General features: G+C 46.1%; 2 long non-coding RNA genes across 2 annotated transcripts; one reads left to right on the top strand and one right to left on the bottom strand.

The window, feature by feature from the left end:
• Positions 1–29966: 29966 nt before the first annotated feature.
• Positions 29967–47823, top strand: LOC122646511. The gene is made up of 3 exons (XR_006330634.1): positions 29967–29978; positions 34870–34872; positions 47682–47823. It is a non-coding gene; the product is annotated as an uncharacterized LOC122646511 (long non-coding RNA).
• Positions 47700–63474, bottom strand: LOC122646509. Its single transcript, XR_006330633.1, has 3 exons — positions 63465–63474; positions 50009–50015; positions 47700–47774 (listed from the first exon to the last, which is right to left on the bottom strand). It is a non-coding gene; the product is annotated as an uncharacterized LOC122646509 (long non-coding RNA).
• Between the last annotated feature and the right edge of the window lie 8615 nt (positions 63475–72089).

The following is a 72089-nucleotide window of genomic DNA, read 5'->3' as shown; positions in this document are numbered from 1 at the left end:
CTTGAATGGCCTTGATCTTTGCTGGGTTGGCTCTGATCCCTCTTTGGGACACCATATAACCTAGGAATTTGCTAGAGCTGACCCCGAAGGCGCACTTGGCCAGATTCAGTTTCATCTGGTGAGCCAGCAACACCTGGATTGCCTCGTCCAGGTTGGCCAAGTGATCTTGAGCCTTGATACTTTTCACCAGCATATCGTCCACGTATACTTCCATGTTTCTGCCTATTTGGGGCTTGAATATTTTATTCACCATTCTCTGGTAGGTCGCTTCAGCGTTCTTCAGTCCGAATGGCATCACCAGGTAGCAAAAGTTTTCCTGGTCGAATCGAAATGTTGTGTACACCTCATCTCCCTCTTTCATCAAAATCTGGTTGTACCCAGAGTAAGCATCCATAAAGCTTAGCCTCTCATGCCCTGCCATCCCGTCTATCAGGAGGTCGATTCTTGGCAATGGCTACTCATCCTTAGGGCATGCCTTATTGAGGTCGGTGTAGTCCACACACATCCTCCACTTCCCATTTGGTTTGGGGACCATCACCACGTTTGCCAGCCAGGTGGGGAATTGCTCCTCTCTAATAAAGCCGAATGTTTTTAACTTCTCAATTTCTTCTTTTATAGTGGTCTGTCGCTCTGGTGTGAACGTCCTCCTTTTCTACTGCACTGGCTTTTTGCTGGGATCCACGTGTAGAGTGTGCTCGGCAATATGACGGGGTGTGCCTGGTATGTCAGCTGTTGACCAGGCAAATACGTCCTTGTTCTTCTGGAGGAACGAGGTGAGCTCCCTCGCCTCCTCACCGTTCAATGAAGACCCAATCTTTATAGTCCTTGTAGGGTTCTGCTCATCTGGTGGGACCTCCACGAGCTCCTCTACTGGCTCGCCTCTTTGATACCGCTTATCTTCCTCGTGGTTATCCGCAACCTCCACCTGATAGGCTGTTCCTCTGCAGTTGCTCTTGATGCCTTTTAAGAATGCAGCGTGGCATTCCTGGGCTTTCTTTTGCTCGGTTTGGCATTCCCCTATACTGTTAGGAGTGGAAAACTTGACCTTCAAATGTTTAGTGGATACTACTGCTCCTAGCTCGTTTAAGCTTGGTCTGCCTAATATAACATTGTAGGCCGTGGCTACTCGAACGACCATGAAGTTGACTTTTATGGTTTTCTGGCATGGGGCTGTTACTGCTGTCATTAGGAGCTCTATTGACCCCTCAATCGGGGCTGGCGCGCCTGAGAATCCATACAGTGGTGCGGACTCAGGCTTCAACGGACCTGGTTTGAACCCAAACTATAGATAGGCATCGTATGATAGCATATCAACAGATGCCCCCATGTCCACTAAGATTCTGTGGACTGGTCGATTGGCTATCACTACCTAAACCACGACAGCATCGTCGTGTGGCCAGCTTAGCCCCTCCATATCCTCCTCTTCTGAGAATATAATTACGGGTTCCACACGTGCTTTCTTTTCAGGTACCTCGGCCACCGCTACGAACCATGCTTTGGCCTTGGCTTTGCGTGCTAACTCTTGTCCTGGTCCTCCCAGGATGGTGAGAATGGCAGGTGTAGCGGACGTGTTGGCTTCATCCTGGTTCCTCCTAACCTCTCGTCGATCGTCCCGTCGATCATCTTGACGATCTGGTTCATCCACTCTCCAGGCTCTATCATCTCTTCGACGATCATTTTTTATAGCTTCACGACCTCGAAAGTCATCCTTTGCTTCTCCCTTAACATATCGTTTTAAGTGACCCTTTTGGATCACGTCTTCAATTTCTCTCTTCAGTTGTCTACAGTCCTTAGTGTCATGGCCCACGTCTTTGTGGAACTTACAGAACTTGTTCTTGTTTCTGTCTTTCGGTCTAGAGAACATTGGCCGGGGCCATTGCAGCATTCCCCGATCGTAGACCTCCATCAGGATTTTGGTCCTGGTGGTGTTGAGCAGGGTATAGTCAGGGCTCTGGTCCTTGTCTGACCTCACCCTCTTGGTGTCTTTCTTCTTCTCCTCTCTCTCGTTTGTCCTCTTCTTCTCTGGAGCCTTGCCATCTTCTACTTTCCTCGCCTTCATAATGTCAAACATATTAGCGTACTAGTAGCAGCAGTCCAGCAGTTGTGGCATAGTGGCTACCGATTCCAGAGCGAGCGACTTCACCAGGTCATGGTTGGTGACCTTGTTATGCAAGGCGTTAAAGGCCATGGCATCGTCTAGGTCTTTGATCTTCAGGCTCTCCGTGTTGAAGCGGGTGATGTAGTGCCTTATGGACTCGTCAGAACGTTGTTTGATAGCCAACAGATTGGCAGCGGTCTTCTTTTGCTTCACGCTACTCTGGAAGTGACTTAAAAAGGCCTTGGCCAACTAGGTGAAGCTTCGGATCGAGTTGGGCTTCAGTTTTATGAACCACAACGCTGCGGGCCCCTTGAGAGAGGTTGGGAAAGAGTGACACGATACCACATCAGACCGGTCGTAGACCATCGTCATGGTGTTGAAGTAACTGATATGGTCATTGGGATCGCCTTTCCCATCATAAGCCTCGAACGTAGGGAGCTTAAGACCCTTAGGAAGCTCTGTCCTCATGAGCTCAACCGTAAAAGGATGCTGGCCTAGTCTGAAACTCTCCTCTGGGGTGGTTCCCTTCTTCAGGGCCACGATCTTCATGTTCATCTCTCTGAGCTTATGGTCAAGCTCATTTTCCACGACCTGGTTGTTGACGGTGTTGGTACAAGCACGGCGGGCATTCAAATCATCCCTGAGATCTCACCAAGGTGACCTCCGTTGGGTTACCCGATTGGTTTGTGCTTCTGAGGCTCTGGAACGGGTTCGTTCAGTTCTACCATGACTTCTTCAGCTAGTGGCTACTGATAGCTCCTTCATGCATGAGGACCAGTTCCTAGTAGGCAGGTTCCCCATGCGCATAGCTCCTGGAGGAGGTAGCTCTCACCTGGATGGGTACGATGACCCTGCTCTACTCCCTGTCACTCGTACTTCATCTCTAGCGAGCCTCAGATTTTCTTGGGTAGTCCTGAGGAGTACCGGGTGCCTGAGGTGGCACCGACACTGGAGGCAGGCCTATGGCTACCGCTGCCACCACAGTAGCCGCCCTTAATGCCTGCATTTCATGAACTACGTCCCTTAGGACCCCATTCTGATTGAGGACTTGTTGCTGCAGGTCCTGGATTTGGCCGACATTGGCAGGCGCGCTAGGATCTATCTCTGGGATAAATCCCTGAGGTAGTGGCAGCGGGGGTGGTAACTCCTAAGTACCATGGCTGGACTGGCCTTAATCTTGTATTGTATTTTGGCCAGCCTCCGTCGCCGCTGACGGTTGAGTTTCTACCACCTCCACCGCCGCTGGTAACTGGGGATGAACGAGTGCAACACTCATTCGCCGTTGAGTTTGTTTTTTGACATTCCCACCACCGCGAGTGCTCTTCGTTGTCCGTCGGGTCACCGGGTTTTCCACGACTAGGGGAGCCTATGTGTTGGATGGAATGCCATTTAGTTCTCCGGCCATGATCTCAGGTTCAGTCTGATAGGGAGTCTAAGGCTCTGAGAATTGTATCGTTCCCACGAACGGTGCGAAACTGTGTGTCAGAAATCCTGCTGGAGCGAATTCTTCTTGCAAAACAAGGATTAGCAGAGAGTACCGGGCGATGCCGGTGATCTCACTCCGATGCTTAAGTTAGACTTCTAAGCAATAGTCGATTCAATAAGAGTTCAGATGGATTGGATGTGTGATACCTCCCTTATTTAAGATGGTTGAGAGTTTGAATTGTGCTTGAATTGGTAAGCTAGAATCTCAGAGTGGAGTGAGACCGTTGGAGAGTGTAATACGGGGATAATGTTTATCCATTACTTCCCACGCACCGGATTGGGTGTGATGTGGGCAAAAGTCTCGGACCTTGTTGGTCCACGATGGACTTGGAGTTGTTTACGCAAGCGGTGAAGGTTGTTCCTTTCATTCTCGCTATCATCTCATAAGATGGCAAGCTATGCGCTGTTGGCATGAGATTGGGTATACACGCTTATATCCGTTGAGCCCATGACTCGGTCCTGGATCCATGACCTCTACAGCCCATTCTCGTCGTGCCCGATCCTATATCCCAACAGGTTGCATCATAGCTCACTCTACTATTGCGATCCTAGTTGCAAGTTACTACTAAGGAGATCAGCCCGGATTCAAGTTCAAAAGGTTTAAGGCAAGGCCCAGGCCCAAAACATGGTTTAAGGACAAACAAAGTCATGCAATAAGACGCAAGGACCAGGTCCAACTTCAAAACATTGTCTTCTTGGTGATTGTTTCAACTCTCATAGTGGAGGATGGTTTGGCAGCTTTTCTCCCAAAGGCTCCTCCCAGGAGTGAGTTTCTGTTTCTCCTTTTCCTATTGTTGTGGTCATTTCTTCCTAAAATTCTATTGTGCTCCAGTTGCTAGCTATAGAAAAAAAATAGTTTGAAGAGTTTTCTTCGTCGTGGTTTTTGTAGGAACATGATATATTTGGTGGTTCATTCATAGTACTAATGCTCTTAGCCTTTGAAAATATGTACAATTTTTCTGTTTTTGTGTGAGACCAAAATGTTAAAAAGTAATACTGATACAGCATAAAATCACCTCACCAGTCAGAAACTGCCACGTGGCTGAGTCGAGGTCAGTCCAAGAACCGAGCCGAGCTCAGCGGAAGATTGGGCCAACCTGATCCTTGATAAATCTTGCTGCTTTACCGGGCTCACTAAGCACCACCCAAGTCAGTCGCAGACACCGTGCCAAACTCACATGGGTAAGACAAGGTCGAGCTCTGAGGCCGAGCCCTCCGCCAAAGCCATCATAGCGGCTACCCGAGAACTCAACCGAGCATTGAGTGCACGACACGATGATAGATCAATGCTGACCCAAAGATCTCCCCATCACGGTTGAGTTGCACGCCCGCTGACCCCATGGTCCGAGCCAACACATGTCGACCGCGATTGGAGCACCATAGCGCGGCCGAGCTCACACAACTAATGATGACCCTCAGGTCATACAGGCCGAGGCCGAGCTCCTAAGCCGAGCTCTGAGGCCAAGCTCTGGCTAAGCTTTCCACGAAGGCTACCATAACGCCCCATCAGAGATCATGATGCCACATCAGCACCACCCGAGAATCACGGGATAAGAATCGAGTCATGATCTCATCACGATACCGAATCACACTCCCATTAGGACTCTTACCTTAACAAGAGTCTCGACCCCGAAGAAACTCTCCACTCCACTCATTCCGCGAGGAAGAGTCTTACCAAACAAGGACTCTTACCATACTAGGACTCCTCCAACCGCCTCATCTCCCTCTATAAATACTAAGGTATGGAGCTCTATTGCTCATCTTACTTTGACTAGTCACATACTGTCGCATTGGAGACCTGACTTGAGCGTCAAAGATTCCTAGGCTGGAACCACACCGGCTCTCTTACGCTTACTAGGTTTTTTGTAGGCTCATCCGTGGGAGAACCGGGCACTGTGAGGTTTCCACACGCAATGTGATTTGGCACCGTGTGTGGGAAATGATGTCGCCAAGCCATCGTTTGTTTCTGCCAACTTCAAGAGCAGCAACAATGGTGCACACAAGATCAGGGCAACATGGCTCGACTCCCTGTGGGGATGAGATATAGCCCAGTGTGCTGGCGAGGCGATCACTGCCCCCTGAAGCCTCGCGGCAGGGCACGACCGAAAGACCCCCTAAGGCAGGGGGTGTGCATCCCAGCATGGGCGCCGTGGCTAATCCCATTCCCCGCCGTAGGGTGGGAATGGTGGAAGTGTGCTCGACATAGCAGGCCGATCGGGCACAGTCGAAAACTTGAATGGGCTGGGCCTACCACCGCCGCCGCCCATCGGAGAATTTGGACCCCTAAGCCCCGGTAAAATCGATAAGTTATGGACTTGCACTGTAGATGCTCCACACCAACGAGATGCTACGAGCTTTCATGACCCAGATGGCCCGGGGTGGGCTGATGGGCCAACCACTGGTCGCACCCCCTCCAGCCCTGGTGCACGTAGAGGGAAACTTGCAGCAAAATGGTGGCCGACGTCCGGCCCAGCTGAGCCAGGCCGTGTCATCACACCCGTCTCGTCAGAAGACTCCTCCTCCATGCCCTAGTAGAGGCGCTCAATCGGATGAGCAAGAGCATCACCGAAGCCCAGGGGCAGGGCAAGAAATTGAACCAGCGGGCTCGATAGTGAGAAGGTCGGTATTTTTTGGTCGGCTCTAAGAAGACGAGCAACCGAAGGGAAACCGAGAATAAGGGAACAAGCTAAATGGGAGATGTGTTGTGAGGCAAGGAGAAGGATCTTGCCATAGCCCCCGGTGTCGAAGCCCGCCTCCCCGAGAAGAGCAACAGAGGAGCCCCCGTGGGTCCAATTTCCAAGTAGAAAGAAGATTAAGGAGGGATGGTACTGACCGAGCCGAGCAAAATGGCCGACCACAGCGGGACGATCGAGCATACCGACCTCGAGCTGAAGAACAAAATGGCCGACCTAGGCCGAGTAAACAAGACAATTTGTACCAGGTGGATGAGCCGAACGACCGAGCACCGAAATTGAGTCGGAAAGGTGGCTACGAGACTTGGCCGAGCAGGTAGAGGGATTGAAAAAATAGGCGACCCCGACGCCTATTCACTAGTCGGGCGACACCCTTATCCTCCTCGAGATCATGACCGCTCCACTACCGGGTTCAAACCTCCTCCCTTCGACCGGTATGGACGGGACGACCGGCACCGACGGATCATATTAACTACTTCAATGCGATGATGACCATGTACGGGAACCGAGATTGTTTCTTATCGGGCTTTCCCCGCATCCCTCAAGGGCGCGGCGACCTCATGGTTCTCCTGGTTACCTGAACTCCATAACAAGCTTCACTCGCTCGCGAGCCTTCGTCACGCCTGCAGTAGTATGAAACACAAGAAGATGACGGTCAACCTCCTCGGCGTGAAGCAAAGGTCTCGACGAGTCGATCCGAGCATTCGCCTCCCGCTTCAATAAGGAATCCTTAGACATCAAGGATTTGGATGAGGCCACGGCCCATATCACGCGTGAGCAACAAAGCTCGCCGACATGGACCTCATCAAGGACTTAGCCCGTGCATGCGACTAGAAACCAAGCCGAGCTCTTAGGGAGGTGTAATGAATTTGCAAATATGGCAGAGGTGCTCTAAGCCCTAAGGGAAACGAAGGCCAAGCTAATAAGAAAAGGTCGACGACCAATGACCGCAAGGAGGACAAGCGCCCAGATGGATCGCCGAGCCGAGAGATCGGGATCGAGGCTCAGAGCCCCGATTACACCCCACCGAATACCTCACGAAGGAGATTTTGCTACAAATACGAGATAGCGGGTACATCCACCGACCCCGATCGATGTAAGCCGGGTCATCTCGATCCCAACAAGTATTATCAATTCCACAAGGATACGGTCCACGACACCGGGATTGCTATCACCAAAAAGAAAAATCGAAGAGCGTATAAAAGCGGGGCACCTGAAGTGATATGTCAAGGAAGGCCGAGAAGAGCATGGGGGTCGGCGACCTGAAGATCGCGATCAAAGGATAGCCGACCCAAGGCCCAAAACAGGTGAGCCTGGGCAATGAGACGAAGATAAAGCCCGAGCCGAGAAGAAAGAGGATGGATCCGGGCCGAGCGATGATAAGGGAGCTCCTATATACACTATCCTCGTGAGGGCCCTGACAAGAGTCTACTCGAAGGCCAAGGCAAACGCGCCGTGCTTCATCGAGTCGCCAAGATGCCCACCAAGAAGCTCAAGCCACGACGACGATCTCCTTCATCGAGGTTGACCTCGAAGGTATAAGTTTGCCTCATGACGATGCTTTAGTAGTGCTGGTAGAAATTGTAAAGAGACCCGTCCATCGAGTATTGGTCGATACCGGCGCATCCGTGGACCTTATGTCGCTAGATGGGTACCGATAATTTGGCTTCGGCGATGAAGCGCTCAAGCTGGAGGGCACCTCACTTCACGGGTTCTCGGGAGCTGCCGCGGCCATCAAGGGCTCAATTGACCTGCTGGTCACGATCGGACAAGCTCCAAATCAAGCGAAGATCCAGGTCAAATTCATGGTAGTACGATCAGTGGTGGCTTTCAACGCCATACTCGGCTGCCCATCATTGACCGCTCTCCAAGCCATCATCTCACCGACGCACTTGAAGATGAAGTTCCCGACCGAGCACGGTATAGACGAAGTCCGAGGTAACCAGACTAAGGCACGGGAGTGTTATGCTACTTTTGTTAAGAAAAACAAACACAATGTCTGAGGAATGGCAATGGGTGTCAAGCACCTCCCTGAGGATCAGCGGGATGAGCTCATCGAAAGGAGAGGATGACTCGTAGAAGACCTGAACCCTTTCCCCCTCAGCGAGGAAGACCCAACAAAGGTGGTCCAGCTCGGATCATTACTGAGTGAGGATCAAAGGAATCAGCTCAAAAATTTCTTAAAGGCAAACGCCGATGTCTTCGCCTGGTCGGCTGTCGACATGCCGGGTATACCGAGGCATATAGCCGAGCACCGACTCCATATGGATCCAAGCCCAAAGCCGATCCAATAAAAGAGAAGGAACTACGCCCTTGATCGGCAAGCCGTGATCAAAGAAGAGGTGGAGAAGCTCCGCCGATCAGGGTTCATCCGAGAAGAAAAATTCCTGACCTGGTTGGCTAACGTCATCATGGTCCCCAAGCCGAACGGGAAGTGGAGAATGTGTGTCAACTACACCGACCTCAACAAGGCTTATCCAAAAGATGAGTACCCGCTACCTCGGATCGACCTCTTGATCGACGCCACAACAAGCCACGAGATGCTGAGCTTCATAGACGCATATTCTAGCTACAACCAAATCATGATGCATGAGGAGGATGAGCCATACACGGCATTCCGAACTGACCAAGAAAATTTTTGCTACAAGGTCATGCCGTTCGGATTGAAAAACGCCGGGGTGACATACCAGCGGCTTGTGAACTATATATTCCGTGAGAAGTTCAGAAGAAACATGAAAGTCTACGTGGACGACATGTTAGTGAAGAGCTTGAAGTCCGAGCACCACTTGGGTGACCTGGAAGATGTCTTTGGCGTATTGAGGAAGAACCAAATGAAGTTGAACCCGGCCAAGTGTGCATTCAGCGTGACCTCAGGAAAGTTCCTCAGCTTCATGGTCTCTATCAGAGGCATCAAAGCCAATCCGGCAAAAATCAAAGTCATCCAAGAGATGAGCCCTCCAAGGACGATCCGAGAAGTACAAAGGCTAAACGGGCGAGTGGCGGCATTGGCACAATTCATGTCGAGGTCGGGCGACAAGTGCCTACCGTTCTTTAAGGCCCTCAAGAACATCTGGAACCCAAAGGACTTTGTCTGGTCGGATGAATGTCAACAAGCTTTTGAAGAGCTGAAGAAATACTTGGAGAACCGGCCTCTTCTCAGCCGACCCAAGCCAAAAGAGGCGCTTCAAGTTTACTCAGCCACTACCTCGGTGGCGGTCAGCGCGGTGTTGGTTAGGGAAGAAAGCCAAGCTCAAAAACCTATATACTACATCAGCCATGTTCTTGTCGACGTCGAGACAAGATACTCCGGGTTCGGGAAAGTAGCATTCGCTCTTGTCATGGCCGTGAGAAAGCTAAGGCCGTACTTCCAAGCTCATCCGATCGTGGTGCTGATCGACCAGCCACTTAAGAAGATATTGCACAAGCCCGACATGTCAGGTCGGCTGGTCACCTAGACGGTCAAGCTGAGTGAGTACGATATAAGCTATCATCCAAGGACAACGATAAAAGGACAATCCCTTGTTGACTTCATCACCGAGTACACAATGCCCGACCTCAAAGTCGAGGAAGAGAAGACAGTAGAAGAGGCTGGGGCTAAGGCTGACCCGACCTAGACCATGAATGTCAATGGCTCAAGCAACTCCGAAGGAAGTGGAGCTAGCCTGATCCTGGTGAGCCCCGAGGGGTTTCGGATTCAATATGCCCTAAGGTTCAAGTTCCTCACCTCGAACAATGAGGCCGAGTATGTAGCCCTCCTAGCCAGACTTTGAGTCAGCAAGGCAATTGGCATAAAGCGGTTAAAGGTGCGAGGAGACTCCCAACTCGTGGTTAACCAGGTCAACGGAGACTATGAGGTGAAAGACGAAAGGATGATAGCCTACCTGAGCCAAGCACGGGATCTGATCTCCAAGCTTGAGCACTTTGAGATGACCCAAATATCGAGAAAAGAGAATGCCGTGATTGACTCCCTGTCAAAGTTGGCCGAGGCCGACCTCCAATATCTGAGCCGATCAGTGTACATTGAGATCTTGGAGAAGCCATCCTTGCAAGAAGAAAGCGTAAAGCACATTAAAGAGGATGGGCCGACCTGGTTGGACCCCATTGTCAACTACTTGGAGAATGACCAGCTCCCGGAGAACTGAGACGAAGCAAGAAAGGTCAAGATCAGAGCTACCAAGTACATCATGATCGACGGAGTGCTCTACAAAAGAGTAATCTTGGCACCTCTTCTCCGATGCCTTGGACCAAAGGGAACCGACCCTTGGCCGAGGTACATGAGGGAATATACTGGAGTCACATGGGTGGCTGAGCTCTGGCATACAAGATACTTCGGCAAGGATTCTATTGGCCAAGAATGCAAGAAGAGGCCATGAAGTATGTGAAGACATGCAAGAAGTGCCAGCTGTCTGCACCAATTCTGAGCTGACTAGCAACAAAGTTAACCTCAATGCTGAGCCTAATCTCTTTCGCTATGTGGGGGATGGATATTCTAGGAGATTTCACCTCGGCATCAGGAAATAGGAAGTAAGTGGTGGTGGCGATCGATTACTTCACTGAGTGGGTCGAGGCCGAGCCCCTGGCAACCATCACCGAGGAGAACAAGGAAAAGTTCTTCTGAGATAAGTCATCTACTGGTTCGGACTACCAAAAGTGCTCATCACAGATAATGGCATGCAATTCAATAACCTAACCTTCCGAGAGTTCTGCGAGCACTTCTACATTGACTTTCGACCCGTCTCAGTAGCTCATCCATAAGCAAATGGACAAGTAGAAGTGTCTAACTGAACATTACTCGCCGGCATTAAGAGAAGGTTAGATGAGGCCAAAGGAAGATGGGTGGAAAAGCTCCCAAGTGTCCTATGGGCATATAGGACGACGGTAAGAACACCAACTGGGGAGAGCCCTTTTCACCTCACTTATGGGACAGAGGCCCTCGCCCCGGTCAAAGTTATGGCATCATCATACCAAGTGCTTAACTTTGATGAGAAGACCTATAAAGATGGGCTGAGAGCCCACCTTGACTTCCTCGATGAAATTCATGAAAATGCCCTACTCCGGAACACGGCATACCAACAGAGGACGGCAAAGTACTATGACTCAAGAGTAAAAGAGCGGCACTTTCGTCAAGGGGACCTCGTCCTCAGAAAGCTCAGCGCATCCCAGCCAAGGCAGCAAGGAAGTTAGCACCAAATTGGGAAGGCCCGTACATAGTCTCCAAGCAAATTCACCCAGGAACGTATCACTTGCAAACTCCGGGGGGCAAGAAGGTACCGAGACCTTGGAACTCGAAAAATTTGAAGAAATTTTTTCAATAATTTCCTTAAGTATCCTGGTCAGCAAGGTTTATGACGAGCATATTTGTATTCGGCTTCGGCCCTGACATTTGATTCAATAAAACAAAGTCTTTCTCCACCACTTGACGTATTTGCAAGCTCCAAAATTAAAGTCATAAGACCGGTCCTCATAGACCTGGCCGACCTCAAAGACCGACCCTCATAGGTCGGCAACCAAGTCGTAAGACCGATCCTCATAGACCTGGCTGACCTCTAAGACCGACCCTCATAGGTCGGCAACCAAGTCGTAAGACCGGTCCTCATAGACCTGGCCAACCTCAAAGACCGACCCTCCTAGGTCGGTAATCAAGTCATAAGACCAGCCTACAAAGACTGGCCGACATCTGAACCAATAAGAGCAAACTCTCCCCATGGCCGAGCTGAACAAAGTCTAAAACTAAGCTAAGGCATTACGCTCAGCCATGGAGGCTGCTCGGCCACGTAGCCGCTTATGTGGTAGCCGATCTGATCTGACCGCTGGGAACAACGAATTAATTAACCAAGGTAAAAGTCATCCTGACCTCGAACATGGCATGGCCGAACCGATGACCCAGTAAATCATAGCTAAAAAACAGCCAAGTCCTTAAGCTCGGCTAACGAAATGGGTTGTCAGCTCGGCCACAATATCAAATGGAACAACATACACAAGGAAAAGAAGGCTAAAATTACTGAGCTAAAACACTTAGACAAATTTTGAGAAAAAGAGATTTTCATTTAGTATAAGCCGACTGCTCGGCATGGTTACAAAGTGGGCAGTTCGGCCCAGCAAAAAAAAAAAAATAATAATAATTACATTTCAATCTCCTCGACAACAGCCTTAGAAGTAACCTCGGCGACCTCCATGGTAGTATGCTTGGCGAGGAGGTTTTGGGAGTCAGCATCGAGGGCAAGGGGGTCGGCCTATATAGGGTCCTCAGTTGGAAGAGCCTGCGTGACCTCGGCGCACTCCTCATCTCCCAACTCCTTAGCAAAAGTGATCGCATCATCATCAAAGTGCGAGAGATTGAGATGGGGATAGGCGGCATTGATTTAGGCCAACAGTTCAGCCCGGCCTGCCTCAAAACCATCAGCATAAGGAGGCTTCCTGATCTCATGGCATACGTCAGCGTACTCCTTCGATTGGAGGTAGTCGTTGATCGCCTCATCTCGAGCTAGAGCCAGGTCTTCCTTGGCCTTCTCCCTCACCTCGTCGAGCTGAGCTTGCAGAGCCTTGACCTTCTCCTTCCGCCTGGTCACCTTGGCCCTAGAGCTCTTCACCTCTGCCTCAGCGGCAGCGAGCTTCTCTTAAGTCTCTCGACGCCTCTAAATGGCCTCCTGAGCATCCTGATAAGCATTTTTACACTGGATGCCCAAGGAGTGGTTCTCGGTCAAGAGCCGCTCAAAATGAAGCATGGTCTCCACTGCCTTGGTAAAACCCTGCAAGAAAGCATTAGAATAAAGGTCAGGTCGGACTACACAGGTCGGATCCAGTCATAAGAGCCAAACAGGAAACTTACCATATTAAAGTCCTGAAATAAGGTGGAGAGGAGCTCGGGGTCGGACACCGCCTCGAGCTTCTCCCTGTCGATCGGCAGCTGACCTGCGTCCAGCCATTCCTTGGCATACGCGATCGACGTCAATGCTAAGTCCCCTAGGAAGAGGTGCCAGGTCGAATCACCAAAACGTTGCTGGCCGAGGCCCTCCCTAAGACATATAGAGAGATGTCGGGGGGAGAGGCCACGGGTGGAAGGCCACCACTCGTCAGATTGAGCGAGAGCTTCTGACGTTTGATGTCCCTTGGCAGGCTCCTCTCGCCTTTCTGACCTTTTCCCTTCCTTGGAGACCCCACTGGGTCCATGCTCTTCTCGGCCTCAAGGCCGACCACGACGTCTAACAAGCTCGGCAACACAGCCTTGCCCTTGGAAGCCTTGGAGGACTCGCCCCGGGACTTCTTCTCTGAGTTTTTTCTCCTCCTGTCCGCAACGGTCTCGGCCCTGAGCCGAGCTGAATCCATCGGGGGAATGTGGCCAACCACTGCAAGAAAAATAGAATGTTAGAAGCATATAAAAAAGGAAAGAAAACTAAGTAAAGGGGTCAGCTCGGACAACAGAAACTGGCTCAGCTCGGGCTCCTACCAGGGGTCATATGCCACCTTTGGAGGAACCCCTCGTCCTGAAGCTGGAGGACTTTGAACGGCTGACGCTGGAGGATCAGGTCAAGCGAGGTCAGCTCGTTCTCAGTCAGGGGCAATACCCTGTTGACGTAGTTTAAGTGGATCTCCTTCCACTCGGCTCGGAAAGGGCTGTTTGGAATGGAAGCGAAGAAAAAATGAGGCTTCCATGATTTGTTGAAGCTCGACGTACCAACCAAAAATTTGTGGCCGCCCAGGGTCGCACTCTTCCCAGTTCGGCGGGTGAAATAGTACCACCCCTTCTCTGGCGACTTCTTTAAGAAAAAGAGCCGAGAGAAAAGTGCTACGCTTGTACCTCGGCCCATCTCGCAGAACAGGGCGTAGACGCCATACACGGCCAGCTAGGAGTTTGGCACCAGCTGACCTAGGGATAGGTGGAAGTGGCCCAAGATCTGGCCCACCAGGTCAAGCACGGGGAGCCTGAACGTGTACTTGAAGGGCCGCTCATACAAAGCCACCTCGTCGGGCCTGATATAGCAGGCCATCTCCCTTGGGTTGGGAGCTCGGAGCTGAATGCTCTCGAGGATGGCGTAGATTGTCCTGAGGCGGTCGAGGTCGGCATCCGTAATCGTGCTCGAGATGGTGCCAACACTCCCTTCTTCGGGTTCAGGGGAGTCAGCAGATGACCTGACCTAGCCGACCCCTGCTTTTAAAGAACTGTCCTCACTTGACTCCTCATCATCGGACGAGGATGACCCGGAGCTCTCGCCTTGGTCTTCAGGAATTGGTTGGGCCTTGAGGCCGGACTCTAGAGGCAATGAAAGCTCAGCAGTATCATCCTGACGAGGCTCCCCTACACTGGGCTCGTTCGAAGTCGAGCCTAACAGCTCTATTGTGGGAGAACGAGCTGGGAGCTCTTAGCTCGGACTCACGCCCTCTGCCGCCCCGGCGAGCAGCTCACCGATGTGACTACTACCAACTGACATACTGGGCGGAGAGGACTTACTGGTTGAAGAAGAGCTAGAGATGAACTGAACACGAATGAAGTAAAAACCGAACCAATCACTAACTGGAAAGCACCGAGCACTACAGAGCTGAGAAATCTGAGCTAGCCGAGCAGTCAACAACTTGAAGCAGTGAAGAATGAACAGGGAGGAGTCGCCTATTCATAACTTTTGGGCTACACTGATCCACCGGCCGAGAAGAACTCAGCAAGATTCAACGACCCAGATTAAAAGACGATTCGAATTCCTGAGCCTGCCATAATGACTCTGCTGACGTGGCACTGACGCATCATACAATGTCCAATCCTTGACAGAATGAGCTTGGCTCAGCCGTAAAAATCTTTCAGATGAGCAGACCAGGAAACTTCACTCATCAGTGCCGAGCCGATCACTGATGAGTGGGGGGGCCTGTGATACAGCATAAAATCACCTCACCAGTCAGAAACTGCCATGTGGCTGAGCCGAGGTCAGTCCAAGAACTGAGCTAAGCTCAGCGGAAGACTGGGCTGACCCGATCCTCGATAAATCTTACTGCTTTGTCGAGCTCGCCAAGCACCACCCAAGTCAGCCGCAGACACCGAGCCGAACTCACATGGGTAAGACGAGGTCGAGCTCTGAGGCCGAGCCCTCTGCCAAAGCCATCGTAGCGGCTACCCGAGAACTCAACCGAGCATTGAGTGCGCGGCACGATGATAGATCAATGCTAACCCAAAAATATCCCCATCACGGCTGAGTTGCACGCTCGTCGACCCCATGGTCCGAGCAAACACAGGTCGGCCGCGATTGGAGCACCATAGCGCGATCGAGCTCACACAACTAATGATGACCCTCAGGTCATACAAGCAGAGGCCGAGCTCCTAATCCGAGCTCTGAGGCCAAGCTTTGGCCGAGCTCTCCACGAAGGCTACCATACCGCCCCACCGGAGATCAGGTGCCACATCAGCACCACCCGAGAATCGCGGGATAAGAATCGAGTCACGATCTCATCACGATACCGAATCACATTCCCATTAGGACTCTTACCTTAACAAGAGTCCGACCCCAAAAGAAACTCTCCACTCCACTCCGCTCCGCGGGGAAGAGCCTTACCAAACAAGGACTCTTACCATACTAGGACTCCTCCAACCGCCTCATCTCCCTCTATAAATACTAAGGTATGGAGCTCTATTGCTCATCTTACTTTGACTAGCTGTTACGCTATTGCATTGGAGACCTGACTTGAGTGTCGGAGATTCCTAGGCCGGAGCCACACCGGCTCTCTTGCGCTCACTCGATTTTTTACAGGCTCATCCGTGGGCGAACCGGGCACCAGAGGTTTCCACACGCAACAAATACTAACTCGTAATTATTAAATCCATATGTTCTACATAGGTGCCAATCATGAAATTTTTTTTACAATGAAACAAACATGGCCAAAAGGAAACATTTGAATTTCTAAATGACAAACAGTAGCACTAAAAGTTATAATAACAACCTAAATAACTTGATTGTAAAATCAAAGCAAAGCAATAAGAATTTTAGAATATGTGCCCAAATTTCCAAACGCATGAAACATTTCCACTTCCCAGTTTGATGACCTCTTCATACGAATTGGATTATAATACCACAACATGCTATTCCCTATAATTAATGTCAATATAAGAAGCTTTCCCCTCCACAAGGCAACTGTAGAAAAATAATGAATATGAGGGTAAAAGGAACTTCATAAGACAATAAGAAGCTTTCCCCTCCGAATGGATTTAATGTAGTCATTGAATTGAGCACCCATATATCCAGAGGTGTCAATTGGCCTGGCTCGATTGGTCTTAGTCGGGCCTAACCGGACATAACTACGCTTGAAGCCTGCACTGCTATCGCCCGATTAGATAATCAGTCTGGGCCTGAACGGGCTTAGTCGGGCTTACACCCATATCTTTGGGTTGTTCTTACGGATTACGTAAATAGATTTTCTCTTATTGTCTCTAGCTAGGGATGATCTACCCAAAGTACTTAATTGGATAATGTTGGGATCTTCAATTGGGTTGCCCAAACTTGTTGTGAACTAACAAAATAAGGATCAAATCGATAACATGTTCCATAGTTTACTGATGCACTTAGAATCTTGAAAGTACCTTCACTGGTATCCTAGAAAGTTTGTTGACCATTAAATATTCATTACTAGAAACAATTCTTTTGTTGCTTGTTCTATAAGTACTTCCTCGTTTACACTGCTTCTCCATTGTAAATAATCTTTGCGAATGCCATACATGTCTTAAAGAAGAAGAAGAAGACAACTCTAATCTTTGTTGTCATTCATAAAATACCTAATCATATGACTTGAATTATCGGTAATTCTGAAATAACATACTTCATATTTGGCTAAGAATTATATTTTTAATTGAAATTGTGAAAGAAAAAAATATGGGGAAAGTTTTCATAAACGACCGTGTATGCATGTGTTACAATCATAGGTTGTGGGGTACTCTATTAGTGGTTAAGGGTAGATGGGTAATTAGTGGTTAAGGGTAATTGGGTAATTTGATTGAAAAATGGCTTTATATAGTGTATGGATCGATTGTAAAGGACATGAATAGTAAAAGCTCACTTTCCACTTATTTCTTATTCTCTCCTTCTCTTTTGCTTTCTCTTCCTTCTTTGTCTTCTTCTTCTTCTATCTCTGCTTCTCTTGCGTCATCGTACCACTTCATCTGATTCATAACATTGGTCCGACCTGCCGGATCTTCTGCCTCGGTCATTACATTGGTGCTTTCATTGAGAGAAATTGGCAACCAACCATGATCGACGAACTTTGCCTCATCCCATCGTTCGCCTTTGTTCAGGAATTGAAGGACATTCGAGCCTTGTTGCTTGATTGCAAGAAGAACTGCATCAAGATGCTAAACAACATATCAGATCTGCAGCTTAGTTCTGTGGCAATCAATGAACAATCAAAGGAACTGCAGCATATGGTACGTGAATTAATCGACGAAGAAAATTCCAACGCCATGGCAGATCTTGAATCTCTAGCGTACGACGATGCACATGCCGACTCCATGGCTTTGGTTTTGGCACTCGTGGCATCAGATCCGGCTACCAGTGTCGTGAATGATGACCACCTTCATACCATTAGCGTCGCCCACAATCAGCATGGAGACCAGACCTTCAACGATGCAGCCATGGAGCAGAATCGGGTTGCTTCAACCATCGTGGCAGCAGTGCTCGTTCCTTCCTTCATTGGTCAGAATCCAACCGGAACAGAGTTCATTCCTGCCATTGTATCTTCCCGAATGCACAAAGTTGATCTGGAAAACACCAGCGCAGTGCTAACTCTTCGTTTCACAGTGATAGAAGAGCACATCCAATCCATTCATGTCACTCCCTCCCCTTTTCTGCTTTGGAGGGAAATGAAGAAACAAGAAATAGAGGAGGATGGGAACCAACGGCCGCCACCGGAGCCTCCACCACTTCTGCAAGTATCCAGCTGCCGGCATCTCAGCTGTTGGACCAGCGAAGGTCCAGACTATATGGACACCATAGATTCCATTTTTTATTTCTTCTCATTTCTTCTTTCTCAATTTCTATTCTCCATAAACCCACCTTATAGAACCGAAACCCACTTTCACTCTATCTTCTTCCTACATCAGATCATCGACCCTCTTAATTTTACTTCTCTAATCCGTTTTCTCCATTTTTCTTAACCAAATCCATTTCTTTCATTTTTTCCATTTTTTCCATCTTTTTGTCATTTTCCATGTTTATTCTTCTTCAATTTCTACCCACCGATCCTCACACCATCTCAAATCCCACCAATAAACTGTTCCAAATCCATTTTCTGTTTCTTCCATTTTCTTCAAATGCATTATGTGCCCCTGTTAATCGTTATCGCAATCCAACCATGGCATCGGGGATTTGTAGCTCTTAAGATTCAAAAAGGTGCCACGGAATTTTCTCAAGTTGCCCTCGATGAGGTCGAAGTCCTCTATGCGATTGCTGATGGTGAACCCTTTAATTCAAAAGGGGTTGTTCGATTAATTGACCACTTCAAGCATGCAGGCCTAAATGGGCAGCACCCTGGTATGGTTTTTGAGTTTCTTGGTGATAGTTTACTACGGTTGAACAAATATAACTCTTATAGTGGCCTTGAATTGAACAAGCCATATGAGAGTGTCAATGGGTCGTGTGCTGGGTTGGGGAGGCTGAATCGACAGCAACTGTTGCAAGTGCTACTGAACTCCTCGATGGAGAGTGGAAGCCCAGTGTATACTGTGGATGAATCACTAGTACCCTTGGGGTTTGGGAATCTCCAATATTTTTTGCTTGCTTTTGCTGGGATAAGTTAGGTTACGGAAGCTATGGAAATGATGCTTCTCTCTTTTGTGGGACCAACAGTTCAGGTGAAGAATGTTTTTGTTACATCTGCATTGGTATTCTTGGGTGTGAGTTTGGGAAGGATTTTTTATGCAAGAAAGTTGTTCGACGAACTTCCTCGGAAAGATGTCGTGCTTTGGACAACAATGTTGGATGGGTATGCGCAACGTGAGGAACCAATGTTGGGTTTGATGGTGTTTACGGAGATGGTTGGTGAAGGTATTCAGCTTGATGTTGTGGTTATGGTTAGATTGCTTTTGATTTGTAGCCAAAGGGGTTGGCTGAGACATGGTAAGAATGTGCACGGGTGGAATATTGGGAGGTGTCTGCGGCTGGGATTGTATTTAGGAAGAGATGTGGTTTCATGGGCTGCATTGATATTGGGGTGTGGGATGAATGGAAGTGTCAATGTTGCTTTGGATCTCTTTTATCTGATGTGCAGGGAGGGATTGGTTCCCACTGAGATTACTTTTGTTGGGATCTTGTATGCTTGCAGTTATTGTGGAAGGGTGGATCAGGGATTTGAGTACTTCAAGAGGATGGGGGAAGTATATGGGATCATGCCTAAGATAGAACATTATGGTGGCATTGTTGATTTGCTTACTAGGCCAGGGTGGGTACAAGAAGCACATGATTTTATTCAAAATGTGCCACTGGATCCCAATTGCATGTTTATTAGATATGTTCTGGCACCTCACGGGATCAAGGATGTGGAAAGGTCTCAAGATCCTAAGGAACAGGCTGCAAATGAAATGGCTTCATTAATTAGAGATCCCAATATATCAACTTCATTCCATTTAAAATTTCAGCAACTTTCCCGACCGCCACTTGTTTGTGATAATGTTGGACTGAACGAGCTCCTTTAGCCTTTTGATCCAGGTGGATACCACAACCCCATGAATGCCACCACCCAGCTGTCGATTATGATACATTTTGTGTTTGATCCAGGGATCGATGTACAAGGTTTACCATAGAACCTTGAGGAGTTTCAGCTCTAGTTGTCCATGGATTCTCAGTAGAACCTTGAGGACAAGGTTCTGTCCGAAGGGGGTGGTAATGTTACAATCATAGGCTGTGGGGTACTCTGTTAGTGGTTAAGGGTAGATGGGTAATTAGTGGTTAAGGGTAATTGGGTAATTTGATTGAGAAATGGCTTTATATAGTGTATGGATCGATTGTGAAGGACATGAATAGTAAAATCTCACTTTCCACTTATTTCTTATTCTCTCCATCTCTTTTGCTTTCTCTTCCTTCTTTGTCTTCTTCTTCTTCTATCTCTGTTTCTCTTGTGTCATCGCACCACTTCATCTGATTTATAACATTGTGAAGAGGCATAAAACACCCCACCAATCAGAAGCTGCCACATGGCTGAGCCGAGGTCATTCCAAGAACTGAACCGAGCAAAGCGGAAGGCCGGGCTGACCAGATCTTCGATAAACCTTACTGCTTGGCCGAGCTCTTCAGACACATCTAAGTCAACCAGACACTGAGCCAACGAGGCCGGTCTAGTAGGCCGAGCTCTGACCGCACGGCACGGCAGATCGGTACTCACCCAGAGATCCCCATCACGATTAAGCTGCACGTCCGCCGACCCTATGGTCTGAGCCTATGCAGATCAGCCTCGATTGGAGCACCATAGCGCGGCCAAGCCCACACAACTAGAGTGATGACCCTCAGGTCATACAGACCGAGGTCGAGCTCTGAGGCCGAGCTCTCCACGAAGGCTACCATAGCTCTCCACCGAAGATCACCGCGCTACGTCAGGCCCACCCGAGAATCATAGGATAAGAATCGAGTCACGATCTCATCACGATACCGAATCACACTTCCATTAGGACTCTTACCTTAACAAGAGTCCGACCCCCAAGGAAACTCTCCACTCTACTCCGCTCCGTGGGGAAGAGCCTTACCAGACAAGGACTCTTACCATACTAGGACTCCTGCAACCGCCTCATCTCCCTCTATAAATACTAAGGTATGGGGCTCTATTGCTCATCTCCCTTTTACTAGCAATTACGCTGCTGCACTGGGGATCTAACTTTAGCATCAGAGAGTCCTAGGCCGGAGCCACACCGACTCTCTTGTGCTCATCCCTTGGTCTTTGCAGGCTCATCCATGGGTGAACCAAGCATCGGAGATTTCCACATGCAATAGATTTGGCGCCGTTTGTGGGAACGACGTCAGCAAGCCATCGTCGTTTCTACCAACTTCAAGAGTAACAATAATGGTGCACACGAGATCAGGGCAGCATGGCTCGACTTCCTGTGGGGATGAGCTACAGCCCGTTGTGCAGGCGAGGCGATCATCGCCCCCTGAAGCCTCGCGGCAGGGTGAGACCAGAAGACCCCCTCAGGCAGGGGGTGTGCAGCCCAGCACGGGCGCCGCGGTCAATCTCATTCCCCCACCAGAGGGTGGGAATGGCGCAAGTGTGCCAGACACAGTAGCGGCTGACTGGGTATAGGTCGAGCCAAACTTGAACGGACTGGGCCTACCAGCGCCGCCACCCTTATCGGAGAATTTGGACCCCGAAGCCCCGGTAAATAATCGGCAAGTTATGGACTTGCAACTGTAGATGCTCCACACCAACGAGATGCTGCGTACTTTCATGAACCAGATGGCCCAGGGCTGGTTGATGGGCCAACCACTGGTCATGTCCCCTCCAGCCCCGGTGCGCGTAGAGAGAAACTTACAGCAGAATGGTGGCCGCCGTCAGGCCAAGCCTAATCGGGCCGCGTCGACACACCCGTCTCATCAGAAGACTCCTCCTCCGCGCCTTAGCAGAGGCGCTCGACGGGATGAACAAGAGCATTACCGAAGCCCGGGGACAGGGCAAGAAACCAAACAAGTAGGCTCTGTAGTGAGGAGGTCGGTATTTTTTGGATGGCTCGGAGAAGACGGGCAGCTGAGGGGAGTCCGAGAACAGGGGAACGAGCCAAATGGGAGACGTGTCGCGAGATAAGGAGAAGGATCACACCATAGCCCTCGGCGTCAAAGCCCACCTCCCTAAGAAGAGCAACAGAGGAGCCCCCGTGGGTCCAATTTCTAGGTGGAAAGAAGAATAAGGAGGGATGGTGCTGACCGACCCGACCAGAATGGCCGACTACAGCGAGACGACTGAGCACACCGACCTTAAGCGAAAGAACAAAATGGCCGACCTAGGCCGAGCGAACAAGATAATTTGTACCAGGTGGATGAGCCAAACGGTCGAGCACCTAAAACCGAGCTGGAAAGGCGGCTACGAGACTTGGCCGAGCAGGTGGAGGGATTGAAAAAATAGGCGACCCCGGATGCCTATTCACTAGTCGGGCGACACCCTTATCCTCCTGAGATCATGACCGCACCACTACCGGCTAGGTTCAAACCTCCTCCCTTCGACCGGTATGATGGGACGACCGACCCAATGGATCATATCAACTACTTTAATGCGATGATGACTATGTATAGGGGAACCGAGATTGTTTCTTGTCGGGCTTTCCCTGCATCCCTTAAGGGTGCGGCGACCTCGTGGTTCTCTTGGTTACCGACGAACTCCATAACAAGCTTCGCTCAGCTCTGTCGAGCCTTCGTCATGCGCTTTCAGAGTAGTATGAAACACAAAAAGACAACGGTCAACCTCCTCAGCGTGAAGCAAAGGTCTGACGAGTCAATCTGAGCATTCGTCTCCCGCTTCAACAAGGAATCCTTAGACGTCAAGGATTTGGATGAGGCCACGGCCCATACTGCGATGAGCAACGGGCTCGTCGATATGGACCTCATTAAGGACTTGGCCCGGAAGCCGACCAGAAACCTGGCCGAGCTCTTGGAGAGGTGTAATGAATTTGTAAATATGGCCGAGGTTCTCCAGGCCCGGAAGGGAAACGAAGGCCGAGCCGATAAGAAAAGGCTGACGATCGATGACTGCAAGGAGGACAAGCGGCCCCCGACAGATCTTCGAGTTAAGAGATCGGACCGAGCTCAAAGCCTCGATTACACCCCACTGAATACCTTGCGTAAGGAGATTTTGATGCAAATACAGGACGGCGAATACATCCGTCGGCCCCGACCGATGTAAGCTGGGTCATCTTAAAATCCCAATAAGTATTATCAATTCCATAAGGACACCAGTCACGATACCTAGGATTGTTATCAGCTGAAAAGAGAAATCGAAGAGCTGATAAAAGCAGGCCACTTGAAGCGATATGTCAAGGGAGGCCATGAAGAGCGTGGGGGTCAGTGACCTGAAGATCGCGATCAAAGAAGAGCCGAGCCGAGGCCTAAAAATAGGTGAACCGAGCAAGACGAAGATAAAGCCTGAGCTGGGAAGAAAGAGGATGGGTCCAGGCCGAGCATTGACAAGGGAGGTCCCATATACACTATCCTCGGAGGGTCCGGATAAGAGACTACTCGAAAGGCCAAGGCAAACGCGCGGTTCGTCATAGTCGCTGAGATTCCCACCAAGAAGCTCAAGCCAGCGGCGACGATCTCCTTCACCGAGGTCGACCTCGAAGGTATAAGTTTACCTCATGACGATGCTTTAGTGGTACAGGTGGAAACTGCGAAGAGACTCGTCCATCGAGTATTGGTCGATATCGGTGCATCCGTGGACCTTATGTCGCTAGACCCGTACTGATAATTTGGCTTCGGCGATGAAGTGCTCAAACCGGAGGAAACCTCACTTCATGGGTTCTCAGGAGCTGCCGTGACCATCAAGGGCTCAATCGACCTACTGGTCACGATCGGACAAGCTCCATGCCAGGTGACGATCCAGGTTAAATTCATGGTAGTACGGTCGGTAGTGGCTTTCAATGCCATACTCGACTGCCCATCATTGACCACTCTCCAAGCCATCATCTCACCGACATACTTGAAGATGAAGTTCCTTACCGAGAACGGTATCAACGAAGTCCGAGGTGACCGGAAGAAGGCACGGGAGTGCTATGCTACTTTTGTCAAGCAAAACAAAGGCAATGTTCGAGGAATGGCAATGTGTGTCGACCACCTCCCCGAGGATCAGCGGGATGAGCTTATTGAAAGGAGAGGATGACCCATAGAAGACCTGGCCCCATTCCCCCTCAGCGAGGAAGACCTAGCAAAGGTGGTCCAGCTCGGATCATTACTGAACGAAGATCAAAGGAATTGGCTAAAATTTTTCTTAAAGGTGAACGCCGATGTCTTCCCCTGGTCGGCTATCGACATGTCGGGCATACCAAGGCATATAGCTGAGCACCGACTCCACGTAGATCCGAGCTTAAAGCCAATCCAGCAGAAGAGAAGGAACTACGCCCTTGATCGGCAAACCGCGATCAAGGAAGAGGTAGAGAAGCTCCGCCAATCAAGGTTCATCCGAGAAGAAAAATTCCCGACCTGGTTGGCTAACGTCGTCATGGTCCCCAAGCCGAACAGGAAGTGGAGAATGTGTGTCGACTACACCAACCTCAACAAGGCTTGTCCAAAAGATGAGTACCCGCTACCTCGGATAGACCACTTGATTGACACCACGGCAGGCCACGAGATGCTGAGCTTCATGGATGCATATTCCGGCTACAACCAAATCATAATGCATGAGGAGGACGAGCCACACACGGCATTCCAAGCTGACCAAGAAAATTTTTGCTACAAGGTCATGCCGTTCAGACTAAAAAATGCCAGAGCGACATACCAGCGGCTCGTGAACTACATATTCCACGAGCAGATCGGAAGAAACATGGAAGTCTACATGGATGACATGTTAGTGAAGAGCTTGAAGGCAGAACACCACTTGGCCGACCTGAAAGAAGCCTTTGGAGTATTGAGGAAGAACCAAATGAAGCTGAACCCCGCCAAGTGTGCATTCGGCGTGACCTCAGGAAAGTTCCTCGGCTTCATGGTCTCTGTCAGAGGCATCGAAGCCAATCCGGTAAAAATCAGGGCCATCCAAGAGATGAGCCCTCCAAGGACGATCCGAGAAGTACAAAGGCTAAACGGGCGAGTGGCGGCGTTGGCACGATTCATGTCGAGGTTGGGCGCCAAGTGTCTGTCGTTCTTTAAGGCCCTCAAGAACATCCGGAACCCGAAGGACTTTGTCTGGTCGGACGAATGCCAACAAGCTTTTGAAGAGCTGAAGAAATACTTGGAGAACCCGCCTCTTCTTAGCTGACCCCAGCCAAAAGAGGAGCTTCAAGTTTACTTAGCTGCTACCTCGGTGGCGGTCAGCGCGGTGTTGGTTAGGGAAGAAAGCCGAGCTCAAATACCCATATACTACATCAGCCACGTTCTTGTTGACGCCGAGATGAGATACTCTGGGTTTGAGAAAGTAGCATTCGTTCTGGTCACGGCCGCAAGAAAGCTAAGGTCGTACTTCCAAGCTCATCCGATCGCGGTACTGATCGACCAGCAACTCAAGAAGATATTGCACAAGCCCGACGTTTCGGGACGATTGGTCACCTGGGCGGTTGAGCTGAGTGAGTATGATATAAGCTATCGTCTAAGGACGGCGATAAAAGGATAAGCCCTTGCCGACTTCATCGCCGAGTGCACAGGGCCCGACCTTGAAGTCGGGGAAGAGAACACAACAGAACAGGTTGGGGCTACGGTCGACCCGACCTGGACCATAAATGTCAACGGCCTAAGCAACTCCAGAGGAAGCGGAGCTGGCCTGATCCTGGTGAGCCCCGAGGGGTTTTGGATTCAATATGCCCTAAGGTTCAAGTTCCCCGCCTCGAACAATGAGGCTGAGTATGAAGCCCTCCTAGCCGAACTTCGAGTCAGCAAGGCAATGGGCATAAAGTGGTTGAAGGTGCAAGGAGACTCCCAACTCGTGGTCAACTAAGTCAACGGAGATTATGAGGTGAAAGACGAAAGGATGATAGCTTACCTGAGCTGAGCACGAGATTTGATCTCCGAACTCGAGCACTTTGAGATGACCCGAATACCGAGAAAAGAGAATGCCGCGGCTGACTCCCTATCAAAGTTGGCCGAGGCCGACCTCTAATATCTGAGCCGATCAGTGTACATAGAGATCTTGGAGAAGCCATCCTTACAAGAAGAAAGCATAAAGCACATTGAAGAGGATGGGCCGACCTAGTTGGACCCCATTGTCAACTACTTGGAGAATGACCAGCTCCCGGAGAACCGAGACGAAGCAAGAGAGGTCAAGATCCGAGCTGCCAAGTACACCATAATCCACGGAGTGCTCTACAAAAGAGCAATCTTGGCACCTCTTCTCCGACGCCTTGGACCGAAGGGAGCCGAGTACGCCTTGGCCTAGGTATATGAGGGAATATGCGGGAGTCACATTGGTAGCCGAGCTCTTACATACAAGATACTTTGACAAGGATTCTATTGGCCAAGAATGTAGGAAGAGGCCATGAGGTATGTGAAGACGTGCGAGAAGTGCCAGCTGTTTGCACCAATTCTGAGCCGACCAGCAACAAAGCTGACCTCAATGCTGAGCCCAATCCCTTTCGCTATGTGGGGAATGGATATTCTCGGAGATTTCACCCTGGCATCGGAAAACAGGAAGTACGTGGTGGTGGCGATCGATTACTTCACTAAGTGGGTCGAGGCTGAGTCCCTGGCAACCATCACCAAGAAGAACATGGAGAAGTTCTTCCGAGATAAGGTCATCTACCGGTTTAGACTACCAAAAGTGCTCATCACAGATAATGGCATGCAATTTAACAACCCGGCCTTTTGAGAGTTTCTACGAGCACTTCTACATTGACTTCTGACCCGTCTCAGTAGCTCATCCACAAGCCAATGGACAAGTAGAAGTGTCCAACTGAACATTACTCGCCGACATTAAGAGAAGGTTAGATGAGGCCAAAGGAAGATGGGTGGAAGAGTTCCCAAGTGTCCTATGGGCATATAGGACGACGGTAAGAACACCAATCGGGGAGAGCCCTTTTCGCCTCGCTTATGGGACTGAAGCCCTCGCCCTGGTCGAAGTTATGGCATCATCATACCAAGTGCTCAACTTCGATGAGAAGACCTATGAAGATGGGCTGAGAGCCAACCTTGACTTCCTCGACGAAGTTCGAGAAAATGCCCTACTCTGAAACACGGCATACCAACAGAGGACGGCAAAGTACTATGACTCAAGAGTAAAAGAGCGGCACTTCCGTCAAGGGGACCACCTCGTAAAAGAGCAGCAAGGAAAGTTAGCACCAAATTGGGAAGGCCCGTACATAGTCTCGAAGTAAATTCACCCAGGGACGTATCGCTTGCAGACTCCGGGAGGCAAGAAGGTACCGAGACCTTGGAACTCAAAAAATTTGAAGAAATTTTTTCTATAACTTCCTTAAGTATCCTGCTCGGCAAGGTTTATGACGAGCATATTTGTATTCAGCTTCAGCCCCGACGTTTGATTCAATAAAACAAAGTCTTTCTCCACCACTTAACGTATTTACAAGCTCCAAAATCAAAGTCATAAGACCGGTCGTCATAGACCTGTAAGACCGACCCTCATAGGTCGACAGCCAAGTCATAAGACCGGTCCTCATAGACCTGGCCGACCTCAAAGACCGACCCTTATAGGTCGGCAACCAAGTCATAAGATCGGTCCTCATAGACCTGGCCGACCTCAAAGACCGACCCTCATAGGTCGGCAATCAAGTCATAAGACCAGCCCACAAAGATTGGCCGACGTCTGAACCAACAAGAGCAAACTCTCCCCTTGACCGAGCTGAACAAAGTCTAAAACTAAGCTAAGGCATTACGCTCAGCCAGGGAGGCTGCTCGGCCGCTCAGCCGCTTATATGGTAGCAGATCTTATCTGACCGCTAGGAATAGTGAATTAATTAACCAAGGCGAAAGTCTTCCTGACCTCGGATATGGCATGGCCGAACCGACGACTGAGTAAAGCTTGGCTAAAAAATAGCTAAGTCCTTAAGCTCGGCTAACGGAATGGGTCGTCAGCTTGGCCACAACATCAAATGGAACAACATACACAAGGAAAAGAAGGCTAAGATTGCCGAGCTAAAACACTTAGGCAAATTTTGAGGAAAAGAGACTTTCATTCAGTATAAGCCGACTGCTCGGCATGGTTACAAAGTGGGCAGTTCGGCCCAGCAAAAAAAAAAAAAAAAAAGAGAAAAAACAATAATAATTACATCTCAATCTCCTCGACAGCAGACTTAGAAGCGACCTCGGCGACCACCACGGTAGTATGCTCGGCAAGTTGGTATTGGGGCTTAGCGTCGAGGGCGAGGGGGTCGGCCTACGTAGGGTCCTCAGTTAGCAGAGCCTGCGTGACCTCGGTGCCCTCCTAATCTCCCAACTCCTCGACAAAAGTAGTCGCATCATCGTCAAAGCACGAGAGATTGAGATCGAGATAGGCAGCCTTGATCTCGGCCAAGAGATCAACCCGGCCTGCCTCAAAACCATCGGCATAAGGAGGCTTCTTGATCTCATGGCACACGTCAGCATACTCCTTCGATTGGAGGTAGTCGTTAATCGCCTCATCCCGAGCCAGAGCTAGGTCCTCCTTGGCCTTCTCCCTCACCTCGTCGAGCTGGGCCTGCAGAGCCTTGACCTTCTCCTTCTGCCTGGTCACCTCGGCCCTAGAGCTCTTTACCTTAGCCTCGACGGTAGTAAGCTTCTCTTGAGTCTCCCAACGCCTCTGAACGGCATCCTGGTAAGCTTTTTTACACTAGACGCCCAAGGAGTGGTTCTCGGTCAAGAGCCGCTCAAAACGAAACATGGTTTCCATTGCCTTAGTGAAGCCCTACAAGAAAGCATTAGAACAAAAGTCAGGTCGGGTTACACAGGTCGGATCTAATCACAAGGGCCGAACAGGAAACTTACCATATTAAAGTCTTGAAACAAGGTGGAGAGGAGCTCGGGGTCAGACAGCACCTCGAGCTTTTCCCTGTCGATCGGTAGCCGACCTGCATCTAGCCATTCCTTGGTGTGCGCGAAGGACATCAATACCGAGTCCCCTGGGAAGAAGCTCTAGGTCGGCCTCACCGAAACATTGCTGGCCGAGGCCCTCCCCAAGACATATAGGGAGATGTTGGGGGGTGAGGCCACGGGCGGAAGACCACCACTAGTCAGACTGACCGAGAGCTTCTGACGTTTGGTGTCCCTCGGCGGGCTCCTCTCGCATTTCTGACCTTTTCCCTTCCTTGGAGACCCCATTGGGTCCGTGCTGTTCTCGGCCTCAAGGCCGACCACGGCATCTGACGGGCTCGGCAACACAGCCTTGCCCTTGAGAGCCTTGGAAGACTCGCCCCAAGACTTCTTCTCGGTGTTCTTCTTCCTCCAGTCCGCAATGGTCTCGGCCCTAAGCCGAGCTGAATCCATTGGGGGAATATGGCCAACCACTGCAAGAAAGAAAAAACGTCAGAAACAAACCAAAAAAGAAAAGAAGACTAAGTAAAGGGGTCAGCTCGGGCTCCTACCAGGGGTCATATGCCATCTTTGAAGGAACCCCTCATCCTGAAGCTGGAGGACATCGAGGGACTGACACTGGGGGATCAAGTCGAGCGAGGTCAGCTCATTCTCGGTCAGGGGCAGTACCCTATTGACGTAGTTCAAGTTGATCTCCTTCCACTCGGCTCGGGGAGGGCTGTTTGGAATGGAAGCAAAGAAAAAATGAGGCTTCCAATACTTATTGAAGCTCGACGTACCGACCAAAAATTTATGGCCGCCCAGGGCCGCACTCTTCCCAGATCGGCGGCTGAAATAGTACCACCGCTTCTCTGGGGACTTCTTTAAGAAAAAGAGCTGAGAGAAAAGCGCCACGCTTGCACCTCGGCCCATCTCGCAAAACAGGGCGTAGAAGCCATACACGGCCAGCCAAGAGTTTGGCACCAGCTGACCTTGGGATAGGTAGAAGTGGTCCAAGATCTGGTCCACCAGGTCAAGGACGGGGAGCCTGAACGTGTACTTGAATGGTAGCTCGTACAAAGCCACCTCGCCGGGCTTGATGAAGCACGCCATCTCCCCTGGGTTGGGAGCTCAGAACTGGATGTTCTCGGGGATGGCATAGGTCATCCTGAGATAGTTGAGGTCGGTATTTGTGATCGTGCTAGAGACAGTGCTGACACTCCCTTCTTCGGGCTCAGGGGCGTTAGCGGACAAGCTGACCAAACCAACCCCCACTTCTGAAGAATCGCCCTCACTTGACTCCTCATCATCAGACGAGGATGATCCAGAGTTCTCGGCTCGATCCCCGGAAATTGGTTGGGCCACAAGGCCAGACTCTAGGGGCAACGGAGGCTCGGCAACCTCGGCCTGACGAGGCTCCACTACATCAGGCTCATCCAAAGTCGAGCCCAACAAGTCTACTGTGGGAGAACGAGCGAGGAGCTCTCAGCTTAGACTCGCACCCTCTGTCACCCCGGCAAGCGGCTCGCCCATGTGACTACTACCAACTAACATACTGGGCGGAGAGGACTTACTGATTGAAGAAGAGCCAAAGATGAGCTGAACACGAACGAAGCAAAAGCCGAGCTAATCACGAACAGAAAAGCACCGAGCACTGCAGAGCTGAGAAATCCGAGCTTGTCGAGAAGTCAATAACTTGGAGCAGTGAAGAATGAACAGTTAGGAGTCGCCTATTTATAACTCTTGGGCTGAACTGATCCAACGGCCAAGGAGAGCTCAGCATAACTCAATGGTCCAGATTAAAAGACGATTCAAATTCTTGAGCCTGCCACAATGACTCTGCTGATGTGGCACTGACGCCCAACTGTTAGACCGTACAATGTCAAATCCTCAACAAAATGAGCTCGGCTCAGCCGTAAAAATCTTTCAGACAAGCAGACCAGGAAACTTCACTCATCAGTGCCGAGCCGATCCCTGATGAGTGGGGGGCCTGTGATGAGGCATAAAACATCCCACCAACAAGAAGCTGCCACATGGCCGAGCCAAGGTCATTCCAAGAACCGACCTGAGCTAAGCGGAAGACCGGGCCGACCCGATCTTTGATAAACCTTACTGCTTGGCCGAGCTCTTAGACACATCCAAGTCAACCAGACGCTGAGCCGAACCTGTACAGGTCCGACGAGGTAGGCCTAGTAGGCTGAGCTCTTTGGCCGATCTCTGGCCGAACGGCATGATAGATTGGTACTCACCCAGAGATCCCCATCACAGCTGAGCTGCATACCCGCCAACCCCATGGTCCGAGCCTACGCAGGTCAGCCTCGATTGGAGCACCATGGCGTGGCCAAGCCCACACAACTAGTGATGACCCTCAGGTCATACAGACCGAGGTTGAGCTCTCCACAAAGGCTACCATAGCGCCCCACCGGAGATCACGGCGCCACATCAACCCCACCCGAGAATCACGGGATAAGAATCGAGTCACGATCTCATCACGATACCGAATCACACTCCCATTAGGACTCTTACCTTAACAAGAGTCCGACCCCGAAGGAAACTCTCCACTCCACTCCGCTCCGCGGGGAAGAGCCTTACCAAACAAGGACTCTTACCATACTAGGACTCCTCCAACCGCCTCATCTCCCTCTATAAATACTAAGGTATGGGACTCTATTGCTCATCTCACTTTTACTAGCAATTACGCTGTTGCACTGGGGATCTAACTTTAGTATCGGAGAATCCTAGGCCAGAGCCACACTGGCTCTCTTGTGCTCATCACTTGGTCTTTGTAGGCTCATCCGTGGGCGAACCAAGCATCGGAGATTTGCACACGCAACACATTGGTCCGACCTGCCGGATCTTCTGCCTTGGTCATTACAGTATGCACGGTCATGTCCCCTCACAAAGAATTGGAAAATTCATAAACCCCCACCTATCAATTAATGCCTTGAAACTCCCACCCTCTCACATACACGGCTTATACAGCCATGTATGAATACTTTCCCCAAACAATGGAAGATAAACAAATAAAAAGCTAGAAAGTATCAAGAGGAAAAACAATAGCAAATGCTTTTAATAATTTATTCCTTTGGAGCACTCCTTTTTACTATATTTTCCTTATTACATCATTTGCGAAGAGGGCGTTCCAATTTCATTTTTTTCAAAAGAGTTCTATTTTGTTAGCATTTTTAACATATATACAATATAAATTCATAACTACAAAAGAATTCTTTCCATTGGATATTCATGAAAGGAAACCTACGAGGTTCTTCTGACTGCCGCTTTGAGACTGTTTCATTCTGGTGACCCTCGAGTTTAGACCGCTTTTGGCTCATGTGATTCCTAGGGTTGAGGCCCAAATTGGTGGATCCCGAATTGCTATGCTTGCTGTTCTGAATATTCTGGACTACTTGGGGGTGGTGCCTCATGTGAATGTGCTAGATTAATTGCCCTTAAATTTTGCTAATCAAAAGCCTACGTTAGGTTGTAAAGTTGTTGCTGTAGAGCATTGAATTATGCCTAAGTCACTGGGGCTTGTTGATTAGGTTGATCAGGACCAGGTTTGGCCTGGTTATGTCAGCGATAGGTTTGTTGAGTTCAACAACTTCAGCTTTTACCACCGCAATTGGCGTTGTGAGGCGCTATTGGAAGAATCTCAACTTGATTTTCTGGAGCCTGTTCAGATTGTTGACTCCCATGGTTGCACATAGGTACTGTCTGATTCTCCGGGGAACTTCCTGCAACGCATGCAGCCTGTTCATGATGAATGTCAGAGTCCGCTTGATAACCTTCCCATAAACTATTTTTGGTGTTTTTCTGTTTTGAGAAACGAAAAGACACCCTAAATACCACTTGATAAACCTGTTTTGTTTTTAGTATTTTTAGAAAAATAAATTAAAATTTATGGGTCATGGAACAGGTTTGACGGAACATGTCCAACATGTTTTCACGTTTTTTGGCACAAGTTGGACAAAATTGTGCCCGATAATTTTTGGTGTAAAAAAGCAAGAGTTCCTTCATTTCACTTGCTTGAGTGAAAAACCATCAAGCTCTCAAGAGCAAAATCATCGTCTTCTATAGGAAAAGAGTGAAGAGCCAAGAACCATCGGCTATAAAGAATGTCATTGAACAGCCTTATTTGCCGAGAGGCTATAGGCAGTAAATCTAAACTTCAAAACTGAGAAATAAAAGTCATGCAAAATGATGGTTTTTATAGAAGGGGGAGGGGAACCTTTCTATAATTCACGGTAATTAGCTTTGTATTTTGGAGAGAGTATTATGATATTTGGTACAATTTTTATCTATGGCTATTGAATTGGAATCTTGTCCTGTGTTTTTTATTTAGCATTTTTCTCTTCTTTACAAAAGCCTAAGTAGATGGCCTAAGTGCTCTTGTCTTCTCTTTGGGGCTCTATTTTTAATTAATAACAACCTTAACTTATTCAAATTGTCAACTTGTTAGGCTTGAGTGGCTGGTTGTGACAAAATTTAATGATAGACTGTGGAGAACTCCGATTTCTAGCTCACCTATTTTGTTATACAAAGCACAATTTTTATCTATGGATTTTGATTTAGGAAAGTAGTAGGGCAATTATTGGTAACAATATAAGAACATGTTTCCGGAAACAGATTTTATCAAACACCAATATTACTGTTCCAATGGTGTTCTGAAAACGTTTCCAGAACAAGTTTACCAAATGCTACAAAAGCTGTTTCTCACAGAGACGAAAAAAACTGTTTTTGCTGTTTCTCAGCACATAAACAACAGATAGGTTATCAAGCAGGCCCTCAATGTTGACTGCTATTTAACTCTTTCTGTTTTGACAGACGGCGCCAATTTGTTGTGTTCAGAATCTGAGTGGGTGATATGGACGACCTACAAAAGGCGAAGGGCACAGAAGAGACCTAGAGCAAACTCCGAGGGAGGGACTCTTCGGTGCCTAATTCAGATTCCGTGGAACGGTAAATTGTTGAAAGATGGTACTAGTTCCTAAACGGTTCTAATCCTGACAGAAAAGGGAGAACTTTAATTGTTTCTAACGAGATGGTTTCATTAGTAGTGTTGTGGATCATTTCACTATTATGAAATCTAAGGTATTCCTTACTTTTGAAAGCAACTTATAATACAAAACCATGATGAATTGAATTTCATGGTTTTATTTCTTCAATTTGCTTAAGATCACATGTAAGCTTCTCAAAACGATGACTAAGAATTAATAAGGATGAAATAAACAAGTCCACGTCCATATACAGTTATAGTGCTATCCCTAAACAAATTTATAGAAATAGAACTGAACGTCTATCGGTTGAAACCTCCCTAAGAGAAAATGCCACCCATTGAAGGTTAATCCTGTCCTTCTGGATCAGCTATTCCATCGGTACTCTTTGTTATCAGGGCTCTTTATTAATAAAGACAAATCCACCATATTCTTTGCCAACAACCCTACTGAGATGGTGGAGTTCTTTCGCTAGACGCTAAGCATTGATGAGGGTCACTTTCCCATTAAATTTTTGAGCGTGACATTGTCTTCAAGATTACTTCATGCTCACGACTTCATTGAGGTGATTAACAAAGTGGAGAAGCGCCTATCGTCGTGGAAGGCCAAAGCGCTATCTTATGCTGGGTGTTTAGGGCTTCTTCAATTGGTAATTATGGGTGTGATTTCATATTGGCTGAACGCCCTCCAAGTTCCAGAGAGTATTCTCAAAAGGTTGGAGCGTATGATGGCAAGGTTTTTTTGGTGGGGGTACTTTGATTCAGGTGCATACAAAGTGGCTTGGAAACATGTATGCAAGCCAAAGGATGAGGGTGGATTGGGGTTGAGGCAGTTGGATGATTGGAACCGTTATGCTGTAATGAGATAGGTGTGGAACATAGCAAATAATGCAACCAACGGTTGGGTGTTGTTTTGAATCCTAGGTGGTTGTGTAGACATTCTATCTGGTCTCTCCCTGTTTCTCTAATGGATCCTTCACCCTCAGATTTGTTTGGGAGGTGGTGCAGGAACAGGGAGAGAAGGTTGCATGGTATTACCTGGTTTGGTTCTTGACCATTCAACCTAGATTCTCTTTTATTGCATGGTTGGCGATAAGGCAGCGGCTTATGACACGGTGTAGGCTGGCTTCGTGTGGTATGGCCATTGACACTACGGATCCACATCCTCTACTTCCACTATATGTACTTTCATCTTACTTCCCTCGATTCTCAGCCGGCCACTTGTCTTTTTGAGCATCCAACGATTGGGATTCAATGAATTCAAAATTTTTTGAATTTCACTTTAGCCCTATCTGAACCACTATAAACCCTACTCAATCCAACCCAACCCAACTGGTTCTTATCGATCAAACCAAACCAAAGTCCATTGAAGAAGAAGAGACAGAAATGGGGAAAAATATCACCTTAATTTGGCTGCCCGTCAATTTCCTCAATTCCATCTAATAGAGTGAGGTGGACCCCACTTCGGGCAGTGTGTTTGGGTAGGGGATAGGGTGGTCATTTCCACCCCCTATTAGATGGAATTGAGGAAATTGAGGGGCAGGCAAATTGAGGGGGCAAAGATGGAGTCATTGAAGATGAGACTCTTCGCCACTGTGATCCTCATGGTCTTGGCCGTCTCGGTGGTTCAGAATGTAGCAGCAACTGAAGCTCTGGCGGTAGAATGAAAATGAACTGACACAGGACAACTTCACCTATAACTCGGAATCCATCACATTCACTTACACTTTCCCGACCCTGAGTTTCCTCTCAGCTTGACTTCTAAGACCCTCTCCATCTTCCCTAACACAGCTTGGTTAGGAACAGCTTTCCTGTTCTCGTACTCCTGAACCAGCTGTAGCTTCTCGTTGATCTGCTTAGCCAGATCGGCCTGACTCATCTTCTTAGCCAACTGTGCCTTTTGTATGGCTTGTCTCACATCTGCCGCTACTCGGTTCAACGCCACCGGTTCCATCTCCTCATCAAGTTTCTTGGCAATGACAGCCATTGGCGGTGGTTTCTTGTTCGAACCTGCGTCGAACTTCTTTATCGTCTGAACCTCTGTACCCACACTTCTTTCCTTTTCTCCAGATGTTAAGGGTTGAAAGAGTGGATGAAATCGGATGTGGAAAACTATAGAATTAGCTCTGTAAGAAATCTGTGTAAAGAAAACAGAAATACTCTATAGTGGTTGATAAATTTTCTCTTTCTTCTACCTTGGGTATCATCTTCTTTTTGTTGATACTGTTGGATAGTTCAAGATTTTTTAGGGGATTCGTACGGGTTTTACCTCCCAATTAACCAAAAGAGATTGACAAAATTGTTACGTAATGAGATTGAGTTTAATTTCTGCAAATATTCTCCACTTGTTTCTCGATTGAAGATGGAAAATTTAATTATCACTTAATATATAGTTGATTCAGCTCCAATCCTCATGGTCATTGAAGAAGGATTTGTTTGAGTGTGATCAAAGATTGTAATTTGAGATTTTCTTTGACCTATGTTGTATATCTCTTGATTTTTTTTCTTATTCAGATGAGACGAGAAGGGAGAAGAAGGTGGTTTAGGGCAAGAAAGCGATGAACAGAGTGGAAGGAAAGGGAAGAAGAGGTGTGATTAACAGATTTTTTTTCTGTTTGGAATATCGATTGATGTCATCGTTGTCTTAGCAACAATAAATTTGTTTTCCTTTTCTTTAAATTTTAGATTTCATTATTTGAATGCTTTTGATTTTTTCCTGATTCCTGAAGATGTGTGGTAGCAGTAAGTAAAGTGGCTGGCAACCCAACTCTCTAATTTCTCTTCAGCTCTATTCAATGTTTGTTGCTTATGAGTTTGTGGGAAGAAGAAGAGGAATGAGAAGAAGGGTCCGAGAGCAGAGCAACGGCAGTTTGTGTTGGATTTGGGAAGAAAGGTCGTTCAAAACTCACCTTCTTCCCCATCAATCTTCTTCGTTCATGGAACGGCGGTTTGATGGGAGAAGAGAGCAGCAACGGCAGTTCTTCTCTTCGTTTGGGAAGAAGGGTTTGAACTTGAGCAAAACGATGTAGATGATTTTAAGTTAGGGTTTTGAAAATGGACTTTGGTTTGGTTTGATCGATAAGAACCAAATGGATTGGGTTAGTTTGAGTGGGTTTATAGTGGTTCAGATAGGGCTAAAGTGAAATTCAAAAAATTTTGACTTCATTGAATCCCAGTCATTGGATGCTCAAAAAGACAAGTGGCGGGCTGAGAAGCGAGGGAAGTAGGATGGAAGTACATATAGTGGAAGTAGAGGATGTGGATCCTTGACACTACTTGTCCTCTATGCAAAAGTGCCCCTGAAACAATAGACCACCTCTTTTCCCAATGTACCATCACTTCCGCAATTTGGAAATGCATTTTTCAACTTAGAGGTTATTCTAGAGATGTTTTACTAACTTGGCAGGGGGAAATCGATTGGATGTCGCAGCACTTCAAGGAGGAATCAACCCTGTCCCACATAAGAAGATTCAGTATGGTGTCCATGCTGTATCGGATTTGGTTAGAGCGGAATAGTAGGACATTTCAATAACAAGAGTGTAGCTCATGGCATGTTCTGCAGCGCACCATACATGAAACAAGCTCTCGATTCTCTGCTATGGAGATTTGCCTATTAGATTCAAGTGTCAACAAGATTTTATTTGCTCGCCGAAGGATCGATATTGTGTTCTCTCTTTTAGTTTCTTCTCCTATTGTTTGGCCATGCCCACCTCTAGCTTGGGTGGCTATTAACTGTCCAAGCGAAATAGAGCAGAACATCCCTCTGTTTCTATGATTTATCGTAACTCATGGTACTGGAGCTGAGCTGGGACAAGGCTCGCGTCACCCACAAACGTGATCTTGTGATCTACATCGTGAAATTCCAACATCAGTCTCCCATAGTCAAACATAATAGGCCCCAATTGTGCCAACCACTGTACCCCCAGTACCAAATCTGTGCCAAAGAGAGGAAGGACATAGGCATCAATAACTATAGAGTGTTGCATGAGTCTTACCGGGAGCTGCTTGATGAGGCCTTCGCATTTTAACCGATTTTCACTACCCACCATTACCGTGGTATTAGGCGCAGCTTCAACAGGAAATCCCAGATGTCTGGCCACGCGACTCTAGATGAAGTTATGCATACGCCGTCAATCAACACTTGTATCGGAGTTCCAGCGATATGCCCGGTAAATTGAAGGGTAGTAGGGGAGGTGAGTCCGATCATCGAATGATACGTCAGCTCTATCGTAGTTGCAGTGACGTCATCGGTGTCGGTCACCGGGTCTGGCGGTTCCACCACCTCAATAACCTCATCCTCCGGCTCATCTTCATCATACTCTAACAAGAACAATTCTCTCATCTTACATCTGTGGCCCAGAGTAAACCTTTCATCGCAATTGAAGCAAAGTCCACGATCTTGTCGCTGCTGCCTCTCTGTGGGGCTCAATCTCTTGATAAGAATGGCAGCCGTTGGTGTCGATAGTAGGGGGTCTTAGATGAAGCCACAGTTGGGGGTGTTGGAAGCAAGGGAGGGCGCGTCATTGCCGCAAATGAACGTAGGAAAGCCCTGCGCACCTCTACTATTTTGTTTTCATGCAGTCTGGCAAGCCCCACTGCATATGCCATCTTCGTTGGCCGAAAAGCCATAACCTCATTGCGTATATCAGAGCACAACCCTGATATGAAGCAGCTAACCAGAAACAAAGCTAGTAGATCAGTAATCCGATTGGCAAGTGCCTCAAAGTGAGATTGATATTCTGCTACCGTTGTCGCCTGTGTCAACTTTGCCAATGCATCCTGGGGGTCATCGAACTTCGAAGGACCGAATCGGATCTCCAGAGTTCTAGTAAAATTTGTCCAAGTAGTGAACTGGCCCGATCGGTGCATCCACTGGTACCTCTGTAGTGCCGGCCCGTCCATGTGAAATGACGAAACGAGCAACCTCTGATCGTCGGGGGTTCCATGATAGGCGAAGAAGCGCTCCGCCTTAAAGATCCACCCGATCGGATCAATGCCATCAAAGTGTGGGAACACGAGCTGGATAGTCCTCGTCTAAATAGGGGCATTTGTGTTTAACACCAGGATGCCCCTCACACCAGAGGTCGCTGTCGTGTCCTCGGTTTGTAGATTTGGAGCCGTGGTAGCGAGTCATGAAACTTGCTCCAACCTGCCATCCATTATTGTAAATTGAACAATCAAATCAGACAAGGATCGTTGTTGCTCTGTAATCTCGCCATGCTCTGCCATGGTGGTACCCATTCGTCAGAGAGTGTCATCGATCTGTTGCAGTCGAGTTCCCTCAGCTATGGTTACTCTCAACGAAAGCACTAAATTATTAGCTTAGGTCTGAGAACCAGAAGGAAGGAGAGAAGAAGAGAGAAAAGTGAAGAGAGGGAAAGAAGGAAGAAGGAGAGGGAAGAAGCAAACTGTATTCATGCCTTTCAAATGATCCACGTACAACCTTATATAAACCTCTAACTAACTCTGATACCCCCTGACAACAAACAACCTTTCCCTAACAGCCACGAACACCTGTTCCCTATACATTCAGCATACCCTACATACTCTCTATTGTTCCCCTTATCTTATACGTAATCCTCTAGCCTAGCTGGCTGTTTCCTATTTCTCCTTTGTGTGCGATGCATGCTCACCCCAATGGATGGGCCCTTGGCCATGTCACTAGTCACATCATGGTCCTCGCCAGGTGGAATCGTAACATTACCATCCCCATGTGAAGCAACCTTGTCCTCAAGGTTTAAGGATGGGAATAGCTGAGTCAACACTGAGATATCCTCCCAAGTAGTCTCTTCCAATGGTAGCCCAGACCACTGCACCAATACTTGTGGGATCCTCTGGCCATGGCATAGTAACTCCTGATCCTGAAGAATTACGGCCGGAGCAAATGAGGTGGACGATGGAGGGAAGGGGAGAGGTTGTGGTTCTGTCGACCCAATGAACTATTTGAGAATAGAGATGTGAAAGACCAGGTGTACTTGCGCTGTCGCCGGTAAGTCAAGCTTGTAAGCAACCTTGCCCACACATTCCAAAACTTTGAAGGGTCCAAAGAATCGTTTCGAGAGCTTATGATTGAGGCGTAGAGCCACTGAGACTTGGCGATAGGGACGAAGCTTGACAAAGGCCCAATCCCCCACCTGCAATTCCTTATCTGTGTGCTTCCTATCAGCATGGAGCTTTATGCGCAGCTGAGCTCGGAGGAGGTGGCATTTCAGCTGGAGTAGAATCTGGTCTCAGCTCTGTAGGTCCTGATCCACGACCAAGTTTGGGGAAGAATCAGGGATGTAACGGATGAGGGTAGGAGGTGGTCACCCATACAAGGCCTGAAAGGGAGTTGTCCCAATGGTTGAATGGTGAGCCGTGTTATACCAGTACTCCGCCTAGGTCAAGTACTTCACCCATTGTATTGGCTCCTTGGAGATAAAGCTACGAAGGTACATCTCCAAGCATCGGTTAAGGACTTCGGTTTGCCCATCCATTTGGGGGTAATAGGCTGTACTTATAGCCAACGTAGTGCCCTGTAGCCTGAATAACTCCTTCCAAAAGGAACTCAAAAAGAGGGGATCTCCATCACTGATAATAGATCTAGGAAGGCCATGAAGTTTGATAACATTGGCTGTAAACACCTCTACCACATGTTGGCTTGTAAAATGACTAGAGAGTGGGCAAAAATGACCAAACTTGGTGAGGGGATCAACGACGACCATGATGGCCATTTTGCCAGCAGAATTCGGAAGACCGATAATGAAATCCATAGACACATCTTCCCACACTTGCTCAGGGATTGGTAAGGGCTGAAGAAGGCCGGCTAGAGAGGACGTTGTTGTCTTTGTTTGCTGGCAGACCACACACTCTGCTACATATTTCTTAATGTCGTCTTTCATGTGCTTCCAATAAAGATTGGCTATGATACGCCTGAGAGTGTGCAAGTACCCTGTGTGACCCCCATGAGGTGAGGAATAGTATTCCTAGAGGAAGTGCTAACGTAGGGGGGAATCCATAGGTAGCACAAGGCGACTATTGTAGTAAAGGAGTCCATTACGTAGGGTATAGTCCATGAATTGGGGCTGGTTAGCATGAATGCCTTCACATATTAATTGCAACTCTGGGGAGTTAGCCACGGCCTGGCGTAGCCCATCCAAAAAATCAAATCAGGGCATAACCAAGGACAGTAGCATTGGGAAAGGGCTTGGCACTCTGGAGAGGGCATCCGCAGCATTGTTCTCACGACCAGACTTGTACACGATCTCAAACATGTACCCCCAACAATTTGGATAGCCACTGTTGCTGCTCCGGTGTCTGGATGGTTTGTTCTATGAGCTCACGCAAGCTCTTTTGGTCTGTATAGATGGTGAAATGACACCCCAGTAGGTATTGGCGCCACCGTGTGACCACTTGTGTAATTGCATACATTTCCCTCACGTACGTGGAGGAAGCTTGCAGCCGGGGTGAGAGTTTCCTGCTGAAGTAAGCAATTGGATGTTTCTCCTGTGACAATACAGCTCCAATCCCTGTTCCTAAAGCATCAACCTCAACCGTGAATGACTTCTCAAAGTCTGGCAATGCCAATACTGGCGTTGACATCATGGGTGTTTGCTGCTCTATGAAGGCTCGATGAGCTTGATCAGACCAATGGAAAGCCCCCCTTTTTAGCAGATTTGTGAGGGGCGCAGCTATTTGAGCATACCCACGAATGAAGCGACAATAGTATCCGGTAAGCCCGAGAAACCCACGAAGCTCCTTAACTGACTGCGACACCGGCCATTGTAGCATAACCAAAATCTTACTGGGATCCACTGATATGCCCTTGGCCGAAACAATGTGGCCCAAGTATCCAATGGAGGCTTGGCCAAACACACATTTGGGCTTCTTAGCAAATATCTAATGGTCGTGCAGAGTCTGGAGAACAATAGCCAAGTGCTGTAAGTGCTCTGCCCATGTCACACTGTAGACCAATAGGTCATCAAAAAACACCAGTACAAATCGTCGGAGATAGGGTCAAAAGACCATGTTCATCATAGCTTGAAATGTCGACGGAGCGTTGGTAAAGCCGAATGGCATCACCAAGAATTCAAAATGACCATCATGGGTGCGAAAAGCTAATTTTTGCAACATCCTCTTCACGCACTCTGATTTGGTGGTAGCCGGACCTAAGGTCGAGCTTGGAGAAGTAGTGCGCGCCATGGAGTTCGTCGAAGAGCTCATCAACTATAGGGATGGGAAACCGATCCCTTACTGTAATTGCATTTAAGGTACGATAATCGACACAAAATCTCCAAGTACCATCCTTCTTCTTGACGAGTAAGACTGGGGATGAGAAGGGGCTAGTGCTTGGTCGTATAACACCCGAGGCTAACATCTCAGTAACCATCCTTTCTATTTCCCCTTTTTGGAAATGGGGATATCTGTAGGGACGTACGTTCACTGGTTGTGCTCCTGGATGCAACGTGATATGGTGATCTTGAGCACGAGAAGGGGGTAGCTGTGTGGGTTCATCAAACACTGAAGTATATGAGTTCAATAATTTTCTGAGCTCAACATTTTCACAAGTAGCTGGTGTGGCGTCAATGGGCTGGGAATCCAAGCAAAATAGAGCAGCACATCCCTCTGTTTCTATGATTCATTGTAACTCATGGTACTGGAGCTGAGCTGGGACCAGGCTTGCATCACCCAAGAGCGTGATCTTACGATATCCATCGTGAAATCCCAACATTAGTCTCCCATAGTCAAACATAATAGGCCCCAATTGTGCCAACCACTGTACCCCCAGTACTAAATCTGCGCCAAAGAGAGGGAGGACATCGGCATTAATAACCATAGAGTGTTGCATGAGTCTTACCAGGAGCTGCTTGATGAGGCCTTCGTATATCAACCGGTTTCCACTACCCACCATTACCGTGGTATTAGGCATAGCTTCAACAGGTAATCCCAGATGTCTGGCTATGCGACTCTGGATGAAGTTATGCGTACTGTCGCCGTCAATCAACACTTGTATCGGAGTTCCAGCAATATGCCCGGTAAATCGAAGGGTAGTATGGGAGGTGAGTCCGGTCATCGAATGATACGACAGCTCTGTCATAGTTGTAGCAACGTCGTCGGTGCCAGTCGTCGGGTCTGGCGGTTCCACCACCTCAGTAACCTCATCCTCCGACTCATCTTTATCATACTCTAACAAGAACAATTGTCTCGTCTTACATCTGTGACCCGGAGAAAACCTTTCATCGCAATTGTAGCAGAGTCCACGATCTCATCACTGTTGCATCTCTGGGGGCTCAATCGCTTGATAGGAATGGCAGCCATTGGCACCAGCAGCAGGGGGTCTTAGATGAAGCCACAATTGGGGTTGTTGGAAGCAAGGGAGGGCGCACCATTGCCACAAACCAACGTGGGAAAGCCCTGTGCACCTCTGCTATTTTGTTTTCTTGCAGTCTAGCAAGCCCCACTGCATATGCCATTGTCGTTGGCCGAAAGGCCATAACCTCGTTGCGTATATCAGAGCGCAACCCTGATATGAAGCAGCTCACCAGAAACGAAGCCGGTAGATCAGTCATCTGATTGGCAAGGGCCTCAAAGTGCGATTGATATTCTGCTACCATTGTCGCCTGCGTCAACTTTGCCAATGCAGCCTGGGGGTCATCGAACTCCGAAGGACCGAATCGAATCTCTAGAGTTTTAGTAAACTCTGTCCAGGTAGTGAATTGGCCCGATCGGTGCATCCACTGGTACCACTATAGTGCTGGCCCGTCCATGTGAAACGATGAAACGAACAACCTCTGATCATTGGGGGTTCCATGATAGGCGAAGAAGTGCTTCGCCTTAAGATCCACCCGATCGGATCAATGCAGTCAAAGCGTGGGAACACGAGCCTGATAGTCCTCGTTTGAATAGGGGCATTTGTGTTTAACGTCGGGATGCCCCTCACACCAGAGGTCGCTGCCGTGTCCTGGGTTTGTAGATTTGGAGCCGTGGTAGCGAGTCGCAGAACTTGCTCCAACCTGCCATCCATTGCCGTAAATTGAACAATCAGATCAGACAAGGATCATTGTTGCTTCGTAATCACGCCATGGAGAATCTCTAATCGCTCGCCATGCTCTGCCGTGGTGGTACCCATTCGTCAGAGAGTGTCATCGATCTGTCACAGTCGAGTTCCCTCAGCCATGGTTGCTCTCAATGAACGCACCAAATTGTTAGCTTTGGTCTGAGAACCAGAAGGAAGGAGAGAAGAAGAGAGAAAAGTGAAGAGAGGGAAAGAAGGAAGAAGGAGAGGGAAGAAGCAAACTCTATTCATGCCTTTCAAATGATCCACATACAACCTTATATAAACCTCTAACTAACTCTGATATTCCTTGACAACAAACAACCTTTCCCTAACAGCCACCAACACCTGTTCTCTATACATCCAGCATACCCTACATACTCTCTACTGTTCCCCTTATCTTATACGTAATCCTCCAGCGCAGCTGGCCGTTTCCTGTTTCTTCTCTATGTGCGATGCATGCTCACCCCAATGGATGGGCCCTTGGCCACGTCACTGGTAACGTCATGGTCCTCACCAAGTGGAATCATAACAGGTAACCTGTTACGATTCAGAAATCTGAATGGAGATTCAAGAACCGTAAGAGAGGGGATTTCAGTGAAGTGAGGGACTCCTAAAAAAAGGGGAACCGAGAGGAGAGACTAAGCTATTATCCTGATTAAAGCCCGTTTAAGGCCCAATTAAGGAAGTCGATCCAATGTAAGCCCGACCGAGACTAGCCCGACCTGACCGATTGACAACCCCAATTTATATGAGTCACGTCTTCTCCTCTTCATCACTCCTACTCTCCCCCCTATGTCGTAGTGTCCTTCACACACTCTCTCCTCTCCCCTCCACCATATATATTTCTTTTGACCCAAAAAAAAAAAAAAACACCATATACATTTGGAAACCGTATAAATAGGAAACCATATATATAGTTATATATATTCCAACTTCTACCCTCTTCGTCACACAACTCCGCCCACTTATTAGGAAACCATACATATATATATATATATATATTCCAACTTCTTTCTCATTGGGTTTCCTTATCTCGCTAGAAAACTTAATAACATATATTCCAAATTCTTGATTTAGAGAGTTGATGAGTCCTATTAGGTTTTTGATTTCGACGTTATAAATTAATTCTGTTTCAGTCTGACTCCTCCAAGAAGAAGGGTTTAGTTACAAAATTAAAGTTCAGAAATTGAAAGACAAAGCCGTGAAGTTGGTGCATGCGTTCCTTTCTTTGATCCAAGTAGATAACAGAACAGAACGGCTCTTATTACTGACTTTAAAGGTAAAACTCGCTCCACCGATCCTATTTGATTGATTGATATACTCCTCCTCTTCCTCCTCTTCCTCCTCTATCCATTCTAGTTTTATTTCGATATAAAAAACTGAAAGCCTAGCTAGCGACCTTAATTTAAGGCTTAAACCCTAACTATTTCTTCTTAATTTGATTGTTATTAATTACTGTCTGTTTAAGGACCCAAATTAATGGAAGACCAACAAGTTAAGCATCATCATCATCATCTACCTTTTGATATCACCTCAGAGATATTGTCAAGGCTCCCCATAGAGTCTCTTATGCGATTCAAGAGCGTGTGTAAAAGCTGGTTCCGTTTGATAGAAGAAGAAGAAGACCCATCATTCGTTGAATTGCAGCTTCAAAGATCAAAGAATCAACCCCACAGCAGCCTAATTCTTTTTGATAACAATAAGAATCGTGTAGTAGATAAGTTACTTTTGTTGGACTCCAACGTCACAGAAGATCAAGGGAAATTGTGTTGGAGTATAAGTGGAAGTATGGTGGTGGTGGTGGGCCCGAGGAGGAGCAAGAAAAGAAATTGAATTTCAAAATTGTTGGATCTTGCAATGGTTTGCTCTGCATGGTTTCTTCCTTCAAAGATGGACGCTGCATTTATTTTTCTGGCATATTCATATGCAATCCAATCACAAAAGATTGTGTGACGTTGCCAACAGCACCAGTTGGATTTCATACCCATTATTTACTAGTTGGTTTTGTCGTGGAATCCACAGGAAAGTACAAGGTGATTCGAATATTTTTCGAAATACCTGAAGATTATGATGAGGATGAGGATCAATCTGTGTTCAAGTGTGAGATTGTTACATTAGGTGAAAGTTCTTGGAGAGAGATAGAGTTCCCTTACCAGGCATTTTATTATGCATTACAAGGTGAAGAGGACGGGATGGTATTCATGAATAGGGCACTCTATAGCATTATCGTTATGCCCACAGCATTGCAGAAGGAGCAGCTCTTCATCCTTGTGTTCGACCTCTATGATGAGAAGTCTCGCACTATAGAGATCCAAGCTCCATCTATAGTTCAGCTGCCCAGGTATTATGAATTGAGCCTAACTAGTTTTATCAAGGATGATTACCAGCTGCTGGCATTGCATGATCCTCTTTGTGATAAATAAAAATCAGTCAATCCTATGTGGTTCATGGAGATTAACAAGTCCAACAATGAGGAGTTGTACCGATGTGATAGTATTAATATGGTTGAGACCACAAAGCCTATTCTATATTATTCTGATTCCTATCTCGTGGTTATGATGAGCAATGACACCCTCTTGTATAGGGTAGATGTCCACAGGGATTCTAATAATTTCTTCAAGAGTTATAATAATGCAGGCCCATCACAGTTGAAACCACCAAGATCATGGCCCTTGGTCAGTCGTCTTCTTGTCTATCATTTGGAGAAGAAGCAATTGATACAAGTTGAGGTGTCTGGAGCAACAATTCCATTACAGTTTAAAGCAAGGAGTTTTGTTCCAAGCCTTTTATCTCCTAGTGTTATTGCTAATTCTGGCAAGAAGTCAAAGATAGATAAGATTCCTTCTTGTTGGGACCTTATTGAACCACCCCCCAAAAAAAAGTCAAAGAAAGATACTAGCTATTATAGGTCACAAGAGCTACTACACTTGGAATTCGTCGGCTACTCCTCCCTACAGGAGTTAATGGATTCTTATCGATTGCATCATATCTCAGTCTCCTCTTGTGATCCTACCAACTGCAAGTCACAGTTAGATATGGAAGTGGTGGCTCCTCCTCCTGATACAGTTCATACCCACACCCATATGGTCAATCAGATTTATGAGCATTTGGACCATCCATAACAGCTAAGGAGATCAGCCCGGATTCAAGCCCAAAAGGCTCAAGGCAAGGTCCAACCCCAAAACGTGGACAAACCAAGTCATGTACCAAGACCCAAGGATCAGATCCAACTTCAAAATGTGACAGCCCTTCTCCCAAAGATCCTCTTGTCCAAACTCATTGACCTACTCCCCCCAAAGTGGGTGATAGTCTTCTCCTTTTCCTATTGTTGTGGCCATTTCTTCCCAAAATAAGTTGAAGAGTTTTCTTCGTTGTGGTTTTTGTAGGAACATGATATATTTTGTGGTTCATTCATAGTACTATTGATCTTGGTCTTTGAAAATATGTATAATTTTTCTATATTTGTGTGAGACCAAAATGTTAAAAAATTATACTAACTCATAATTATTAAATCCATATATTCATAGGTTTTGGGGTTTAAAAGAGGGTTTTCTTCTTCAAAAAACTGAATTACGAATCATCAGTGCTTGACCCTACTACTGAGATCTAGCCGTAGCCTCGCTTCTTTCTTCCAATTCCAACCACAACTCACTCACCTTCTTCGCGATTCGGGAGTGACAAAGCTCTAAAGATCTTTCGGTCTTCATTCTTAAAACACCACGATCAAAGTTGCAGCAATTTGATCAAAATTCATCATCCACAAGAACCTATGAACTGAATCTTCAAGCCTAATTAGATTAGGCTTTTCAGCACTCCTTGAAGAATCAGGGCTGTGCAGCTCCTTTGGTGGATGAGCTACTGTCTTGTTAAGATCGCCAACATCTTCTTCCTCTTCTTTGAGCTTGGAACAATCGAATTAAGATTCGAGAAATTAAAACTTGATACAGGAACAGAGATATTGAATGAAAATAAAAGAGGAATCGATAAGTAGAAGAAGATGGAGCTATGTAAATGTATTTATATGTTGATAGATATGAGAGCCTGGACGTCGATTACGATGGTCCATCTAGGTGCTGCCATGAAAGTCATTGACATTGGTAGTGGTCAAAGGTTGCAAAGGTGGAATAGAAAGAAACGAAGAAGAAGAAGAAAAGAAATGGGTCCCATGGAGAGAATGGTTTGTATTTGGGATTTTACCCTTTAGGGTAAAATGGATATTTCATCTGGTTTTTTAAATAACTAATGGGGTTAATGGACATTTCAACTTTAGGTGCTAACTGTGCTTAACGTCGCGGGAAAGGTTGTCATTTTGACCAAGTTTGGCAAGTCCGTGACATATTGAATACTTAAAGGGGGGGTGTTTGTGAAATTTTCCCTATAATTAATTTCTAATAATCTAAAACCTGTCTCACATATCTGCTTCTTATTAGGTGTAACTTCTTTCTTTATTGGGTCCTTCTCTTTCTCACATACCTTCTTCATCACATTATTTCATAACTGAATTCATCTTTTATTTTTCTCATCTCATATATTCCAATTTCTTTCCCATTGGCGGATTGGCCCCCCTTTCTCTCTCTCGTATTAGGAAACTATATATTTTCTAACCTTTTTTTTCTTGTTGTGTCTCCGTACGCCTACACCTACACCTACACCAAACGCATTTCTAAAAATCTTCTCTACGATCTCTCAGCTCTATCTCCTCCTTATTTAACGTAGTAAATGATCTCCCCTTCTAATTAGTAATCACACCACTCCTCTTATTAGGAAACCATATATATTCCCACTTCTTTGTCATTCGGTTTCCTTCTATCTGTCACGTCTTCCCCTCGTCATCACATGACTCCTCTTGTTATAAAACCTAACAAATTCCAAATTCTTCATTAAGAGACTTGAATCCTATTGATCTTTATAATGTTCTTTCAAATTATAAATTCTATTTCAGTCTCACTCTGTCAAACCCTGCTCCTGACTGGTTGGATTCTTGATTTAAGGGCAGGAACCCCTGTCCCGGCATCCAGGATCACTATGGAGCATCACACCACTCAATGAGATCAATGAGAATACTTTGAACAGGTTTCCATATATACCTGTTAGAAGATAGATAGCAGATCCTTGCAACTGTGCATCTCACAGCCTGATGTATGACTTGAATCCCAGGTAATCTCTCTCCTCCCCAAATAGTAGGACCCACCTATGTGAAAAGTGTGTAAAATCTCCTATTTGGCATGTGGGGACAATACCCTGACTAAGGGTCAAACCCTGTGCAAGCCCCATTGAATTTCATCTTGTTGGGATTCTCTGGACGATGGCACTCGGCGATGTAGCAAGGCCCAGAGACATTGCCTAGTGACTGATTTTGAATATTTGAATGGATTTTATTTGTGGGGACCACCCAACATGGACATGGGAACCCTCCACTGATAGAGGGAAGTCTGAGGGACCACCTCATGCTCTCAGTTCAATTTGGACCCCACCAGTGAGCTCAAAATCAGTCAGAATCAGTTCAAAAATTGATTTTTAAAAGGAGCCTTAGTGGCCAAACAGACCTTAGTTGGTCTTGGGCCTATAAATAGGCAGGCTTGAGCTCATTTAGAGCTCTTATTTCCTGCTGAAACCGAGAGGAGAGAAAGAGAGGAAAAAGGAGAGAAAAAGGAAGAAGAAGGAGAAGGGAGAAGGAAAGGAAGGAGGAGGGAGCTGCTGCCACGCATCCCTGCTGCATCTGAGCTCACCCTCAGCCACTTCTGGTATAAAAATACATATCCTCACCTGTTGTTCCCATTCCCTCTCTGTGTATGCTATGTTTTTGCTCTTTGGGCAGCCCAAACTAGCTAGGGTTTGCCCAGTATTGCTCCAGATCTGCCATGCAAACCTTGTGCAAGGAAGATCTGAGATCTTTGTGCATTTTTAATAATTTGTTTTGTTGTTCCTTGGGCCGAAATCTGTGTGTGCCCACCTACACTGCTAGATGCCCTGTTAGATGGCTGAATTGGAACCCTGGGTGTGAACCCTGGCTGCATAGCCCTAATCCTTGATGTTTACAACCATGGAACATCAAATCTCAGGTGTTTCCAGCCTTGCATGTGGCTGAAACCAACTCCCAAGCTTAGCCAAAACCCTAAACACTATTCATCTGGGCTACTTGGGCAGCCACTGTCAGCCTAATGATGGATCTGATGGAGAATCCAATTGGACCATGGTGTAAGCCATCTCTGGGGCTACTAGCCCCCCTGACATGCAAAGGATCCATTTAGAGCCTAGCCTTGTAGGCCCCACCTTGGAAACTCAGCCTGCATCGATTCTATAGGCACTGGGCGATGCAGCAACGCCCAGAGCCAACGCCCAGTGAGTGGAAAATCACTGTTTTGGTGGACAGGGCTGGGGGGATCTCACCCATTGGCCTCTGGACACTGTGGGATGTGGGAAAAGACTAAAATACCCTTCCCCACATCTACCCATGATTAATGAATGCTTTGGAACCCTAGTGGGCCCCGCAGGTAAAGGAAGCCCTGTTGTGCTTGGTCCTACAGCACAGACAAGCTGTGGACAGCACTGTAAGCATATCCTAGACTAGGGTCAGGTACAACCCTAGAAATGACCATTTTGCTCTTTGAGCCACTGACATTGGTTGATGCACCGGGACATGACCTAAGGCCTAGTGTATGGCCCAGTGATTCCAAGAGTGAACCAATTGAACCTCGGGTCAACCCAGTGAGATTAGGGTAACCCTAGGACTTTTAATGACAGACTGATAACTTAACATGGCAACTTTTGATTTACATCTAGGACTTGATCCTGTGCTCGAGGACAACAACCAGACAACTGCTGGAACTGAATTTGTGACTGAGTACCTAGAGCCAAGTACTGGTGAGTGAATAATACTATCATATGTGTAAATGTGATCATGATCTGATGCCGGCTAATAAGAATTGAATATAATTGTTGTGTTATTTATTTATGTTCAATTACTCAAATCACTGCATAATGACTGTCTGTTGATCAACATTGTGAATTCTTTTATGATGATTGTGAATGATAGACTAGATGCCGTAGTCAGCTTGGAAATGGGGTCTATGGTAGCCTGTATTATGGGGTACGGTTGACACCGCTTGACTCATATGCCATATAAACATGGGGCTAGAGTTTCATTACCCGTGCTACGCACCCTTGCCAACAGGGGTTAAGGTGTTGGATGCCTGTGGGGGCGACTATCAGAAGAAAACAAAGAGAAAAGAGAAAAAGAAATGAATAGAACACCAGAATGGTGCATGAATGAATAGAACACCGGAATGGTGCACATGGGCTATAAGCCAGAAAAGAAAAGAAAGAAAGAAATAGATTGTCCCACGGGTTAATCATAGAGGGCTGGTCGGGCTAACCTTGGTGTACGAATGCGGGAGCTGACTGGTCCTCTTCGATAACTCAATGGGTGTATCGTGGGAAGGGGTTAGAAGCTCGCACCAGGGATACATGTATTGGGGATTGTAGTAGCACAGACCCGACTTAGTTGTATTGCTAGGTGGCTAATAATTAAATTGGACTTGCATATTATGTAGGACCATATGAATTGTGAATTGTGATTGCAAGTGCATGTATGATTGATGTTATTTGCTCACGAGCTCAGTGGGGCTCACAGTCTTTTATGCAATATTTTTCTTAGATGATTTTGTAGGTGGATGCCGCTGTGGCATGGCGGACCATCTCAAGGAAGAGACTTTTGGTTGTTACGATGATTTTGGTGTGGACCCCGACAGAGGTCATACCAATCCTGTGCACATATTCGGTGGTTGTTGATGAAGACCATTGAAGAGTGTTCATGATAGCTTCTTGACTTGGGGACTCCTTTATGGGTTATTTGGAGCTATCCCCGCTCTAACTTGGTTGTTGTAGCTTTTCCTTTTTCCTTTTTGGGGTTGAGTATGCTCGCCCTGTATATGTTTATGTATGTAGTACCATACTTATCAGTTTTGCTTCTTTGTTTTCTTTGCTTGTGGGTTGATGGGAAATGTAAAACTTTTATATGTATATATTATCACTGTTTTCCTGTATCGCTACGTTTCCTTTTGTTTATCACAATGTAGTTTATCTGCTGCACTCTGATCTTGCCTATGGTAAAGAGATGGTTGTGGTTCCATGATCGTAAGCACTGTTACTAGATCCGTGGGATTTGGCGGATTGCCGTTATGCAATTCAGGTCACCTACCCAATCCTCCTAGGGGGTGGTTTGGGGTGTAACGAAGCTTGGTATCAGAGCGTGAGGCTCTTCTTATGCTTATGGATTGTAGACTAGGATTAATAAGCATTAAACAATAAAACATGCAAGAATTAAAAACCACAGGGGAGGTAGATGCAAATAAGCAAAGATGCAAGATTTTCATTAACTTAGCAATAATTACAAAATTTTGATTGTGTAACTACAATTCAACAAGTACATAAACTGAAAACAAAGAAAGGAAAATACATAAGCGTAGGAAAAAAATAAATAAATAACTAAGATGATCATGACCACGTAGAAAAAGAAGGTCCGGAACTGCTGGAATTACTCAGAAGGAGGTACGTCACTAGGTGGAGGCTGAGTCTAGCGAGAGTCAACTCTGTAGAACCTATCCCAGAAATCTAGACGCTGCTCCACAAACTCCACTCTCGTCCCTACGAAAGTAAAGCCCAGGTCCACTGTAGTCACCAAGCTGGAGAGCTGGGTGCCAAGACTTTGGAAGTGTGTCATCATCTGTGCCCAATCAGAAGGACCTGGAACCTGTGAGCTAGTGGCACCTGTCGTCTTGTAAGCGGGTAAGTCTGTAAACTGAGTGTCAAAGCCCTCGAGATCATCTGGACCTATTCCCTGCTCCTCTGCATGAAGACCCTGGGTGTCACCCTCAATGTCCCTCTGCTCATCCATATCCTGGACATCCTCATCATGTCCCACTCCATGCCCCTCTCCCTATTGTGTCCCCATCTGCCCCTCATCCTCTAGTGGTTCCTCTCCAGGCACTTTCATCTTCAAAATGGAAGTCTTATCTATGGGCCTGGATCTGGTCTTATCAATGAACTCACCCTCCAATGGCACCCCAAAATATCGAAAGACCAAGGTGAGAAATTTCCCATAGGGAAGGTTCCCATTAGCTGGGTTTCGAGCGTGATAAAGCATCACCTGAAGTAACAGATACAGGAGGTTGATGACTGGACCCCCCTGACCAGCTCCCAAAAGGTAGTAGGTAATATATGCCCTCATCATAGATATACTGCCCTTATTCCCGCCTTTAGGATAAATATTGTAGGTTACACACCTACTGATCACTCTAGCACTGGGCTTGTAGGAAGTCTCACACTTGGGCGTGTTTGGAGAACCTATCAAAGCCTTGAAGATTACCCTCCTGGTCTCCGAAGAAAACATATCTGAAATATCCATACGAGGCTGATAGTAAATTCTCTCTCCTGTGTCAGGTAAACCCAGGATCTCCGCCAATAGGGTAGTGGTCAACCTGATATCTACTCCCTTCACCTTACTCTCCACTCCAAACTCCTGGGCACTAGAAGGCCCCAGGTTACAGTAAAAGTACCAAACCAAGTTGGGATAACAAGGCTCGGTAGGGGATAGCATTGATGCCCAACCTAGGGCATTGAATTTGGCGAAGAGGCCATATTGGTGGAAGTCCTCTACTCGTACCACCCGGCCATTCACTGTCTTTACGGAAATAAAATTCTTCTACTCCGTAGCGTACTCATACCTGGAGAAAAGATGGTGGTCGAAATCTAGTTCCTCGGAAGACGAATCATCTCTAGGAGATGAAGGTGGAACCGAAGAATAGGAAGATTCCTTGGATTCGACCCGTAGCCTCTTTTGGGCTACCGATTTCCAAGTGGTATGGCAGCTTGTAGACATTTTCTACAAGAAGTAAAAAATAATAATAATAAAAGTGGTTAGGTTAGGGCAAGGAAAAGAGAAAACCTAGTCTAGGAGCTGATTTAATAAAGTAAAAGATCAAAAAGGGTAAATGTGGAGAAGAAACTTACCTAGACACGTGTAAGCTCGTGCAAATTGCAGGGGTTTGCGAAGAATTGGTGTGGAATAGGTCCTACTGCCCTCCAAGACTATTCCCTAGGTGTTTAGAAGAGGTTAGAGGAGAATGGAGTCAAAGTGGGCCATTCTCGGATTTAAAAACCCTGCGCCCGATTCTTTGGGCAACAGCACTGGGCGATGTGGCAACGCCCAGAGACATCGCCCAAAGTGTGCAGATTTGCTGTTTTTGGGTTTTTAACATACAAGGACTCAAGCTTTGGCCATATTATCCTTAATGAACATAAAATATGAACTTTCATAGATGTTTAAAAAATAATATATATATATATATATATATAATAATAATAAATTAATTAGCTATTACGCAAACACAACCTTCTTAAACTCAAAGGGGTGAAATTTCTTTTTAAGGATTGAATAGAGCACATAGGACTTGACAAACAAAAAAAAAAAAAAAAAAAAGCTTTTGTTGCTGTGCTTATGATAAATATTTAATATATATAGAGATAACTGTGTATAATGATTGGTGTGTACTACCTAATTACCACATGTTTGGATATTGTGATGTACAAACTGCTTGGAGTGCTGCTATGCAAACATAACTTAGATATGTAAGTATGTTGTAATAAGGGATTAGTAAGTATGGGAAGCGTAGATCTCATCCTAACCAAGGCTTTGGATAGTTGAGAATAGGACCTAATAGGGTTTGTAGCAAATCGAACACCTAGATGCTAAGGTACCTTAAGCCAACCCAAGAATCTGTTTCATTGATCTTTAGTTATTTAAGTATCAATAGTTGTGTACTTAATTCTTTTAATTAAGTACACCCTCATGCCTAGAACCATTTTATGTGACAGATATTACCTTGCCTGAGTTTGGAGACCCCAGCATCATGATCTATCTTAGACACCTCTGAGAGAGACTGAGACGGATACGACTAGTATTACCCCGGGCTGAGAATCAACTGGACTTTTATTTGGCTATTGCTACCATTAGTGGACCAGAAGAGCGAGACTACTTTATGACTTTAGTTGAAGAGGTAAGAGCTGACATAGAATTTCTACTGGCTATGGAGTTTGTGATCGGGAAGAGGCTGGAGATGCTTGCCTGTTAGATCAGGTAATTAATTAAAAGCTTTTATTTAAAAATCTGAATTTTTACATTAGTGCCATGCATAACATATTGACACATAAAATGCATAAGAAAGAGAAACACAAAGTATCCAATAAAACACAGCACCCAACAAACTAAGATAATGAATCTAACAATCCACCTTACTGGTATGACTCATGATACTCATTGGAACTGTGGACTGGATTTGTACCTGCTTAGCTAGAAAACAACTGTTGATCCATATAGATGAAAATGGAATATTGAACACGCTCCTCTTTTCAGAGAAGCGACAATGGTTAACACTAAAAGTTCTCGTGGAGGTCGTAAAGGTAAACAACCTAGAGTTGTACCGGAGGTTGAGCTGCCTAACAGAACTGAGGCTCAAAACTCTAAGGCATCGACTGCTTCATCAGGAGCACCAGCGACTGTAGAAGCTACTGTAGCAGCACCTCAATTAAGTGTGGCAGCCGGCGACGTGACTGCATTCATGACCACGATGATGCGGACCATGCAACAACAACAAGAGTTGCTTGGTCAGATGTCTACGTAGTTTGCAACCATGATGCACGAACGCGCTGCACCACCACCACCACTTAATCGACCCGTATTGTTTCAACCACCTGTGCCTCAGTACTTAGCAAAAAATTCCACCACCAAGGTTATGGAGAGATTCAAGAAACTTTAACCGCCTGCATTTTTGAAATTAACCTCTGAGGCAATGCAGCCGGAATGATGGATCAGTACCCTAGAAAAGGCCTTTGAAGTACTTGAGTGCACGGATGCACAAAAGATTATTTATGTGGGTTATCAATTGCAGAATGAAGCTGAAGCTTGGTGGAAGGAAACTAGGCCTAATTTGGAAGCTACACACCCAAATCCCATGTGGGCGCAGTTCAAGGAAGTTTTCTTCAAGAACTATTTCCCTGAGAGTTGTAAGGACAGGAAAGAAGCATAATTTATTGCACTGGTGCACTGGTGCAAGGAACTAAATCAGTGTTGGATTATCAATAGTGATTTGAAGATCTGTTCCATTTTGCCCCAGAGCACCTGAAAGGGGAAGTTAGTAAGGCCAAGAAATTTGAGAAGGGACTCAAAACTAAAATTGGGTCAGTACTGTCAATCATGGATATTCGGGATTATGCTTAAATGGTTGAGAAAGCAAAGACAATGGAGGATAGGTTTAAGGAAAAGGAGAAAGAAAAGACTGTGACGTCGTCTGGTTCGAACAAAAGGCCAAACAATTTTCAAACTTTTGGCTGGCCAAATAAAGCTTACTGCGGAACCAACTCAGGCTTCGTCTCGACTCCGTATCATAGGTCAAACATGGGTCAGAATTCTTTTTGCCCTACATTTACTCAACCTGTTCAACCTACTACGACTCAAGCGACGATAGCAGCTTCGCCAGCCCAACCAGTAATAAGTCAAGCAAGCAAAGCTTCAACACCTGGAGCTCCACCCTTTAAGTGCTATCTGTGCAACAAGGAAGGACATATGGCCAGAGATTGCAGATCACGTGGGTATGGCAACAACTCATCAAAACAGCCCTACGTTAGGTCATTTCAGCCACGGGATAATCGGATGCAAGGAAAGGTGTACGCTTTAACAAATGAAGAAGCTTAGGTAAACCCTGACGTATTAACAGGTAAGTTGCTGAACACTACTTAACTATAGGGAATAATTGGCTTACTACATGTAACCTAAATTACCTAAGAACCCTAGGTACCTTGAATGTCTCAACCATACCTGCACGAGTACTATTCGACTTGGGCGCGACCCACTCTTTCGTCTCCTCAACCTTTGTGAGTAAGATGAAAGATCAACCAAGGGGCATTGGGCCCGAGCTAGTAGTCAACACACCGATAAGGAGTGTCATAAGTTTGAAGAAGGTCTACGACCCTTGTCAAATTCAAATTTATGGGAAGAAACTAACCGCACGACTGATAAAGATGGATATAAATGATTTTGATGTAATCCTAGGCATGCACTGGTTGTCGGCCTATGGCGCAATCGTCCTGTGTGCGGAGAAGAAGATAAGGTTCAACTTGGAAGATGGGTCAGACTTCACCTATTAAAGTGAACCAAGGATGAAATCCAGAAGGATAACATTATCCGCACTCCAGGCGCAGAAGTTACTAGAAGAAGGATGCCAAGGCTTTTTGGCCACTGTGATAGACATGGAGGCAAAGATAAAACCCTTGGAGGAACTCCATGTCGTCAGAGAGTTTCCTAATGTGTTTCCAGAAGATCTGACGCAGCTACCGCCTGACGCGATATAGAGTTTGCGATTGATTTGATTCCTGGAGCAGCATCGGTATCCAAGGCACCATACCGAATGGCGCCTATCGAGTTAAAAGAATTGCAAGCACAGCTTCAAGACTTACTGAAAAAGGGATTCATTCGACCCAGTGTATCACCCTGGGGAGCTCCCATGCTGTTTGTTAAGAAGAAGGATGGTAGTATGTGGCTGTGTATCGACTACCGCGAGTTGAATAAACTAACAATCAAGAATCGATATCCATTACCGCGTATCGATGACCTATGTGATCAACTACAAGGAGCGAGAGTTTTCTCCAAGATTGATCTTAGATCGGGATACCATCAACTGAAGATCAAAAGTGGTGACATTCATAAAACGGCGTTCCAAACTCGATTCGGACACTATGAAGTCTTAGTTTTATCATTCGAATTAACCAACGCCCCTGCAGCATTCATGGATATGATGAATAGAGTGTTCCATGACGTGTTGGACAAGTTCGTCATAGTATTTATTGATGACATCCTAGTGTACTCTAAGAGTGAGGAAGAGCACACTTGACACCTTACTTTCGTGTTGCAGCGGTTGCGGGAACACCAATTCTTTACCAAGTTCAGAAAATGTGAATTTTGGCTTCACCAAATTGGTTTCCTGGGACACATCATCACCAAAGACGGCATCAAAGTAGACCCAGGCAAGGTGAAAGCAGTTCTCGATTGGGAGACTCCGAAGAGTGCCACTGAGATCTGAAGTTTCTTAGGATTGGCCGATTATTATCAGAGATTTATTGAAAATTTCTCATGGATTTCGGCACCAATGACAAAACTTACAAGGAAGGGAGCCAAATTTGAATGGAATGTAGAGTGTGAGAAAAGATTTCAGGAGTTGAAGAACCGATTAGTATCAGCTCCAGTTCTAACCATTTCGGATGGCACCGGAGGAATGGTAGTATATACCAACGCATCCAGAACAGGATTGGGTGGCGTCCTGATGCAGAAAGGTAAAGTGGTTGCCTACGCCTCCAGGCAGTTAAAGGAACACGAGAAAAACTACCCCACTCATGACTTAGAGTTGGCAGCTGTAGTTTTTGCATTGAAAATCTGACGACATTACCTATATGGTGAAAAGAGCGAGATCTTCAACGATCACAAAAGTCTGAAGTATTTTTTCACCCAAAAGGAGCTGAATATGAGACAGAGGCGATGGCTAGAATTGGTAAAGGATTATGACTGTGAAATCCAGTACCACCCCGGTAAGGCCAATGTTGTGGCGGATGCATTAAGCAGAAAGTCTCATACTGCGCCCCTTGCATTTTTGGTCGTAAGTGAGCAATTAATAGAAGAAGCTCAGAGATTTGATCTGGAACTCGTGATCGAAGGAACGGCTATGCAATTAGCAGCTATGAACCTGCAACCGTCGATACGAGAGGAAATAATTACGAAACAACCATTGGATCCCGAGCTGGCCAAAGTAATTTGGGAAGTTCAACAAGGTGTCCATAAGGACCCAGATTTTTCCTTGGCCCAAGATGGTGCATTGAAGTTTCGAGATAGATTGTGTGTGCTTGATGACTTTGACATCTAAGACCGAATTCTTAAATATGCGCACAACTCACCCTACACAATCCACCCTGGAAGCACAAAGATGTACAAAAATTTAAAGAAGTATCAGTGGTGGATGGGAACGAAAGCAACCATAGCAATATACGTGTCCAAGTGCCTCACCTGTCAACAAATAAAAGCGGAGAGACACTGATCATACAGATTGTTGCAGCCACTTCCCATACCTGAGTGGAAGTGGGACAGAATCACTATGGATTTTGTCACAAACTTGCCCAACACCAAGAAGGGCATAAACACAATTTGGGTGATTGTAGACAGACTAATAAAGGCAGCTCACTTCATACCGATCAAAATAAGTTATCCAATGGAGAAGCTTGCCCAGATATACATTGAAAACATAGTCCACTTACACAGCGTGCCTTTCAGTATTATGTTTGACAGAGATCCTCGATTCATCTCAAGGTTTTGGAGAATTTTGCAGAAGGCATTGGGATCTCAACTAAATCTTAGTATAGCTTTCCACCCGTAGACGGACGAACAATCAGAAAGAACCATTCAGACTCTGGAGGACATGCTCCAAGTCTGCGTTTTGGAAATGAATGACAGTTGGGATGCTCACATACCTCTGGTGGAATTTGCATACAATAATAGCTACCACTCCACCATTGGCATGGCACCATTCGAAGCACTCTATGGCATGAAGTGCCGAACTCCGCTTTATTGGGATGAAGTTGGCGAGAGAAAATATCTCGGACCCAAAATGATTCAAGTGACTTGTGACAAGGTGGATGTCATAAGAGAGAAGATCAAAGCAGCCCAGTCAAGATAGAAAAGTTATGCGGATAATAGAACGAAGGACATTGAATTTGAAGTCAGAGAAAAAGTATTCCTTCAAATATCCCCAACTAAAGGATTGCTACGTTTCAATAAGAAAGGCAAGTTGAGCCCAAGATTCATCGGTCCTTATGAAATTCTAAATAAGGTGGGACCCGTAGCATACCGACTGGCGTTACCACCATCTTTGTCAGGCGTCCACGATGTTTTTCATGTGTCAATGTTGAGGAAGTATATTAACAACCTGACACATGTACTGTCAACTGAACCTGAATAGTTGGATGTGGATATGACCTATGAAGAACACCACATGGAGATATTGGACAGAAAGGAGCATAACCTCCGTAACCACACCTTCGTTTTTGTGAAAGTTCGATGGGAAAATAACCCTGTAGAAGAAGCTTCATGGGAACGTGAGGAAGAAACGAAGGAGAAGTATCCTCAACTTTTTGGATTACAAGGTAAGCAAATTTTGAGGATGAAATTTTTGTAAGGTGGGGAGAAATGACAAACCCTGCTCCTGACTGGTTGGATTCTTGATTTAAGGGCAGGAACCCTTGTCTCGACAATCAGGATCACTGTGGAGCATCACACCACTTAATGAGATCAATGAGAATACTTTGAACAAGTTTCCATATATACCTGTTAGAAGATGGGTAGTAGATCCTTGCAACTGTGCAGCTCACAGCCTGATGTATGACTTGGATCCCAGGTAATCTCTCTCCTCCCCAAATAGTGGGACCCACCTATGTGAAAAGTGTGTAAAATCTCCTATTTGGCATGTGGGGACAATACCCTGACTTAGGGTCAAACCCTGTACAAGCCCCATTGAATTTCAGCTTGCTGGGATTCTCTGGGCGATGGCACTGGGCGATGCAGCAAGGCCTAGAGACATCGCCTAGTGACTGATTTTGAATATTTTAATGGATTTTATTTATGGGGACCACCCAACATGGACATGGGAACCCTCCACTGATAGAGGGAAGTCTAAGGGACCACCTCATGCTCTCAGTTCACTGTGGACCCCACCAATGAGCTTAGAATCAATCAGAATCAGTTCAAAAACTGATTTTTAAAAGGAGCCTTAGTGGCCAAACAGACCTTAGTTGGTCTTGGGCCTATAAATAGGCAGGCCTGAGCTCATTTAGAGCTCTTATTTCTGGCTGAAACCGAGAGGAGAGAAAGAGAGGAAAAAGGAGAGAAAAAGGAAGAAGAAGGAGAAGGGAGAAGGAAAGGAAGGAGGAGGGAGCTGCTGCCACCCATCCCTACTGCATCCAAGCTCACCCTCAGCCACTTCTAGTATAAAAATACCTGTCCTCACCTGCTGTTCCCATTCCCTCTCTGCGTATGTTATGTTTTTGCTCTTTGGGCAGCCCAAACTAGCTAGGGTTTGCCCAGTATTGGTCAAGATCTGCCATGCAGACCTTGTGCATGGAAGATCTGAGATCTTTGTGCATTTTTAATAATCTGTTTTGCTGTTCCTTGGGCCGAAATCTGTGTGTGCCCACCTGCACTGCCAGATGCCCTGTTAGATGGCTGAATTGGAACCTTGGCTGCACAGCCCTAATCCTTGATGTTTGCAGCCATGGAACATCAAATCTCAGGTGTTTCCAGCCTTGCATGTGGCTGAAACCAACTCCCAAGCTTAGCCAAAACCCTGAACATTATTCATCTGGGCTACTTGGGCAACCACTGTCAGCCTAATGATGGATCTGATGGAGAATCCAATTGGACAATGGTGTAGGCCATCTCTGGGGCTACCAGCCCCCCTGACATGCAAAGGATCCATTTAGAGCCCAGCCTTGCAGGCCCCACCTTGGAAACTCAGCCTGTATCGATTCTACAGGCACTGGGCGATGCACTGGGCAATGCAGCAACGCCCAGAGCCAACGCCCAGTGAGTGGAAAATCACTGTTTTGGTGGACTGAGCTGGGGAGGATCTCACCCAATGGCCCCTGGACACTGTGGGATGTGGGAAAAGACTAAAATACCCTTCCCCACATCGGTCCATGATTAATGAATGCTTTGGAACCCTAGTGGGCCCTGCAGGCAAAGGAAGCCCTGCTGTGCTTGGTCCTACAACACAGACAAGCTGTGGACAGCACTGTAAGCATATCCTAGACTAGGGTCAGGTACAACCTTGGAAATGACCATTTTTCCCTTTAAGCCACTGACATTGGTTGATGCACTAGGACATGACCTAAGGCCCAGTGTATGGCCCAGTGATTCCAATAGTGAACCAATAGAACCCCGGGTCAACCCAGTGAGATTAGGGTAACCCTAGGACTTCTAATGACAAACTGATAACTTAACATGACAACTTTTGATTTACATCTAGGACTTGATCCTGTGCTCTAGGACAACAACCAGACAACTGCTGAAACTGAATTTGTGACTAAGTACCTAGAGCCAAGTACTGGTGAGTGAATAATACTATCATATGTGTAAATGTGATCATGATCCGATGCCGGCTAATAAGAATTGAATATAATTGTTGTGTTATTTATTTCTGTTCAATTACTCAAATCACTGCATAATGACTGTCTGTTGATCAACACTGTGAATTCTTTTATGATGATTGTGAATGATAGACTAGATGCCGTAGTCGGCTTGGAAATGGGGCCCGTGGTAGCCCGTATTATGGGTTACGGTTGACACCGCTTGACTCATACGATGCCATATAGACATGGGGCTAGAGTTTCATCACCTGTGCTACGCACCCTTGCTAACAAGGGTTAAGGTGTTGGATGCCTGTGGGGGCGACCATCAAAAAAAAAAAGAGAAGAGAAAAAGAAATGAATAGAACACCGGAATGGTGCACATGGGCTATAAGCCAGAAAAGAAAAGAAAGAAAGAAATGGATTGTCCCACGAGTTAATCACAGAGGGCTGGTCGGGCTGACCTTGGTGAATGAATGTGGGAGCTGACTGGTCCTCTCCGACAACTCAATGGGTGTATCGCGGGAAGGGGTTAGAAGCCTGCACCATGGATACATGTATTGGGGATTGTAGTAGCGCAGACCCGACTTAGTTGTATTGCTAGGTGGCTAATAATTAAACTGGACTTGCATATCCTGTAGGACCAGATGAATTGTGAATTGTGATTGCATGTGCATGCATGATTGATGTTATTTGCTCACGAGCTCGGTGGGGCTCACACTCTATTATGCAATGTTTTTCTTAGATGATTTTGTAGGTAGATGCCGCTGTGGCATGGCGGGCCATCTCGAGGAGGAGACTTCTGGTTGTTACGATGATTTTGGTGTGGACCCCGACGGAGGTCATACCGATCCTACGTACATATTCGGTGGTTGTTGATGAAGACCATTGAAGAGTGTTCATGATAGCTTTTTGACTTGGGGACTCCTTTGTGGGTTATTTGGAGTTTTCCCCGCTCTGACTTGGTTGTTGTAGCTTTTCCTTTTTCCTTTTTGGGGTTTAGTGTGCTCGCCCTGTATATGTTTATGTATGTAGTACCGTACTTATCAGCTTTGCTTCTTTGTTTTCTTTGTTTGTGGCTTGATGGGAAATGTAAAACTTTTATATGTATATATTATCCCTGTTTTCCCGTATCGCTACGTTTCCTTTTGTTTATCACAATGTAGTTTATCTGCTGCACTCTGATCTTGCAATGGTAAAGAGATGGTTGTGGTTCCATGATCGTAAGCACTGCTTCTAGATCCGTGGGATTTGGTGGATTACCGTTATGCAATTCGGGTCACCTACCCAATCCTCCTAGGGGGTGGTTTGGAGTGTGACACACTCCTTGAAATTGAAAGACAAAGTGAAGGTGCGTTACTTTCTTTCAAGAATTGTTCTATTTCCATTTAGTTATTTTTATTTAGGAAAAAAGTTCTCTGTACGGGAGTGTGGCCTACGCCAGCACTCCCATGAGTCTATCTCTCTCCTCCCCCTGTGAAAAGACACCTCTGTCCCCTTGTTTTAAGGAGGAGAGAGATAGAAACATGGGAGTGCTGGCATAGGCCACACTCCCGTACAGAAAACTGCTTCCCTTCTATTTATATATATAAGGGTTTTGTTGAGGTGTTATGTGAGGTATATCATCCTATTAGATCGAACAGAACGCATGCCAGTGAATTTTTTTCACCTCCAATTCGCTGCCCGCTCCAATTCCCTCCAATCCCTCACATAGGAGCTGAAATAACCACCCTACCCCACCTTGGGCAGTGTGTTCGGATAGGGGATAAGGTGGTCATTTCCGCTCCTATGTGAGGATTTGGAGGGAATTGAGCGGGCAAGAATTAGAGGTGATAACGATTCCATGCCAATAGTACCCTGACTTTTAAAGGTAAAAGTAAAACTCCACCGATCCTATTTGATTGATTGATATACTCCTCCTCCTCCTCCTCTATCCATTCTAGTTTAATTTCGATTTAAAACTAAAAGCCTAGCGACCTCACTTCGATGGAGATGGAGTCTCTTACCAGGTCCCATTGGCAATTCTTCATCTATTATCATCCTCTTCGCATCTTAGAAAATAATTTTGATTTTTTTTTTGGGGAAAAGAACCCTATCTGATCTTAGATAATTGTATCTCTAGCCAATCCTTCAGAATAGGAAGTTGTTTCCTACTCCACCTCTCATTTATATCTAATTGTAACAGTTTGAATTAAAAATATATAAATAATAGCTCTCAGCAAAGAGAGTATCACGGTTGACAATCAAATAATATTTTATCTTTAAAAAAGAACCTAGTAGGGAGAGTGGGGGAGGAGATGTAGGGGCAGGGGAGTTGAAGAGGGAAGGGAGAGGCTGATGAGGGCGAAGGAGGAGGGAGGAGTGGCAGCTTGTCCATATTCTATTTTGTTATTTGTGGTATGTGTTAACAGCTGGACCGTGGATCCAGATCCCTGGCAAGACCGTGCTACCCAGACACGGGGCTGCGTGCAATTACCGCCTTACCCCCACTCGGGCAAGGCATATGGGCACGGATAAAGCGAACATTGCGCGCAGCCCCGTGTCAGGGCAGCACGGTCTTGCGAGGCAGCTCGGCAGTAGAGGATCCAAATTCAACGTATGATGGCACGGTTTTTTTGGTGGGGGTACTCTGATTCAGGTGCATACAAAGTGGCTTGGAAACATGTATGCAAGCCGAAGGATGAGGGTGGCTTGGGGTTGAGGCGGTTGGATGATCGGAACCATGCTGCTCTAATGAGATAGGTGTGAAACATAGCAAATAATGCAACCAATGGTTGGGTGTTGTTTTTGAATCTTAGGTGGTTGTGTAGACATTCTATCTGGTCTCTCGTTGTTCCTCTAATGGATCCTTCACCCTCGGATCTGCTTGGGAGGTGGTGCGGAATAGGGAGAGAAGGTTGCATGGGATTACCAAGTTTGGTTCTCGACCCTTCAGCCAAGATTCTCTTTTATTGCATGGTTGGCGATAAGGCAGCGGCTTATGACACGGTGTAGGCTGACTTGATGGGGTATGGCCATTGACACTACATGTCTTATGCGCGTTAAGACATGTTTTTATTCGTAACCCATTTACAACCTGTTTATAGTTATACAGGCATTAACCCCGATTAAAGCCCGTTTAAGGCCCAATTAAAGTTTGAGGCTGATCGATCCAATGTAAGCCCGACCGAGACCAGCCTGGCCTGGCCTGACCGATTTACAACCCTAATTTATATGAGTCACGTCTTCCCCTCTTCATCACTCCTACTCTCCCCTACATCCTAGTGTCCTACACACACTCTCTTCTCTCCCCTACGTCCTAGTGTAAGTTCCGAAATTGAAAGACAAAGCCGTGAAGTTGGTGCATGCGTTCCTTTCTTTGATCCAAGTAGATAACAGAACAGCTCTTATTACTGACTTTAAAGGTAAAACTCGCTCCACCGTTCCTATTTGATTGATTGATACACTACTCCTCCTCCTCTTCCTCTATTCATTATAGTTTTATTTCGATATAAAAAACTGAAAGCCTGGCGACCTTAATTTAAGGCTTAAACCCTAACTATTTCTTCCTTAAGAGACTTGAGTCCTATTAGGTTTTTTTTTTTTCTTTCTTTCTTATGGATTGATGTTTGTTTTCCTTTTTAATCTTTGATTGTTTGTTATTACTGTCTGTTTGTGCATATGTTTATGTGTGATTTTTCTTTTATTCTTCTTCAAGGACCCAAATGGAAGACCAACAAGTTGAGCATCATCATCATCATCTACCTTTTGATATTATCTCAGAGATATTGTCAAGGCTCCCCATAGAGTCTCTTATGCGATTCAAGAGCGTGTGTAAAAGCTGGTTCAGTTTGACAAAAGATCAATCATTCGTTGAATTGCAACTTGAAAGATCAAAGAATAATCAACCACACAGCAGTCTAATTCTTTTTTATAACAATAAGTATCGTGTAGTAGATAAGTTACTTTTGTTGGACTCCGACGTCACAGGAGATCAAGAAGAAGATAAAGAAGAAGAAAACATATGTGGAAAGCATGGGAAATTGTGTTCGAGAATAAGTGGAAGTATGGTGGGGAGCAAGAAAAGAAATTGAATTTCAAAATTGTTGGATCTTACAATGGTTTGCTCAGCATGGTTTCTTCCTTCAAAGATGGACGCTGCATTTATTTTTCTAGCATATTCATATGCAACCTGTTGCGTCAAGAAATAGCTCAGCGGTCCTTTGAGTGCCGTAACCTACAAAAGACCCTAGGGTGACAAAGGAGAACCGGTGTGGTTCCGGCCTAGGACTCTCCGATGCCTAAGTTAGATCTCTCTGAGCAAACAGATGACTAGTAGTATTCAATATGAGTTAAGATATCCCCCTTGATGGGGTTGTGTACCTTGCCTTTTACAGTAGTGTATGGCGGTGTGGAGAGTTCCAGTTGATGTAGAGTGTTTGCCGTAGGTGATAGAGTCCCTGAGTAGCAGGGCTTATCCTTGATAGGTTGTCTTCCCGTAAGACGTGGTGTCACAGTAGACCTAGTAGTCGTCTTCCTGAGAGAGGTGGTGTCCTTGATAGACTTGGTAGTTGTCTTCTTGTAAGAAGTAGTGTCCTGATAGACTTGGTGTCCTTGGTGGATAGACCTCATCGACGTGGTAGATGGGATTTCTGGAGCATGAGTCCGTTCAGATTACGTGACTCGATAGGTGGCGGCCCAGAGTCCCTGGTGATGCGATATGTGCCTTGTTGATGGTGGTGGTGACTGCCGTGTTCAAGGGAGACTTGTCCGGGGATGACGTGTTCGGGGAAGCCGTGTCCGGGGATGACGTGATCGGAGAAGGGATCCGCGCCCAAGGGGGTTGGCGCCCAGGTTCGCGCCCCAAGGGGGTTGGCGCCCAAAGGTGGCCGCGCCCATGAGTGTTGGTGGATGGTGCTTCACTGACTCTGTCTTGGTCCACTCTTTTGGGTCGTGCCACATGGCGATTTCTGATTGGTTGGTGTGAATTTGGGTTCATCATCCAATCACAAAAGATTGTGTAATGTTGCCAACACCACCAGTTGGGTTTCATATCAATTATTTACTAATTGGTTTTGGAGTGGATTCCACAGGAAAGTACAAGGTGATTCGAATATTTTTCGAAATACCTGAAGATTATGATGAGGATGAGGATGAGGATGCATTTGTGTTCTAGTGTGAGATTGTTACATTAGGTGAAAGTTCATGGAGAGAGATAGAGTTCCCTTACCAGGCACTTTATTCTACATTACGTAGTGAAGAGGACGGGATGGTATTCATGAATGGGGCACTCTATAGCATTGTCGTTATGACCACAGCTTTGCAGGAGGAGGAGCCCTTCATCCTTGTGTTCGACCTCTATGATGAGAAGTTTTGCACTATAGAGATACGAGATCCGTCTATAGTTCAGTTCCCCAAGTATTATGAATTGAGCCTAACTAGTTTTATCAAGGATGATTACCAGCTGCTGCTGGCATGCATGATCCTCTTTGTGATAAATCAAAATCAGTCAATCCTATAATATGGTTCATGGAGATTAACAAGTCCAACAATAATGAGTTGCACAGAAGTGATAGTATTAATATGGTTGAGACCATAAAGCCTATTCTACATTATTGTGATTCCTCTTGTATAGCGTAGATGTCCACAGGGATTCTAATAATTTCTTCAAGAATTATAATATTGCAGCTGGCCCATCACAATTGGAACCACCAAGATCATCATCGTCGTTGGTCAGTCGTCGTCTTGTCTATCATTTGGAGAAGAAGCAATTGATGCAAGTTGAGGTGTCTGGAGCAACAATTCCTTTACAGTTTAAAGCAAGAAGTTTTGTTCCAAGCCTTTTATCTCCTATTGTTATTGCTAATTGTGGCAAGAAGTCAAAGATAGATAAGCTTCCTTTTTGTTGGGACCTTATTGAACCCCGCAAAAAAAAGTCAAAGAAAGATACTAGCTATTATAGGTCACAAGGGCTACACTTGGAATTCGTGGGCTACTCCTCCCTACAGGAGTTAATGGATTCTTATCGATTGCATCATATCTCAGTCTCCTCCTGTCATCCCACCAACTGCAAGTTACAGTTAGATATGAAAATGGTGGCTCCTCTTGATACAGGTCGTACCCTCACCCGTATGGTCAATCAGATTTATGAACATTTGGACCACTCATAACAGCTAAGGAGATCAGCCCGGATTCAAGCCCAAAAGGTTCAAGGCAATGCCCAACCCCAAAACATGGTCTAAGGACAAATCAAGTCATGCACTAAGACCCAAGGATCAGATCCAACTTCAAAACATTGTCTCCTTGGTGATCGTTTCAATTTCCATATTGAAAATGTGACAACCCTTCTCCCAAAAATCCTCTTGTCCAAACTCATTCACCTACTCCCCCCAAGAGTGGGTGACAATCATCTCCTTTTCCTATTGTTGTGGCCATTTCTTCCCAAAATAAGTTGAAGAGTTTTCTTCGTCGTGGTTTATGTAGGAACATGATATATTTTGTTCTTCATTCATAGTACTATTGCTCTTGGTCTTTGAAAATATGTACAATTTTTCTGTATTTGTGTGAGACTAAAATGTTAAAAAATGATACTAACTCATAATTATTAAATCCATATATTCATAGGTTTTGGGGTTTAAGAGAAGGTTTTCTTCTTCAACAAACTGAATCATGAATCATCAATGGTTGACCCTGCTACTGAGATCTAGCCATAGCCTCGCTTCTTCCTTCCAATTCTAACCACAACTCACTCACCTTCTTCGCGATTCGGGAGCGGCAAAGCTCTAAAGATCTTTCGGTCTTCATTCTTGAAACACCACGATCAATGTTGCAGTAATTTGATCGAAATTCATCATTCTCAAGAACCTACGAACTGAATCTTCAAGCCTAATTAGATTAGGCTTTTCAGCACTCCTTGAAGAATCAGGGCTGTGCAGCTCCTTTGGTGGATGAACTATTATCTTGTTAAGATCGCCAACATCTTCTTCTTCTTCTTTGAGCTTGGAACAATCGAATTGAGATTCGAGAAACTAAAACTCGAAACAGGAACAGAGAAATTGAATAAAAATAAAAGAGGAATCGATGAGTAGAAGAAGATGGAGATATGTAAGTATCGGTTGATAGACATGAGAGCCTGGGCATCGATTACGATGGTCCATCTAGGTGCTGCCATGAAATTCATTGACATTGGTGGTGGTCAAAGGTTGCAGCTGTAGAGCAGAAAGAAACGAAGAAAAAGAAGAAAAGAAATGGTGGGTCCCATGAGGAGCATGGTTTGTATTTGGGTTTTTACCCTTAAGGGTAAAATGGATATTTCATCTGGTTTTTGAAATAACTATTGGGTTTAAAATGGACATTTCAACTTTAGGTGCTAACCGTGCTTAACGTCAGTACGTCAAGGGGAAGGTTGCCATTTTAAACAAGTTTGGCAAGTCCGTGACATATTCAATACTTAGAGGGGGTGTCCGTGAAGTTTGCCCTATAATTAATTTCTAATAATCTAAAACCCGTCTCATATATCTGCTTCTTATTAGGAAACCATGCATTTATTGTAACGTCTTTCTTTATTGGGTCCTTCTCTTTCTCACATACCTTCTTCATCACATTATTTCATAATTAAATTTATTTTTTATTTTTCTCATCTCATATATTCCAATCTCTTTCCCATTGGCCCTAGGGATGTAAACGGATCGGATTTGGCTCGGATAGTGCTATATCCGCATTTGCATCCGATTAGTTTTCAAACGAATTCGGATAGTGCTATATCCACATCTGCATCCGATTAGGTTTCGAACGAATTTGGATAGTGCTAAATGGATAAGGACACGGATAGGGATCGGATATTTTATCCGTTTACATGTAAATATAGCTTTTCAGATAGCTATAGCCTATCCGTATCTGTATCCGTATCCATTTAGCTTTCGGACGGATTCGGATAGTGCTAAACGGATACGGAAACAGATTTCGGCTATTCATTTACATCCCTAATTGACCCCCCTTTCTTTCTCTTATATTAGGAAACTATATATTTTCTAAGGGAAACAGTTTTCTGTACGGGAGTGTGGCCTGCACTCCCATGTGCCTATCTCTCTCCTCCTTAAAACAAGGGGGCAGAGGTGTCTTTTCACATGGGGAGGAGAGAGATAGACTCATGGGAGTGCTGGCATAGGCCACACTCCCGGACAGAGAACTTTTTTCCCTTTTCTAACCTTTTGTTTCTTATTGTGTCCTCTTACGCCTACACCTACGCCTACACCTACACCTACACCATATGCATTTATAAAAACCTTTTGTAAGATCTCTAGGTTCTATCTGAATTTTTTTCGTATATGGTTCCCTGATCGGTGCGGTTCACTAGTGCCTCTCACAAGAGGAGGATAACCCCCACTTGAGTAGAGTGTTTGATGAGGTACCCCAGATGGGTCCCACCCTCTCTTGTGAGAGGCACTAGGGAACCGCACTGATCAGAATCGTAGACGATAACGATTGGGCTCTATCTCCTCCTTATTTAACGTAGTAAATGATCTCCACTCCTAATCAGTAATCACACGACTCCTCTTATTAGGAAACCATATATGTTCCCACTTCTTTGTCATTGGGTTTCCTTCTCTCTCACGTCTTCCCCTCTTCATCACATGACTCTCTCTTGTTAGAAAACCTAACAAATTCCAAATTCTTCATTAAGAGACTTGAATCTTGTTGATCTTTATAATCTTATTTCAAATTATAATTCTGTTTCAGTCTCACTTCTCGAAGAACGCTTTAGCTACCAAAGTTCAGAAATTGAAAGACAAAGGGAAGGTGCGTTACTTTCTTTCAAGAATTGTTCTATTTCCATTTAGTTATTTTTATTTATATATATATAAGGGTTTTGTTGAGGTGTTATTTGAGGTAAATCATCCAAGTAGATCGAACAGAATACATGCCAGTAGTACTCTGACTTACAAAGGTAAAAAGTAAAACTCCACCGATCCTATTTGATTGATATACTCCTCCTCTATCCATTCTAGTTTTATTTCGATTTAAAACTGAAAGCCTAGCGACCTTATTTCGATGGAGATGGAGTCTCTTACCAGGTCCCATTGGCAATTCTTCATCTATTATCATCCTCTTCGCATCTTAGAAAATAATTTTGATTTTTTTTTTTGGGGAAAAGAACCCTATCTGATCGTCGTATGGTGCAGTCATTTCATGTGCTCCTGTTTCTAGGCGTAGAAGCTGCAATCTACACGCGACCACCAGATAGTGTTCTCTTTCCCTAATTTTTTTAAAGGGAGAATGAATGCTATCCGGTCAAGTACCTAATGTGGCTCCGACGCTTAGACGAATTTTTATCGTATGTGGTTCCCTGACTGGTGCGTTTCCCTAGTGCCTCTCACAAGAGGAGGGTGGACCCCACCTGGGTAGAGTTTTTGGTCAGGTGCCCCGGGTTGGTCTCACCCCCTCTTATGAGAGGCACAAGGGAACCGGACCAATCATGAAACCGTAGACGATAACGATTCCGCTTAGACACCCCCAATGAGATTTCCACCTTTTCATGTGAGCAAGGCCATCATTTCTAGGCCACAAGGTGGTTTTTATGTCTAGGTGTAGGAGTACGTGCACGGCCAGTTAGCATTCTCTCACCCTTTTTTAAATATTTTCAAAGCATCATTTTATTTTATTTTCTTTTTCTTTTTTTTTTTTTTGGTAAATGACATTTTATTTTATTTTCACTTGTGCATTGAGATGCTTTTCTTCCTTTAAATCTTTGATTGTTATTACTCTCTTATTGTGCAAAATGTTTATGTTGATTTTTTCTTTTATTTCTGTTAAGGACCCACCCAACCCAAACCAAACCAAATGGAAGACCAACAAGTTAAGCATCATCATCATCATCATCATCATCTACCAATTGATATTATCTCAGAAATATTGTCAAGAATCCCCATAGAGTCTCCTATGCGATTGAAGAGAGTGTGTAAAAGCTGGTTCCGTTTGATAGAAGAAGAAGACCCATCATTGAAGA

This window comes from Telopea speciosissima, chromosome 11 (genome assembly GCF_018873765.1).
Source record: "Telopea speciosissima isolate NSW1024214 ecotype Mountain lineage chromosome 11, Tspe_v1, whole genome shotgun sequence".
NCBI lineage: Eukaryota > Viridiplantae > Streptophyta > Magnoliopsida > Proteales > Proteaceae > Telopea > Telopea speciosissima.
The sequence above is the reverse complement of the archived record's forward strand: the minus strand, read 5'-3'. Positions and strand labels throughout refer to the sequence as shown.